The 65416-nt window shown below is 41.8% G+C and overlaps 1 protein-coding gene across 2 annotated transcripts; it reads left to right on the forward strand.

Moving 5' to 3' along the window:
• The first annotated feature begins 21335 nt into the window (after positions 1-21335).
• On the forward strand, positions 21336-60181 carry LOC311039361 (ATP-dependent 6-phosphofructokinase, platelet type-like). Of its 2 annotated transcripts, XM_084049188.1 has the most exons (23): positions 21336-21573; positions 27034-27107; positions 28595-28672; positions 29307-29496; positions 33732-33897; positions 35160-35204; positions 35336-35444; positions 37302-37397; positions 38605-38697; positions 40080-40205; positions 42100-42164; positions 43312-43381; positions 45570-45716; positions 46977-47047; positions 47251-47338; positions 48332-48484; positions 50549-50701; positions 51943-52107; positions 52597-52658; positions 53935-54046; positions 54997-55096; positions 57835-57940; positions 58627-60181. In XM_084049188.1, exons 1-23 carry the CDS (start codon positions 21471-21473, stop codon positions 58787-58789), a joined length of 2535 nt encoding a protein of 844 aa, XP_083905314.1. In that variant the 5' UTR covers positions 21336-21470; the 3' UTR covers positions 58790-60181. The 2 variants fall into 2 exon arrangements, with proteins under 2 accessions (XP_083905314.1, XP_083905313.1); XM_084049187.1 differs by lacking the exon at positions 48332-48484.
• Positions 60182-65416: the final 5235 nt, after the last annotated feature.

The raw sequence follows: 65416 nt of genomic DNA on the forward strand, positions 1-65416 counted from the left end.
CGGCAGGCAGGCAGGCAGCACACATCTCAAATTCCTTTTCCCTGCTAACGGCATGCAGCCGCAAATAAATTAAACATGTGTCATTGAGCATGCTAAATGGCTTGCAACACATAATCATCTAAATAATTATGAGGCTGCCATTAAAGTGAGCTAGATGGATGGGAAAAAATGGAGGTAATGGTGCAGGATTTTAATATGGGACGAGAAAGAGGAAGAGGGGAAAAAAAGAGGGCCCAGAATAAAAAAGGGCGAGGAGTTAAGAAGACACAGTTTTCTGTGTAATTCCTCCCTTTAGACAGTGATTGTGCTTTTTTCTTTCTCAAGTGAAAAAAAAAATGTGACGGACAATGGGGGTTATTAGCCCAATCAGACAAAGCGGCAAGGGATTGTGGGTAAGTCTGTGCCACCACTCAGACAGCTCTCTTTGTCCTCCTGCCGTTTCATTGCTGTGGGGTGGAAACCTTGTATGTTAAAAAAAAATGGGGGGAAATTATGGTTTACATGATCACATTAATTGATTTATTTTTTTTACTTTTTACATATTCCATAAATGAAAGGGGGCAGGATGAAGATAAATCTTACTTATACCTGTCCCTATCTACCATAAAATTGTCAAATAATAGCTGCTCTGTCCAATGGCTAGTAACATCACCATGATTCATCAGAAAATACAAAGGCGAAAACTACACAGAAACAAAGAAATGAGAGAACAAAGAACGAGAGTACCATGAAAATAATCTGGGTCCCAACGGATCCAACGTAGTTATTATTTAGTCGGAAGCTCTTGTTAATCATTTTCATAGGTTCAATATTTACAAAACCCACAGACAGGCCAAACTACTTTCGCTTTCACTCAAGTTTTCAAATAATATTTGAAAACTTGCTGTTTTCGCTATATTATAGCAAAAACAGCAGGCTCACAACGTGCAAATATAGCGAAAACAGCAAGCTCACAACGTGTCGCGAGCTTGTAGATCGGCTATTTTCACTACTTGTACGTCAAAGTAGGACTTTAACTTCAGGCGGGGAAAAATACAAAATATGGACATATGGAAATGGACATACAAGGTTTCTGCCCGACGGCAACAATATACATTAATCACCAACCCGGTGACTGGAAATCAGTGGGGCAGATTGGCAGAATGGGCTCAGCGGCACCCGTTTGTTCCTGTGTGGCAATCAGACAGCTTAAGAACTCACTTCACAACCTTCAGCCCCATTATCGGCCATTATAAATGTTCAAATCACCTTTTATGATTTTCTTATCGTATTCATGTTATTCTTATATTAAGACATGGGCACTGAAGAAAAGAAGAAAATACCACTTGGTAAACGTGGCTTCAATTAACCCCCGGGCCGAGACCATAGACCTGTTGATAACCATTATATATGATTGTGACTTTGCTGCGTATGGCCTATTCTGGGAGATTATCGTGATAAGACTCACAATGGATTTTTGTATATTCAAAATCAACAGTAAAATAAGAACTTCCACCGAGCGTGTCAAAGTGATATTGTAATGGCTCCAATGCGTCCGCCTAAATGAGGCTTCTTCACATCACTGAGCGTACATGCATGACTAGCACAATAATGCACTTTCCATGGATCATATGGACATGGTTCTGTCGTCACCCTTTACGGACCATTATGTTGTACAGTAGGTACTTTAAACTGTATACGTTTAGCAAGAACATACAGTGCTTTGGAACAATGTGTATTTAGATCGACTGTATATTGTATAGTGTGCTGTATGTCTACTGTGTTTTACTGAATGTATTATATATATAGCTTTAGTGCTTTCTGATAATGTTAGCACTGTGAGGAAGAAATTATGGCTGCTTAGTTCTAACCTTTATATTTTACCATCACTTATAATACTTCTACAATACATTATATGTGACAGCTTGTAAGAGCCTAAATGTCTCCACTAGGCCTAATAGCTATTGTTTTTTATCTAGTTATGGTTCAGCTTGTCCTTCAGGCAGCTAAAGCATAACTATGATCTCTGCCCTGTGCTCTTGGCAGAACTACCGTACCACTGACATGAGTGTTAATGTACTTCTGACCATGATCATGTACATAAAACATAACCACCACCACCTGGAATATTGTCTCGACTCCTATGTGCCTCATCAATTGCTGATTGATCCGGAATTCCACGACAACTGTATTGGAGACCACATAAAGAAAGACCAACCAAGACCGAGTAGAGACAAGAACACCAGAAGCATTTCAAACCTATTCGAGACCATGACCATTTAAGTCGATAAATGTAATGGTATGCCATCATAGAGAGGGCTCAAAACGTACACAATTGCTCTGCCAATATTCCCAAAGGAAAAACTGAATTCAACTGGAGCGCACATGTGACTACTGCTACTGATGTTGTCAATGATATTGACATATGACATATGCCTACTACATGTATAATTGACTGTGTTCAAAGTAGCATAATTATGAATTAATTTACACAAGTATATTCATGGCAAGATCTGAAATGTAAAGCCTATAAGCAAAATATATTTATATAGTAATAGTAATATATACGTATTAATAATCCTTCTGTAATTAATTCAATTTGAATGAATCAGAATTCAGCATTATTTATCATAATATTGTCAGTGTTGCATAGCAGAAATGGCCGATCTACAAGCTCATAACATATCACTATGCGATGCATTGTGAGCTTGTAGGTCTGCAATTTTCACTATATAATATTGGATAATATTGAACTGACAAATAAACTAAGGACATTTTCTCTATGACTTTGATTAGTTTTAGTTTTCTAAACACACAACACAGTTTCAGTCTTTTAACGTGTGTAAAGCCTTGTTTTGTTAGTTTTGGTTAACTGTTATAACCCTGGTGTATAGTGCCGTTCTTACTGGTCAGTGATGCAGCTCAACTCAAGACTTCAGCTGACTCCAGAACTGCCAGTCCACTCTTGACCGTCTTCACTGATCTTTTGGCTGCATGCTGGATCAGTGGTTGTCAGTCCGGTTCTTCTGTTTCCAGAGTGAACAGCTCAGCCTCAGATGGTGGGACATATCTGTTCAAAATCACAATTGACCGATATATTATACATCTATGTAATGGACACATGAAACCATGGGTGCTAATGTTGTGACCTCTGCTGGCAAGGAGCTACCTTAAAACATATACACTCACCCATGCTGAGCAATGCTATGTGATAAAGCACACTCGCACACGCACGCGCGCGCACACACACACACACACACACACACACACACACACACACACACACACACACACACACACACACACACACACACACACACACACACACACACACACACACACACTGAACAAGTTATCAGTGACAATGAGTTTGATCGTGGTCTTCTTCCTGTTTACTGGGGAATTAAGTTATGAGGGTTTTCCCCCATAGACATAATATATCGTTGCTGTCAGGCAGAAACCTTGTATCTCCATAATTCAACTTTAAATGTTCAGGGGTTGACACTAAGGTCTCAGAGGCACTTGCCCATCGGGCAAGTACAGGTTATGTTCTACTTGCCCAAAGGTCATGCCCACTTGCCCGAAAAGTAAATCATCCACTTTTTTGTTTTACTTTCTACTCTCTACTTGCATGCTTGAAACTCACATCACCGGCATCACGCATTCCACATTAGAATGAAGCTCTTGTAGAACAAATTCATATTAAATCCAATCGATAACTTAACAAACACAAACCCACTTTCCCGTAGGGCAACATAAAAGCAAACTCCACTTATTGCCACGGGCAGTCGGTTAGTGTCAACTGTTAGTGTCAACCCCTGATGTTTTTAGTTTATTTTGTCAATTAATGCCCTACTTAATCATACAAGAGTGTTGGACAAAAGTAGAGAAAATATCCAATCTATAAGCTCTCAACAATGCAACGCGTTGTGAGCTTGTGGATCGGCTATTTTATCTTAGTTACTTTCCACCACTGACTGCAGCAATACTGAATAACTTATTTATTTGTTTACAACAGACAAACTGCAATTGCAATTAAGTCCATGGCTCGTAAATGTGGGCCACCTGTTCTAATGATAGTGATAATAGTTAAATATGGTTCAAATATTTATCCTCTGCATAAATCTGCCAGTGTGTCAGCTACAGCTGTGGTGCTTCGTAAATGGAAACACTCATTTTGTTGATTGTGCATTTCAGTTAATTGTTTATGGTTATCATAGTCTATAGAATGAACAATATTTCTATAGAATGAAACATATTCAAGATGTAATCTAAATAATAATCAGCAATAGTAAGATGTTTGATACTCTTGTCTTATTATACCCAATTATGTCAGAAAAATATAATTTCAGATCAAAGGATTGATTGCCTTCTGTTATAGAGTTATATGTATTTTAGTTCAATTCATTTAAAAAAACTATATTAAAATTGGCCACTTCAATACAGCCACATCACTTTGACTCAGACATAACCATAAACAAACAAACCTGATACCAGTGGTGGAAAAAGTACTGAAATGTTTTACTCAAGTAAAAGTATCAATACTGCAATGAAAACATACTCTGTTACAAGTTAAAGTCCAGTATTCAAAATTTACTTGAGTAAAAGTGTAAAAGTATTGGCATCAAAATGTACTTAAAGGTACCAAAAGTAAAAGTACTCATTATACATAATGTCCTGTTTTACAAGTGTTCACAATGTATACAAATCTTTTGAAAATAGCAGATCTACAAGCTCACAATGTGTTGCAAAGCTACGCATTGTGACCTTGTAGATCTGCTATTTTCAAATAGCCGAAGTATATAGGGATAAAGTGGTTAATGCAGGTTTTGCAATAATAATCAAAATCTACAAAGTAACTAGTAACTAAAGTTTTCAAGTAATTGTAGTGGAGTAAAAGTATAATATTTGCCTCTGAGATGTAGTGGAGTAGAAGTAAAAGTATAGAAATTTGAAAATACTCCTGTGACTATTTGTAGCATATGATTTGTATCTGTATTAATTCAATGTAGAAATAACACAGACTTCAGGGGTTCAAACGTTATGTTTATTTAAACACTGTTTATTAGAACTGATCTGAAATGTTTGTTTGTTACCTGGTCTTTCCTCTGCAGGACTGGCACCCTCTGAATCTGACTTGTAACTGCCGAACCAGAGCAAGAGCAGTCCATTTGGTTTAAGAAGGGGTGGAACGTGCCAAGTACTGTAGAGGAGGAGGGGTGTTTGACAATGTTAATGAGCAAAGTATTTCTATGTCTTTTGAAGTACTGTAAATGCAAACCCAAAATGGTGTTTAGTTTAAGGTACAACATCTATTTATGGGGTAGGTTATTTATTCATCAGATAGATGTAAGCTTGTTGATAAGCTAATTTTGAGGTTAATTGTTTCTGTGCTTGTGGTAGGATCCATTCCCTATTTAAAGGAGGCTGCAAGTGACAGTCAGTTAGTTGAACTTGGCAAGCAAAACGTTAACAGCTGTGAGACCAGGGCCCTTAGTTAAGGGATAGCCTTTGTTGTGCAGTCACTGTATGGTTTGTTGTCTTTAGTTGTGCTTTAAGTAATCCTATATTTTTTTGTCTATTAGTCTATTTTTTCATGTCTTATTTATTTTACACTGTCTACCTGCTGCATATTGGACTGTTTCCCGGAGGTGTGAGAGAAATAAAACTCAACAATCTGTGAATTCTGAACTTGTTCATTTTAGGAGCCTTGACCGCTTGGTCAACCTTTAAAACTTTACAAAAATCCTAAAATGTGTACTTATAAGTACAGTACTTGAATAAATGTACTTAATTACTTTCCACCACTGCTTGATACGCCCTACACAGCCCTCACATCTAGTACTACAGTATATATATATATATATATGAATTATTTGGACATTCATTATTGTCTCCGCCAGGCCGAAGGCATGGCGAGAGAGTATGTTTTACCCTCCGTCCGTCCGTGTGTGTGTGTGTGTGTGTCCTGTCTGTGTGTTAGCAGCTAATCTCTGGCACCGTTGGCCCGGTCGCTGCGAAACTGTGCACACACACTCCCTGGATGCCAATTCAGAACCTCTGCCTCAATTTTTTCACATGGGCCTGTTATAGCGCCACCTGGAGGCCGATTTGTGCAAAACCCATTTTTTTAATATTACTCCTACAGATTTTACACAGTATCTCTACAGTCATGTGATCAACACGGATCTGTCCGATTTCCCATATTCCATCCTCATTGGCTAAGGTTCGCTTCCAAAATTTGCAGGATTGGTCCGTTTTGAACAAAATGCCTCAAATCCTGAACGCAGCTTGCGATTTCCGTGAAAATTGACCCGAAACCGCAAAAAAAAAGCCCCCACTGGAAAAAAGTCAGCCCCCACATAGCCCCCCCTGTCAGAATTCTCTGGAGCCGTCACTGCTTCTACTCCACTACATCTCAGAGGCAAATATTGTACTTTTACTCCACTACAATTATTTGAAAACTTTAGTTAGGGCGCGCTCTCACCAAAAGTTGGCTGGCCGCTGTTAAACGCAGGTTGTGCGTGGCCACAGTTTTTTGCAGCCAGCGGATTTCTTAAAAAACGCTGTGACGCACCTGTCACTCACATTCAAGACCGTCCCCGTCCGCATTCTGCCTTGACGTTGCCAGGCAACCACTGACGCACATCAGCATCTGTCTTTGCACTTTCACACTTGGGGTTCGTACATCTACACATACACATTCAGATTTAAAATATAAAGTACTTACCCCATGGCCACGGATGATACAATCATGTACGGGCCCTCATAAGTATCCGTATCTTCCGTATTGTTCAATAAAAAGCATTTTAATCCAATCAGTGGTCATTTTCTCCGTATGCTTTCAACTGCGCGACCCTAGCGATTGAGAGGTGTATTGCACTGTTGGTACATTATAACTTTATGGGAAAATGGCCACCAATCGGATTAAAATGCTTTTTTATTGAACAATACGGAAGATATGGGTACTTCTGAGGGCCCGTACATGATTGTAAAATCTGTGTAAAATCCGTGGCCATTTATATTTTAAATCTGAATGTGTATGTAGATGTATGAACCCCAAGTGCAAAAGTGAAGACTATTTTTAACTGACAAGGGTATTAAATATATAGTAATATATATATAGTAATAGCCTTTGAGACCGCACTGACTTGTAACCAGGCCAGTTCTTTAATGTCAGTCATAATGGAACTCTTTCATGGTCAAATCATAAAGTACTACTGGGTGAGATGCAACAGCACACCCAGTTGGTCCACTGAGAGCAACATGTTGCTTCCTGAGTCTTGGGACGGTCCGCCTTCGACTCACCCGATTGGACAGAGGGGGAAAATCAACTCCTGCCTCCAGAAGTTTTATGCTTCTTCGTGTAGAGCGGATAAACGCAAGGTCTGCGCGACAAGCGGAGAAATCTGCTCTTGCGTGAATCCACGCATTTGCATTGACAAAGCATTGGCAGATTCTGCCCCAGAGGTAAAATAAAAGTGCGGTGAGAGCGCGCTCTTACTAGTTACTTTGCAGATATACATTATTACACTATAAAACATGCATTAACCACTTTAGCCCTATTTTATACATAGGCTATTTGAAAATAGCCGATCTACAAGCTCACAACGTTGTGAGCTTGTAGATCTGCTATTTTCAAACATTTTAGTACTTTTACTTTTCGTACTTTAAGTACATTTTGATAGCAATACTTAAGTACTTTTACTCAAGTAAATTTTGAATTCCGGACTTTTACTTGTAACCGAGTACTTCTACATTGCGGTATTGATACTTTTACTTAAGTAAAACATTTGAGTACTTTTTTCCACCACTGTCTCAAATACAGCACTATAGTACTGAACGACAACCCCCAGCCAATAAGCAGAAAATCAATATGTGAGCTGCCCTCTACCGCAAGTCGACTCAATTTGGCATGTGATTTCCCTTGGGGAATACAACCAGGATGTGGGCAATAAGAGACAAGCTAAGGTATATGTGGAATAACATCAGGAAGAAGAAGAACATCAAGACATGTTATTTGGCAGCCAACAAGGCCTTCTCCTCTGGGAACCTGAGGCCATTGGGTTGTTGATTGGGTGGACATGAGTGACCTCTGCTGGTAGGTATCTGTCATAGGCACAAGCATGGCCTGGTACTGGGCTTGGCCAAACAGTTCTGTGACACTTTTTGATTTGAGCTAAAAAAGCATTATCTTACACTTTGGCTATTCAAAAATAGCAGATCTACAAGCTCATAGCGCGGCACCGAGTGCCGTGGTACGAGCTTGTAGATCTGCTATTTTTGAATAATCGTGAAAATGTGTGCAAATCTTTGAATATATATTCTTTTAAAGCGAACATTTTTGACTCAAATCTTTGCTTCTGGGGGTGCCTGGAACAACACATTTTGAGATGAGGGTTTGTCGGCCAAATACATATAATTTTGGGGGTCTTGACGTGAGAATGTTTGAGCACCACTGAAATAGAAACATACGTTTTTCAGAAAACTGTTGGGATTTAGAAGACATTTGTAGAATCGGCTTCAGGTCTTAATGGGTTAATGGGCAGTATTCTGTCAGGAATAATAATATTATTATTATTAATAAAAACGGTTAAAGGACGACTTCACCCGTTTTCAACCTATCTTCATATGCTATTTGAATATTTCGAATCCAAGCTAATAGAAACTGCAGGCTTTGTATTCCTGGAAAGTTGCAATGCAAGAATAGATCGCATTGTTCTCGCCTTAATAAAAATCTGAATCAAAAAATTGTAATCTTTTTGGAAAAGAAAATCCTGTTTATGATGTCACTGGTAGACGGGTTTCTGGACTGCCTATGAGACACAGACCAAGTAGAAAAAAATTGTATCATTTTATCATGAGCATTAGTGAGGACCTATTATATGAAAAAAAATATATATATATATATATATTATTCCTGTACGGTATAGTATTATCTTATGAAATGTGACTATGGCAATTATACATATCAGGTAGATTGTGCAAAAGTCTTTAACAATGACACAGCACGGGCCGCATGCTGTGTCATTTGTCAAATGAATAATTTTGCGTTTGCATGTGACAGCCGAGCAAAGACAAAATGTAGCCTAATACAATCTTGAAATTCTAACTGGAAGCATGACTTCAGCAAATGGCACCAAACCCATTTTCTTGGCAAATTGAATGCAGGAAAGCATATGATTGCAGCAAAACGCCCGAGGGAATGTAGACACGCAAATGTAAAGGAAACGGTTCCCTCTCCAAACAAATAGGACATTATAATAGAGAGGGAAAAAGTGCAAATGCAATTAATGGGTAATAGCAAATGGTGATCGTTGAAATAAAATAAATACAAATTACAATAAGAAATATAAGACAATTAGAAGTTGTGAATAACGTTTTAAAATAAATAATATATTTAGATTAAAATAGAGGGGTCAATTGGCACGGATGCAGCAGTTGATGGGGGGGGGGGGGGAATCTTACTTTATTGAAGTACGTGCATCCAAGGCACAGGCGCTTGTGGAATAACAGCTTTTTCAGCTGGAACAGCTGGAATAACAGCTTTTTCTAATGGCAAGCTTTTTAATGGACATTTACGTTAGCCGATGACATCTGTTGTAAAGTACTTTTTCCACCGCAATATTTTATATTTTCAATGCCCCAATTTACAGAGCATAACCTTACATAGCCAGCCCCCCCACCCCCACCCCACCACAGACACACCAGATCAGTGGTCTTGTCGTTCGAGTGTCCGCCCTGCAATAGGGAATAACAGGCTGACGTCACTGGGAATTTCGCTAGTAGCCTACCAGTTGGAAAGTAGCTCACAGTGTTAGTGCTCTTTCAGGTTGAGGTTCAATACCCCCCCTGTACCAATACTGTATACTGTTATACTGTACCAAAGACTATACAAATGGTACCCAATGCCTTCCTGCTTGGCACTTTGCATCAAGGGTTGAATTGGCTGGGGGATGAGGAATACATTATACTATACTTTTATTATGGTTGTTTATATCTAACCTTTATATTTTACCATCGCCTATATTACTTATATAATACATTATAATATGCCATGATATTTGGTAGCCTGTAGGAGCCAAGATGTCTCCGCTAGGCCTCATAGATATTGCTTTGTTTGTGCACAGGGATCAGACCATAGTTATACTGCAGCTGCTACAAGGATAAGCTGCAGTATAACTATGGTCTGATCCCTGTGCTCGTTGGCAGAACTACCTCGCCACCGATCTGTGTCAGACTGTGTGTGTAACGTACTTCTCCCCACGACGTCATGTACATTAAAGCATAACCATCACCACCTAGAATATTGTCTCGACTCCTACTGCCTCATTCATTACTGATTGATCCCGAATTCCAGGACAGGGATGTACTTCTAGAAGGTCTGTTTTGTTGTGAACAGACCTTGTGAAGACAATTTTCCCCTTGGGGACAATAAACATTATTATTATTACATCAAGACGCCTCACACTACAGAAACGGGACATAGGCACCTGCCCTATGGGACACATGATGGCTTACCACACACGCACTGTTTAAAAAAAAACTTTACCCTGAATCTTAAAACAAGTTGATGCCCTTGCTTCAGGCCCCATCTCTGCATATATTAAGGGTGGATTGATATTGATACTATTATGTGTTTCCTTTAAACAGTCATTTATAGATTTTTCCTTGTGAAATTAAGCGTGTGTATGTATATATATATATATATATATATATATATATATATATATATATATATATATATATATATATATATATATATATGATGCTGAAAAAGTGAAACAATGAAATCAAAGTAATATTTTACGATAGGAACTACTTCTTCCAATCCTTCTCCCTCGTTCCACAAACACACACAGTCACGCCAAGAAATACATCACACGCGCTGCCAGTCACTACAACGAGACGGAGTGACTGCGGGGATGGTTGAGAGAAAGCCAAGCATCGTTTGTACAGTTACTTTACTCCCACAAGCAAAAATGAGACAACACATGATGTGTGTAAGAAGTCAATAACATATTTTGGTGGCAATACCAACAAACGTGATGTAACACATGAAATCAGCCACATAAAAGAGCATGACGAGATAATGTTGGGAGGCAAATCCCCCACATCTAGCACCCGAGGGAGGCAGAGTTCTCTGACAGCAGCCTTTCAGGGAGGCAGGATGTATCCAGGTATATGTAAAGTTTAGTAAACACCAGGCAGGACTCGAGATCACAGTTTGGTCACGTTTATTCAAGTGCTTGTACACAGGAGAGTCTCTGGTTAGGAATGCATGGAATGGCGTGTTGCATGCTGGTCGTGGTGTAGTGCGCATGCTCAGGTCTGTGTAGCTACACTGTAGGCTGCACTGCACTGCCATCTGTTGACCACAGGTATATTAGAATCCTATAGTAATGCAGTATGTTAACTAGGTTCACATCTGTACATTACATCTTCCCTCCTTTGAGTAACTAAGGATGCACTTTCAACATAAATCAGTGACTGTGTAAACAACAATAATAAATCAATAATACACTTTGTAACAAGGCATTAAACAAGGCTCCTTAGCTCCTTACACAGTGAACATGTTTCTTTGCTTGTCTTTTGTCAACAATACAAGTCTTTCTCATTTCCTTCTTTTTTTTTCAGTTCTGCAATAACAATTTCCATTACTTTTTTTTTTTTTTTTTTTCAGCTGTAGCAGAACAAAATAGCAACAATAGTATTATTAAACCAGGGCTTCCAGGTAGACTACCGGTTACCCACATAGATGCTGAGGGTTATTCTGCCTCATTTTTGCAATCTATGCACAATTACAGAGTCTTTTCAAGTAACAAAGTCTATCAGGTGAGACGGCAATCTCACCACTCTGCCTCTGGATGTGGTGACAGGTGGTGGTGGTGGTGTTGTTGGCTCACCGGGCTGCTGTCCGTTGTCGACCTCTGCGTCGTCGTCTGTTTCCTCCTCCTCCTCCTCGAGCGCAGCCCCTGGCGATGGCGGGATCAGAAGACGAAGATGGCGTCTGTTTCTGCGAAGAACACCTTCACTGGTGCGGATGAGGTAGGACCTTGGGGCGTCGTGTTTCTGCAAGACAGTGGCGGTTGTCGTCCAGCCTTTCTGGTTGTCGAGTTTGACAGCAACGGAGTCGCCTGGCTTAAGCTGCGGCAACGGGCGGCTGGAGTGACGTCTGTCGTAGTTTCGCTTGTAAGCTGCCTTGGCTCTAGAGTCATTTGCTTTCACCAGAGCGATGTCTGGCCACTGGGGGGTTAGCTTTTCCTCCAGTGTAGGAATGGGGGTCCGCAGCTGACGGCCCAGCATCAGTTGGGCTGGACTGTAGCCTGTGGCTTGGGTGGGGGTGGCTCTGTAGATGAGAAGAGCAAGGGAGGGATCTTTCTGTTTAAGGATGTGTTTAGCGTTTTTCACAGCACTTTCAGCTTCCCCGTTTCCTTGGGGGAAATGCGGGCTTGTGGTGACGTGGCGAAAGTCATACAGTTTGGCAAACTCTTGAAACTGGCCCCCACTGAAACAAGGGCCGTTGTCACTCACAAAAAGAGAAGGGCAACCCCACCTGGCAAAGATAGCGCTGAGGCGAGACCTCACAGTGGCACCTGTCGTGTCTGGTAAGTAGGCTATCTCCAGGTATCTGGAAAAGTAATCAACTACCACTAAGTAGTGTTTCTTGTCGACCTCGCAGAGATCTGCGGCCACCATCTGCCAGGGTCTATCAGGCAAAGGAGTTGTCATGAGAGGCTCGCTGGACTGAGTAGGTTTCGCCACTTGGCACTGTTTGCAGCTCTCTATCCACTTTTGTAGGGCTTTGCCAATGCCTGGCCACCATACGCTCTGTTTGGCACGCTCACGGCACTTTACAATGCCCATGTGACCGTCGTGCAGGCGTTCCACTATTTCTGACCTCAGGCTTTTGGGAATGGCAATCCTGTCTCCATAGAGAAGTAAGTTGTGACAGGTTGAGAGAGAATCCCTCACCGTGTAGTATGGCTTGACGTTTTCTGGGACTTTGGATGCATATTTAGGCCAGCCGTTGCTCACAAACTGCATCACCACCTGTAGCTCTGTGTCATTCTTAGTGTGTTCTTTGACCTCGTCTAGACGTGAACTTGACATCGGCCACGCTGCCTGTGTGGCTTCCTCCAGGGCCGATATGTCCTCTGATAGTTCCACTGCCTCCAGGTTTAGTGCTGCAGAAGAAGGATGTCGTGAGAGTGTGTCAGCTACCACAAGCAGCTTGCCAGGTACGTATTCAGCCTTAGCGTTGAATTTCATCATTCTTAGGAGTAACCTTTGGCAACGCAGTGGCACTGCGTCAATGTCTTTGACATTGAACAACGGGACTAATGGCTTGTGATCTGTGTGAACAATGAAGCTGTCCAGGCCGTACAGATATTTTGAGAACTTTTCGCATGCCCAGACCACAGCCAAACACTCCTTCTCTATCTGCGCATACCTGGTTTCAGCATCTGTCAGGGTGCGAGAACAATATGCAACTGGCCTTAGGCGTCCCTCACTTTCTTGAAGCAGGACCCCTCCCAACCCATAGCTGCTGGCATCAGCACTTACAATTGTTTGTTTGCTGACGTCATAAAAGGCTAGAACTGGTGCTTCTGTCAGCATCTGTTTGACTCGAATGAAAGCCTTTTCCTGTGCTGGGCTCCAGACCCACGCACTGTCAGCTCTAAGCAGGTCGTTCAGAGGGCGTGTGACGTCAGACAGATTGGGTAGGTAGCGGCCTAAGTAGTGGACCATGCCCAGAATGCGCTTAAGCTCTGTGGTGTTCCGTGGTGGCTGCATGTTTCCTATGGCCTCCACTTTTCCTGTGTCAGGTCTGACCCCATGCTTGTCGACAATGTGGCCTAGAAACTTTATCTGGGTTTGCCTGAGCTTGCATTTCTCTTCATTGAGCTTCAGCCCAGCCTCTTTCAGTGTCTGTAACACTCTCTTCAGCCTTTTGTCATGCACCTCTGAAGTCTCGCCGTAGATTATTATGTCGTCCATGAAAGCTGCTGTACCTTCATGATCTTTGAGAATATTGTTCATCTCCCTCTGGAAGATTTCAGGGGCGCTTGAGATGCCAAATGGAAGGCGATGGAAGAAATATCTTCCAAACGGTGTGAGGAAAGTTGTGAGCTTGGCACTATCTTTATGCAAAGGGATTTGCCAGAACCCTGTGGCGGCATCCAGCAGAGAGAACACACTTGAACCAGCCAGCTTAGGTAGTATGTCATCCAGGGTGGGTAGGATGTATTTCTCTCTTTGTACAGCCTTGTTGAGGCGATTCAGTCCCACACAAATTCTCACACGCCCATTCTTCCTAGGCACGGGCACCATTGGAGCACACCATTCAGTTGGCTCTGTTATCTCTTCAATAACCCCACATTGCACCATTCTGTGAAGCTCCTCCTTTACTTTGGGGAGTAGGGGTACAGAGACCCGCCTAGCTGTGTTGACAGAGTATGGCACGGCTCCATCTCTTAATTTTATTTTCACAGGGGTACATTTCAGGAGCCCCACTGGATCAACGGGCACACTTGACTCACAGGGCACACTTGACACTTCCTGCAGTCTTTGAATGAGGCCCATGGCCACTGACACCCCTCTGCTAAGTAGGTTATTGACTGCTGGCCCCTCGACAACATGTATATTAAAGCAATATTCAGTCCCTTTATAGAATGTGGAGGTTTTGAACTTGCCTTTGTTTGTCAGCCTGCCCCCTGGACAATCCAATACCGCCTGTGACTGTTCCAGCTGTGGCTTTGTTTTCAGACTGTCATAGGTGTGTTGAGAGATGACGCTAGTGTCAGCACCACTGTCAATTTTAAACTCCACATCACAGTCCTGAATCTGCAGTGTAACTGGCCATGATGTATTGGAGTCATGCACAGTAATGGAACCCAGGAAAAATGTCTCTACTTCATCAGTGTCCTCTGTGAACACATCACTGACCTGAAGAGTGCGACACACAACAGCATAATGGCCCATCTTACCGCATTTGCGGCACTCCGCACGTCTGGCTGCGCATAGATCCCTCTGTCCATGCTGCTTGCCACATCTCATGCACCTCCATTGTGCTGCGTTTCCCGCGTCCTGCTGCCTGGGAGGTCTATCATGCTGCTGGTAACTCCTTTCCGGTTTGAATGCACCTTTTGGACGCACAGCGTAGTTTTTCTTCTGTGTGTTTGTCTGCTGAGTCACTTCACACAACGCTGCTGCTCCGCTCTGCTGCTCGTTCAGCTGCCCTTTGATCTGTTCGAACTGCCTGGCCATCCTGCATGCTTTTACCAGGTCTAAATCTGATATCATTTGCAATTTCTGTGACAGTTCTTTGTCCAAGACACCAATCACAAGTCTGTCTCTTATGTTTTCGTCCTTCGTGGTCCCAAAATCACAGTTGTCCGCCAACTCGTGTAAACAACGGATATATTCCTCCACGGTTTCGCCATTCTTCTGCGACCGCTGGTGAAACTTCGCTCTCTCGTGAATCACGTTGACTTTGGGCACGAAATATTTATCCAAGAGATCCAGTACAACGTCGTACTTATTCTCATCGCCATCAGCTCCATAAACAAACGTTCTAACAACTTGTTCCGCTTCGCTGCAGAGTGAATATAGCAGAGTACATACTTGCACTTCACCTTCTTCTTTGTTCAACTTCGTCGCTATTCTGTACCTGTGGAACCTCCGTTTCCATTCAGGCCATAGTTCAGGACGACTGAAGTCAAAGTTTTCCGGCGGTGGGAACTTTGCCATTGTAGACTTCTGACACCATGTAAAGTTTAGTAAACACCAGGCAGGACTCGAGATCACAGTTTGGTCACGTTTATTCAAGTGCTTGTACACAGGAGAGTCTCTGGTTAGGAATGCATGGAATGGCGTGTTGCATGCTGGTCGTGGTGTAGTGCGCATGCTCAGGTCTGTGTAGCTACACTGTAGGCTGCACTGCACTGCCATCTGTTGACCACAGGTATATTAGAATCCTATAGTAATGCAGTATGTTAACTAGGTTCACATCTGTACATTACAGTATATAGTGATAATTATAGAGAGAGACTGTCAGAGGACAATCCTGATTAAGAGTCCTAGACCAGTGGTTTTCAACCAGTGGTCAGGGGACCACCAGTGGTCCTTGGGGAGGTACCAGGGGGTCCCCAGCGAAATTAGTTAACATAGCGTCAAAATCATTTTAAACACTTAGCTTTGGCTATTCAAAAATAGCAGATATACAAGCTCATAGCGCAGCACCGAGTGCCGCGCTATGAGCTTGTAGATCTGCTATTTTTGAAAAATATTGAAAATGAGTGCATATCTTTGAATATATATATATTTTTAAAGCGAACATTTTTAACTCAAATCTTTGCTGCTGGGGTCCCTGGCACAAAACATTTCCGCGGCCAAATGTATATCAATTTAGGGGTCCTTGGCATGAAAAAGGCTGAAAAGACCACCCTAGTCCTAGACCACCGATTACCAATGGTTTTTGATTGATGTTTTGTTAAAAAGTGCAAAATGTTCTAATACAGGGGTCTTCAACGTTTTTTTTTCAGGCCAAGGACCCCCTAGCTGAGAGAGAGGTGAAGTAGGGACCCCCCCACTCTATAAAAAATTATGTTGCAAATTAAACTTTTTCATAGATAGCTTTATGACTTGTTTGACAGCACAGTCATCAGTGTATGTTGGATTCATGTTAATGTGTATTTTTCAGACCTATTTTTCTAACCACTTCAATGCTTAGTAAACTTGGCCTTTCACTCTGTTAGTCCCTCTACACTTTGCCAACAATAGCAGATCTACAAGCTCACAACGCCTCACGATGCGTTGTGAGCTTGTAGATTGGCTATTTTCGGCTAAAGTTCTCCTCAGAATAGGGATGCTCTGGTTCAACTGGTTAATGTAAAAAAGAATCATCCTATCACACACATAGTGTGGCCCCCTGTAGTAACTCTCTGGACCCCTTAGGTGTGCTGGACCCCCTGTTGAAGACCCCTGTAATCTAATAGATTTGAAAAACCTAGATTTGACATTGAAGTTTCTTTTTGAGAACATTTAACAAAATAAATAAAATATATATATAAATGTTTTGATAAATCAAATGTAAACACATGAAGTTTATTTTATTTAATCGTCACAGCCATGTATGTTTGTTTGGTGGCATATCATTACTTTGTTATCTTGCATTATTTTTGAACACTTGGTAGCAGGCATTAGAATGCACAGGTTATGTAGGGCAGTGGTTCTCAACCTTTTCAGGCTGTGACCCCCAAAAAATAATCATAATTGAACTGGGGGACCCCCCCCCATCCTGACTTGAACAGCACTTGGAATGTAGGAGTTGAGGCATTACATTTAGTTTGACTTGGTTCTACAGATCGGCTATTTTCAAAATATTTGCCTCTTATATTATTTGACAATTTGGCCAATGTTTGACCAGTTTTTGTAGAATAGTTTGTTGATTACTTTTGATGCAGTAATTATGGTCTTTTTTTCTCTTTCTTTAGGTATTAAAAAGGTCATTAAATTGTCACTTCACTGTCATCTGGAGACCCCCCTGGGGGTCCCGACCCACAGGTTGAGAGAACCACTGACGTATGGGGGCACAGGTGATAGTAATGAGCTTGGCACAGAACAGGTAGAGGGGAATGGGGTTGACAAACAGCAGACATGATGCTACAGAAACTGCTTTGGAATAATCACTGGTATGTTTATTTATTGGTAAAACTGCTTCAATAAACCACAAACTGAAACTGCAATAACGACTGGAAAAACCTTGTTGCCTATAGGTATGGGTAGGTAGGATTGATGGCAGTGGTGTAAAATAACTAAGTACATTTACTCAAGTACTGTACAATTTTGAGGTATTTTTACTTTACTGGAGCATTTCCAAGTTTCAGTCCTTTAACTTTTACTCCACTACATCTTAACGGAAAATAGTATTTTTACTCCACTACAATTATATGAAAACTTTACTAACTAGTTACTTTGTGGATTTGGATTATTACAAAGCAGACATTACCCACTTAGGCCCTATTTCGGCCATTTGAAAATACCCTATCTCAGGGGTCTTCAACGTTTTCAGGCCAAGGACCCCCTAGCTGAGGGAGAGATGAAGCAGGGACCCCCTCTGTATTGTATAAAATTGTGTTTCAGATCAAACTTTTTTTGTTAACTTGGTCTGCTCTTTTTTCCCTCTACACCCACACCTCTTTGCCAAAAATAACAGATCTACATACTCACAACGCCTGGCAGCGCAAGGCGTTGTGAGCTTGTAGATCTGCTATTTTTGGCTAAAGTTCTCCCCAGAGAAGGGATGCTAGGGTTTAAGTGGTTAAGGTAATCATATCACACAAAGATTTGGCGGACCCCCTGTAGTAACTCTGAGGACCCCCTAGGGGTCCCGGACCCCTTGTTGAAGACCCCTGCCCTGCCCTATCTAAGCTCACAATGCCTTGCATCTATTTTCAAAAGATTTGCATACATTTGAAAACATTTAAAATGGACATTTTGCATAATGAGTAGCCTACTTTTCCTTTTAGTACCTTAAGTAGGCCTACATTTTGATGCCAATATGTTTGAATTCCGGACTTTTACTGACTTTTACTTTTACCTTTTAAAACATTTGAGTAGCTACTTTTCCCACCACTGCTCTGCTGTTTATGCACCTCTAACGGTTAGCCTATGTCGCACTTTGACAAAGGTGCTCATGATTAACAGCCACAGAACAGAACCATGCAGTTTTAGAGCTGTTTAGTACAATTTGTGTTTGGTATGTAGTGTATAATTATGTTTTTAATGACAACGATGTCTGGTTAATACAATTAACAACCTAATTATAGGCTATACTTACATTTTGAGCACCTTTAGTTGCTGCTGAGGATTCTTCTCTTCTCCATCCGTAATGAGCTTCTGGCCCGCCAAAACGAGTAGCCTACTGTGTGGCAGACAGTGGTGGGAAAAGTACTACGATTTTTTTTACTTGAGTAAAAGTATCAATGCTGCAATGTAGAAATACTCTGTCACAAGTAAAAGTCCGGAATTCAGAATTTACTTGAGTAAAAGTAGGACTTATTTGTATCAAAATGCTACCAAAAGTAGAAAGTACTCATTATGTAAAATATCCCATTTCACAAGTTTCCAAATGTTTGAAAATATTTTGAAAATAGCAGATTTACAAGCTCATGTGCATTGTGGGCTATTTTCAAATTGCCGAAATGTATAGGGCTGAAGTGGTTAACGTTAATTAAAATCTACAAAGTAACTAGTAAGATGTAGTGGAGTTGTGAAAGTACAGACAATTGGAAATACTCCAGTAAAGTAAAACATACCTCAGAATTGTACTACAAGTACATTACTTGAGCAAATGTACAGTGTTACTTTACACCACTGCCAGTACAAATTATAACTTATCAGATATTTGGCTAGGCTACTGTAAAACTTTAGCCTAATTGAATGTGACAATTATTATTGACCTCAGCTCAGCTGTCATGTTTCATTTTCGTTTTAACATGTTTTTCTTTGTTTGGTACTAGCTTCTCGTTTTATGTATGAATCTCTTTTCTTTCTCAATGACTAATGCTGTGTGACTTTAACGTCATTTTAGCTTAAATAACACTGCACTGCAGTAGGCCACCTCTGCTTGAGTACGTGTTGTATTTCACGACTCGAGTCATGAGTCACGGCGACCCCTTCGGCCCTTCCCACATTAGCCATGGATCACACGACGGTCGTCTGTCACGACTACAGACTGTAAAAAAATAGGTCACGACCGTCATGGTTGAACTTCAACCTGGTGTTTGCACTTCCTCCATTTACATCTACGTAAACGTTCAGAGTTCAGATTGCTTACCTTATCACATGGCCACGGATGTAAAAATTATGTACGGGCTCTCAGAAGTACCTGTAATTTCCGTATTTTCCGTATTGCCACCAATTTAATCGAATTGGTGGCCTTTTTCTCATAGAGTTGTAATGTATCAGCGTGCAATACACATCCCAGCCGATAGGGTCACATAGTTGAAAGCATATGGCAAAAATATGGAGAAAATGGCCATCAATTGGATTAAAATGCTTTTCATTGAACGATACGGAAGATACGGGTATTTAAGGGCCCGTACATAATTGTAACATCCATGGCCATGGGTTACGCACTTTATGTTTGAAATCTAAACCTTTATGTAGATGTACGGGCCAAAAGGTAGTAGACACAAACACCATGTTGAAGTTCATCCATGACTCACGTTTCAGGGCTATAGAAGTGTATGCTTCAAGCCACTAGATGGAGACAGTTGAACGATGACAGAATTCCTCATTTGAAATAAAACTCAAATAGAAAACAAATGTGCAATATTTTTTGTCACCAGGAATTTGAATCTATTAACCCATTATTAGCCCAGAGCCAGAGACCTACTAAAGACAATACAATGCAGTAATAATCTTTGACCGTGCCAGAAATATTTTAAAATGAATCCAAAATGCAATCCAAAAATATGTCATTTATTAAGGATAAAACGAACATTTTGCAATGTAACTGAATTGTGTCACACACTGATTAAAATGAGACATTTGCGAATAAGAAAATAATCATCCCCATATTAATAAAGTAAAAGCCGGCGGATTTTACATACAGTATCGTTTGAATGCTCCGCATGGGGCCTGGCTAGTGATGGCCATGGCCCATGGATCACACGACGGTCGTCTGTCACCTGGCGTTTGCACTTTTTTCATTTACGGCCCGTGCATCTACATAAAGGTTCAGATTTCAGAATATAAAGTGCTTACCCCATGGCCACTGATGTTAAAATTCTGTACGGGCCCTCAAAAATACCCGTATCTTCCAGTATTATTCAATAAAAAGCATTTTAATCCGATTGGTGGCCATTTTCTCATAGAGTTATAATGTATCTGAGTGCAGTACACCTTCCAGCCGATAGGGTCACATCATTGAAAGCATACGGTGAAAATTAGAAGATAATGGCCACCAATCGGATTAAAATACTTTATTTTGAACAGTACGGAAAATACGGGTACTTCTGACAGCCCGTACATAATTTTAACATATGTGGCCATAGGGTAAGCACTTTATATTTTAAATTTGAACGTTTATGTAGATGTACGGGCCATAAATGGAAAAAGGGCAAACGGCAAAGACCAGGTTGAAGTTCATCCATGACGGTCGCGATATGACAGTCATGTTTCAGGGCTACTCCCACTTTATCCCTCAGGGCTCTCTCCGGTTGGCTGGCTACGGCAAAGTGGACACGTGAGCCGTACGCTCATTGGCCAACGGCCACGTCCATCCATTTTTCGTCAAATTGTCAACTGTATGCAAAAAGAATCACTGAGTTAATGCGGAGGGACGCCGGAACAGTGACACATAGTCAGGAGGGACGAGAAGAGAAGAGTAGGGGGCGGCAGATTCCAGCCCTTCATCATCAACATTGTACATAGATATTTCATTCAATCGAAGGAGGGGACATTACATAGAAGGTGTGAAAATGGCGTTGCCACCAGCAGACGGCAATAAGAAGATCTTCTTCGAGAACCTGTCCGGCGCTGGGAAAGCCATCGCCGTGCTGACGAGCGGAGGGGATGCTCAAGGTACTGTATAGTGGTGTGACTGTGAACCAACCAACCAACCGGTGACCCTGAGACAGGATGTTCCCTGTTGTAGCTGTTGCCTGTGACATTGTAGTACAGTATGATCATGCGATCGTGCACAGACTAGAGAAAACACATACACACATCTAGTGGGTAGATTATGATAAGTGGAGGCTCGTCCTGTTCCGTTATATAATGCAATGTTGCGTGCTGTACATTAACAGTTAGCGTCTTCCATATGATGCACAGGAATCCCTGCCCTGTTGGTTAGCTCTCTGGCTAACAACATAAACCTTATTTTTTGCAACGATATACTAATGTCCGATCACAATTTCAGAGGGCTGATGGCTTTCATTGACATTGTCTGTTACATTTGCAAAAATAATACTTTAGTTTACCATTTACTGAATTGATGTATGATGTCTGTACCCTGATCTTACACTGACTGTTCATTCACTGTATTCAGTGGATGCTTCGTGACGGGATTCTGTAACTTTAAATCCATCCACTGCATTGCAGGTGTACATTCTGTCCCAATCAATCGCCTGTATGTTTACATACATTCATTATGAAGACAATGAAAGTATATTAACGTCCCTGCAGGTATTCCAGGCATTGAATGAATGGCCAACCAGGAAGTTGCAGCAGAGAAATATATACGATTGCTATTAAACATGAATGAAAACGTGCGGTCCCAAATAACGGTTTTATTATAGGGGGGTGTTGGAGTGTAGCAGTGCAACACATGATCATTGGTATTGGCAGCAGTCAAAAGATGAGAGTGCCGCAAGCTAAATGAGGGAGGGATGCTCATCCTCATCATCCTATGTGTGTGTACGTGATCAACTGCATTCTCTCTCCCAGTTCATTGCGTCAGAAAGGAAACCCAAGTGAGGCGTGCTCTGCCCATAGCTCTCCCCCCTCCTCCTGCTGTAGTAGTATGACTCAAAGAGCAGAGCTATGGAAAATGTAGGATGTCCCGTGTTATGGCCAGCGGTCATCGCCATGCTGGCTTGTGGACATTTTTTGCAAAAGAAATATTTTTTTGCCATGGACAAACACTGAAAGAGCTTGCCCTAAATGACCATTACAGCAGGTCTGTAACTCTGAGAGTGTGCAAATGGTACCAAATGGACCCAAAGGGGATAGATTCCATTTGTACACCCTGAGAGTTATGGGGGTCCTTGAAAATAAAACGTTTTAGAACCACTGTACCGGTGGACTCCTAATGTGTCATAGTGTCATTGTAAATCAGTTTCATACATATTCTGAATAAAACAGACATCTATCCATAAGACTGACATCCAGTAATCAGGTCTTAAATTCAAAATAAGAACATTATAATGTTATGTAAAATTTGCCATGGACAAGGATAAGTCTTGCCACGGACACATTAGTCTGTACAGACATATTGATGACCCTTGGTTATGGCCTCTTGTTGAATAATATAATGTCTAAAGCTAAACAATTCAGATTAATATATATTTTTCCCAACTGCTATCCTAAAGAGGGTGTGTGCTGTGTGGACAGACCGCTGCCAGCTTCCTTATCCATCAGCAAATAATATTATGACATTGGAGCCTATAGAGTAGACAAAGAAAATTATGTTGCAGCATAATGCATATCCACAAGACAGCAGTGCAATATACACAAGACAATAAGGCATTTTTATTGAAAGAGCAAGAAATATAAGATAAGATAACGGCCTTATTTCTAATAGATATAAATAAGGTTAAACAATTACAGGCAAGACCGAGACCCATGCTCCAAACACTACTGTATGTAAAAGGAACTCTCATTCTAGCAGCAGATGTAATGGCACTTTCCAAGCATTATACATTACTGGCTCTTTAGCAAGTGCTGCTGTTTTCTGTATGCCATCATTGTTCAGATTAACGTTATGGTCCACTTCAGATTAAGGGAAATGGATTGATCTCGTGTGGGAGAGTTCAGAAAGCCAGTTCAATAGTATTTGGCTGTGCCCGTAAGGCTAACTGTGCGTGCACACACACACACACACACACACACACACACACACACACACACACACACACACACACACACACACACACACACACACACACACACACACACACACACACACACACACACACACACACACACACACACACACACACACACACACACACACACACACACACACACACACACACACACACACACACACACACACACACACACACAGAGAGAGAGAGAGAGAGACCCACAAATGCAGGCAGATTATCTCCCGCTCACCCCTTTCTCTGTCCCGCTCGCTCACGCATGCATGCACAGATTGCACGCCCACCACACACAGTCACACCCAGAGAGAGAGCGTGCATTCAACTGTCCCCAAAACAAACCAGTGAAACCATGGCATGCGTGAGGGAGGCCGACCGGCCGGTGTCAGAAAGCCCCGTGTAAACTCGGCTTACTTCTTTTACTTGTATGAGGGGTGCCTGGAAAGTCAGTGTCATCATGAACAGCGTGTACAGAGAGGTCTACACACTTATATAATGTAGTCTGTCTGCCATGATGTAGATCTGCAACAGTCTGCCATGATTTAGATCTGCAAGCCCTAGATGCACAAGTTGATGCCTGCATGCAGCTTTGCCAAAGTCTGCTCACCGTTTTTATCCCCCCCATCTCGCTATCTCTGTCTCTGTCTCGTCTCTGTGTCTGTGTCTGTGTCTGTGTCTGTCTCTCTCTCTCTCATTCTGTGTCTGTCTCCGTATATCTGTTTGTCTGTCTTGTCACTCTCTCTCTGTCTCTGTCTCTCTCTCTGTCTCATTCTGTGTCTGTCTCCGTGTATCTGTTTGTCTGTCTTGTCGCTCTCGCTCTCTCTAATGGGTTTTATTGGCAGGAGAAAACATACGTTTACATTGCCAAAGCAAAAGTGGAACAATACAATCTCTCTCTGTCCCTCACTCAATGTAAATAACAATAGGCCATTCATGTGGTTCATGGTTATGTAACTCATAGCATGGACCACAGGCTGTCAGATTGGAAGGTGATGAGTTTGGTAGCTGGTCCCACTCAGATGGCCCGCCGTTGTTATGACTTTGGGGTTATATAAGCGCAAATTAGTTGTCATTTATCTCCGGCTTCTCTTTCCAGTGAAGTTAGTCTACAAGTCTTTAGGTTCTCAAAGTGGGGTCCGGGGACCCCCAGGGGTCCTTGAGGCAGTTCCAGGGGGTCACCAGCAAAATGAATTAATCTAGCATCAAAATCAGTTGAACCTCTTTAACCCTATATATTATTTATATTTGAAAATAGCTGATCTAGTACTTGTAGATCTACTACTTGTAGACGATTTATGGGGGTCCCTGACCCTCTGGTACAGCATATTTTCAGATGGCCAAATGCATACTAATATGGTGGTCCTTGACATGGAAAAAGTATGAGAACCACTGCTGTATTGTACACTGTGTTCCTCTCTTCATCATTCCTCCTCCTCTTGCCTCTTTCTTTTCTGCACTCTTAAAGGCGAATATACCACTTATGTTGCTTGGCAACAGGTCTGCTACCGTACGGCTAGCTACCATTAGTGCTGTAGTGCATGCCGTGTTGGCATGGTGAGGAAACCAAATCCTTTGTCCACTTTTCTGTTCCTCCACCTGCACCCCCCCCCCCCCCCCCCCTGTGGACCAACCTTTTATCCATTATTCTCACCAAAGTTAGTCTAGCCCAGCCTGGCACATTGGCATGCAAGGCACAGAGCAACCTTGTCTTAGTTAGTGAAAGATCTCTCTCACAGTGCTACTGAGTAACTATCAGGCTAGAGAGCTTGTGGGAGGAGCTAGGTAAATCTTGACCAAACATAGCGTTGCATTTTCTCTGTGGAGAAGGGAAAAAAACTTGGCCAAGCTGCAGACGGACATTATGAAAATAAATAGCTACAGTGCACATAAATACTCTAGTCTATACTCTATTTCTTCACTCTTCAACAGGGAGTCTGAAGGGGGTCCTCAGAGTAACTACAGGGTGATGGTGAACGTTAGCCGAAAATAGCAGATCTACAAGCTCACAACGCCTCGCGCCGCAAGGCGTTGTGAGCTTGTAGATCGGCTATTTTCTGAGAGTTGTTGTAGAGAAAAAAAGAGAGCAAACCAAGTACAGAGCCAACGGTCAAGTTGACTAAATGTTGAGGGTCTTAAAATAGACATTGATGTGAATCCAACATATAGAAAAGATAATAACAAGTCTAAAGATATCTATGAAATCTATGAAAAAGTTTAATCTGCAACTCAATTGCATACAATATCTAGTAGGGGTCCCTGCTTCATCTCTCTCAGTAGGGGGTCCTTGGGCTGACCACATATGGTGTGTGCACAATACACCGGCACCCACCAACACATAATGTACATAGGCCTGTATGTTTTGAGAGAGGAGAGATGTGGAGGTTTTGGAGCTGGGACCATTGTCACAGTGTTGAAATCATTTAACGTGCAACTTAGAGGAATACTTTGCCCCCAGTGTTACGTTCACTGTGAAACTATGGATTCATGGAAGATGGAGATTTTTTGTTTGTGTCGCATTCCTTCACAGTGAATGAAGAATACAAATGATAAAGAAAATACTTAATGAATAGAAGTTGATAGGCAACCGCCAACAAAATAATAAAGAAAAGGTTTATAAGGGTAGGGTAAGCGATTGTCTTTGGTTAAAATAAGTGTTAAATAGCTCTATATTCTGATAGTACTCATTGCTATAGAGTGTTTGTTCAGTAACAGGAGTCTCCAGCTCTTTATTAAACAGAAAATGCATTTTCAGGTCATGCTACCAATTTTATCCAATCAGGATAGAGAACGCAGACAGGATACAGATTAAAGAAGTGAAATTGCAAGTGATGGCTCTAAGAAGCAGACAAAATTTAACAACGCTCACAGTATAATCCAAGTCATGTCATCGGTACTTCCAATACACTGTATCTTTGCTGAAACTTTAGTAATTAAAACACTTCAGGTGTGAACAGTCTCATGCATGAAAGAGGATCGGGCCTGTGCTCGGAGTTCAACACGAGCTGAGTTCAGACACATGCACTCGCTCAGGCACTTTCCTCGTTCTTGCGTGAGATCGTTTATCTTGGAAGTGTTTAAATGGTAACATTTGTGTGAGAATGCTGTGTTTTGGAAGTAATGAGCATACAACTGGATACAAGACACTTGGATTATATTGTGAGAGTTGTGTGGGAGTATATTTCTTATGTTGTTTTGTTGCTCTTAATCTTGGCCGCCTACTAAAGTAGTTTCTTAATTTATGGATTTTTTTATTAATCGTGAAGGAATGCGACACAAACAAAATCTCTATGAATTCATGACTTCGAAAATGAAAATTTTGAGGGTGAAGTATTGCTTGATGATCTGCTCTGGAATCTGTGTGTTCTGGCTGTGCTTAACTTGCCCAACAAACTTGTTGTTGCTTATTGCCTTTTGTACTTATTTCCTTTCTCCTGCATAGGGATGAATGCTGCTGTGCGGGCCGTGGTCCGTATGGGAATATATGTGGGAGCCAAAGTTTACTTTATTCGTGAGGTAAGTGCTGCCACAAAGTGTCCATTTATGACTTTTTGTGTCCTTCCCCTCAACACTTTAACGCCTTGCTGTCATAGTCCTTACTCACTACTCAGTCATTAAAATGCCTGACATGACTGGAGATGTGCGTGGCACTCTGCTATTTGTTGCATTTAATTGTGAAAATTGATTTGATTTGATTTGGATCTCTTTTAGCCCATCGGCTAATCTTCAAAGAGTCCAGTCCAAAATGTACAAATTGAGCTTGTAGTTGGGTGAAGGTAGAGAATGACTGAGAAAACATCAATGCGGTGTCACTGTGGTTTCAGTGGACACAGCACAGCAGTTCAACAAATGTTTCCTAATGCTACACTTGCCATGTTAATGCTCCTGTTTTAAAAAAAAAGAAGAAAGCTCACTGTACTCTTGCTGTGTGTAGGCTCACTGTATGCAGACGTGACCAATGTGTTGTCCCTGACAGCGCGTGAGGAAGTGCACAGTGATTTCCTGCATGCATGCCAGGGGCCAACGAGTACTCGCTCATGCTAGGATGTTCAGAGCGCACAGTGCTTATCCACAGGCCAGCTGTGTGCGTGTTTAGAGGCCTTTACATAACAGACATGAGGCTTTAGCAGGTGTATATAATCTTGCATGGAAATCCCTTCCCATGCAGGTACTAGCGTGGCATTGTGTCTGTATCGGCAGCTCAGGATGCTGCTCATGGCCAAAGCTTAAAAGCCATAGCATTTATTTTACTAGGTTTTTCCAGTGCCGGGTGTTTGTGTTGTTTGCATAGATGTGGACTAGGCTGACAAACACCACTTATGAGCCAATTCCATAAGCTGTGTATTGTCCCAGCTGCATTATCATGTACAATGTTTTCCCCTCAACTAGTGTTTCGTAGTCTAAAAGTGGGGTCCGGGGACCCCCAGGGGTCCTTGAGGGGGTTCCAGGGGGTCCCCAGATAAATGATGGATAGGCACCAAATGGACCCTTAAGTGGTTGTAACTCTAGAGTGTACAAATGGAACAAATTTGGTTCCATTTGTACACTCTCAGAGTTATGGTGGTCCTTGGTCTAATGCAGGGTTCTCAAAGTGGGGTCCGGGGACCCCCATGGCCCTATGTATATCAGCTATTTTCAAAACATCTTGACATTCTTTGAAAATGTCTAAATATTTTTCAAAATGTTCACACCACAAATCTTGTACGGTGGGGTCCTTGGCACGAAATCTTTTCAGATGGGGGTCCGCAGCCAAATACACATTAATGTTGGGGTCCTTGACATGAAAAAGTTTGAGAACCACTGGTCTAACTCTAAGTAACCTGGTTCTAAAAATGAACTGTTATGCATATTGAACATGCCATGTCAGCAGGTGTTATGTGAAGTGATGCATAGAACCATGTGAAGTGATGCATATAGAATCATTTTCAGTTCCGTATAGTGACTTTTTTTGGCAAGAGTATATGAGACGTCAATTCCGTTCTGTTCTGTTCATTCCTTCGCAGGGATATCAGGGTATGGTGGATGGTGGGGACAATATAAAGGAAGCCACTTGGGAAAGTGTTTCCAGCATGCTACAAGTGGTGAGTAATGATCATGTGAAGCATATCATATATAGATAGCGCCAATATGCGTGCCATGAGCTACTAGATGCCGACCTTTAAGGCAAGTTGTGACAGCAGATAACGTATGGGGCTGTCACACTGCATTTTGTGTGTTCTGCATAGATAAAATGGTAAAGGCAAAATAGTCATACCACAAAATAAATAAGTACAATTGCATCTAAAAGGGTAAATAAAATAAAAGATGGTCAAGGGGGATGTATGAAATCCTTAAGGAGAACAAGTCCGTAGAACTAGCCTTTTAGAAGAATCTTAAAAGAGTAGTTCACCCATAAAATGACTTATTTTCTATCAATTACACACCCCATGAAGTCTTGAATTCATGGAGTTTTTTTTTGTTTTTGTCGCTTTCCTAAGCCACTAATTTGATGAATGGCTGCGCTTCCGGTAGGAGACTCAAAGAGTTTCTTTTGAGTCTCCTACCGGAAGCGCAGTCATTGTTTGTGTGAACTACTCCTTTAAAACACTTGAACCGTACTGTAGCTTAAAACATAATTAGAGTTTTGCCTAGCTGTTCTCCAGCACAATACAGTATTATCTGTATTTCTTTGCAACAATTGCATCTGAATATTGGCCGTGTACCATCATTCATCAGGGAGGCACAGTTATCGGGAGCGCCCGCTGCAAAGAGTTCCGCTCCCACGAGGGCCGCCTGAAGGCCGCCCACAACCTGGTGCAGCACGGCATCACCAACCTGTGTGTGATCGGAGGAGACGGCAGTTTGACCGGAGCCAACCTCTTCAGGGAGGAGTGGAGCGGGCTGCTGGCCGAGCTGCTGGGTCAAGGTAGGTACAATACAGTCAGAGGGGTACATAAACCTCCTGTTGTGGCTACTAATGCCTGATCTCTTCCTCGTGGCATATTAATCCATTAGGACTGGGAACCCATCTGTGTCATTTTCAGATTTCTTTGGCTATTCCAAAAATGTCAGATATAAAATCTTGAAGATTTGTGCAAATCTTTGAATATACATATATTTTTAAAGCGAATATTTGTAACTCAAATCTTTGCTTCTGGGGGTCCCTGGAACAAAAATATTTTGAGATGGGTGTCCACGGCCATATATCATTTTGGGGGTCCTTGACATGAACGAGTTTGAGCACCACTGATATAGCAACATACGTTTTTCAGAAAACTGTTAAAATATGTAGTTTTGGCAATCAGCTATGTGTATTTATAGCCTGCCATGGGGCATAAGAGAGTGTGTGTGTGTGTGTGAGTGGAGTGCCTGAGTATGTCACGTGATGTGCCAGCCAAGGAAGCTGGCACGGCTGCAAAGGCAAGCTAAGTAAACTCCAGTCCTCTTGCTTTCTTTGACCCACTTTCATTGGCATGAGCAGGGCCCTGCCAGGAGCTCACACAACCTGTGCGAAGGGCATCATTCGGGCATGCCCGCCTCACATGATGACGTTGTTGTTTTGCTGTTATCGCTTGCGCCAGCCTAAGCCTCTGGTTCTTCTCGGTTTTGCCGACAGACAGACAGATCGCTACGGCCAACCAGCCAAAACTTCATCATAAACTGTTCTCTAAATTTGGCTGAAAATTACTTGGGCTATTAACCTTTCAGATTGTGATGACTATCTTTATGCCAAACGCCAGTTCAGAGCATATCCAGTCCACAGACATGAAGACTCACATTGCAAGACAGATACACGTCAGAGGAGAACAGATAAACACACAGGTCAACACATGGAAACAACGAGCAGCAGCAAACGTATCAAGCAAAAGAACCAAACACACACATAGTAGAATAAAAGATAAAGTAGCATAGACGTTTTGTTATAGTTCATGTAAACAACCGAGATGAAGGAATGCAACAGTAATTTTAAAATGAATGAATGACTTAGTATAGTTTTATATTCACCCGCAGCCCGATATATACTTCGTACTGCGGCGATGTGCGCCGAAAATAGATGATCTACAAGCTGTAGATCTACAAGTGCGACAGATCATAAATTACTGTGAGCTTCTCTCTTGTGTCGTGCGTCCCGTTTTCCTAGAGGTTTTTTAAGACATGCATGAAAGTTACAATATTTTCATGAGTGCTTTTTTAACCAAACACAGCAGTAGCACTGGCAGCCCAGAAAAAAAGAAAAGAAGCTTTCTGCGGACACAGCCTCTGTTTGCCAAGGCGATTTTGAAGCGTCTGCGCCTGTAGCGACGCGTCCCCTGAGACACATTACACCGGCCTGAGGACATTACAGTGCATTCACTGGACATTACATTATATCAGGATGGCTGATAATTCCTTTTGCTTTCTGGGCCACCGCCAGTTTCTCCCAAAGGGAGCGCAAGTCTCTTTGCTGGGCTCTGTTTATCCTAGAGCAGACTTTCACAATGCCATTTAGGCCATTATTGTCCTTAACAGACAACCCATTAAGCCAACAAATAAATGAGAAAGTTAAGACTTTCAATTTGACCAAATACATGAAATATTCTCACAGACACAAAAAGCGTTCTGCCTTAGGTGAATTCCTTTTCTTGTTATTTCCTTTTTAGCTTTTTTCCCCTGCCTTTATTTGATAGTATACAGTAGACTGACTGAATGGGGAGTGACACGCAGCAAAGGTCGTCAAGGTCGGGATCGGAATTCAAAACCACGACACGCTGTCAGGCTGCATTAGCAGCCTATGTGCCCGGACCGATACGCCAGCCGTCTGGGCCTTAGGTTAATTGTTTGTTGTCCACACTTGACAACCGTCTTTTTGTTCACATCAGATTTGAGCTGAGAGTCAAAAAACGCTCCTGGATGCTTATATAACTGTACTGACTGACCTCAACCGCAAAGCAATGCAGACTAGATGGTCATGCAAACTGCCAAGTGTATCAGCGGATGCAAGCTTCCTTCCATACATGACATACTGTATATGACAGACATTGTGTCCGAAAAGCTCGCAAGCTTATGAAAGTTCCGAGCCATTCCTAACCACACACTGTTTCAGAACAGGTGTCAAGTGGCTTCGTCGCCACTTACAGTAGTTTCTAAACACCTTCTATACGTACCCTAGGCAATCAGATCGTGAAACAGAAAATGTATTACCATTATGTCTAAATTCAATAAGTAATTCCTTCATTTTTAAGTTACAGTATCATCACACCGTTTGAGGAAGGCAGGTAGGGCACATAACCACGATCTGACTCTGACTCCTTGGGAGAAGAGACAGCAGGGCGCGTCACAAGATAACTGACCTCTTGGGAAGTACTTTTTAGTATACATAATAAAGAGCAGAGGGGGGCAGGTCAAAACCCTGGGGTGAGCCTGTATTGAAGGCCTTGGTGTGGGACGTACTATGTCCAAAAACTTGCTTGAATTCTCTCCATCAAGCAACAGCTAAAACATCAGGTAGTTTATAATAGAAGCAGGTTGATTCAAATATGAGCCTACATCTATCTATACATTCCAGGAATATCTGTATGTATAGTAGTATCTCTCCTTTGCATATATCAAGTACCGTTCATCCGATTGACTTCACATTTGGCCGGTGCATTGCTGAGGCCTCAATAATGATTGTTTAGTCTCTAGTCTAGAGATTCACTTAAAACAGTGTATTTACATGCATTGATTATCAACTACAATGCAACTTTCACGACTTGTTTACTTCAAGCTTAATTCTCCTCAAAGGCCCTTGATTCGATTTATTGGCTAATACATTTAGAACAAGTTTACAGATTCTCGCTCGAAAAAGGCCCAGAACATCCAAAGCTTAAAATATTTTTTAAGCTATGGACAATTTAATTGTTTAACAGCGATTGAACATGGTGCCTTCCTGTTACAGGACACAGTCCTTCCCCACCAGCCAGGCTTCTATTGTTCTGTGTCGTGACTTGTGACTAGATTAAAATTCTAAAAAAAAAAACGTAAAAACACAGATTCACTAAAAACTAAACTATCCCTCAAAGGATGAAGGTTTTAATCTGGTTAGATTTTCATTTCCAAGCCAAAACCTCCGCTGTTAACAAGATGGTTCTCCCGGCACACAGAGCTGTTGGTGATTTCCCCCTAGCTGACCTCAGCTGTCTGCATGACTCATAGAGTCAAGCTGCTCAGGTTTTGATGACGCTAATAACACGGTGAGCTTAGAGGTAAATATTGCAGTTGGCAACAAAGCACAGTCCACTATCATAGCAGGCCTCGTTTGAGAAATACTTTTATGTCAGTCAAGTAAAGTTTGTTTTGCACATTTGGTTCCATGGACATAATGCCTCATTGTCAAAATGTAATGTAAGAACAAATACAAAACACCATTTTTTAATATCTAAAAAAGGCAAATATGTCACTGCATTAGCATAGTTTATGTGCAATATTTGTATATATATATATATATATATATATATATATATATATATATATATATACAGTAGTGAAAATCTAACAGAGAATGACAATGTGGCACTACACGGCATGGCTGTCAGTCTGGCTGCCTGGCTGGCTCTGTCTGTCTGTCTGTCCTCTCTTATCCTTCTCTGTGCGTCTCTATCTGTGAGGTGACAGAACATACATTAGGGGCGGCCATCGTTGAATGGACCCATGTGCTGAAATGTCCCTGGGCAAGACAGATGTTTCACATTATATGCAAATGTACTGTGACTAAAAGAAATGCCTCAAAGGAATGGGGACTATATTATTAATAATTGACATTATGTAATATCATTTGCGTACATATTACTGTATGTGAAATTAAAAAAGTGTTGCAGGGACCACCCCCCCCCCCCCCCATCAAAAAAGGTTGTTTAAAAAAATACATGTATTCAAAGATTTGACAAACAAATGTTCAAGATTTTTCAAAAAATAGCAGATATACAAGTTCATAGCCGCGCTATGAGCTTGTATATCTGCTATTTTTGAATAGCCAAAGTATAAAATACAGATGCTTTCCCGGATTGAATGGGTTAACACGGCAGCCAAAAGTGGGCCCTGATCCAGAAAGGGTTCAGAACCACTGATGGATGGATGGCATGCGACCCACCGGTTCAGACCAGTGTGTCAGACCCTCATCCCTGCTCTGTCTCCTCCTGTCAGGTCTGATCGATGAGGAGGCGGTTCAGAAGTACGATGCCCTGCACATCGTGGGCATGGTGGGCTCCATCGACAACGACTTCTGCGGAACCGACATGACAATCGGCACCGACTCGGCGCTGCACAGAATCATCGAGGTGGTGGACGCCATCATGACCACCGCACAGAGGTGAGGATGGTGGCGCTGAAGCTGCCGGCGTCATGCTGAGCCTCCTCCGCGTTGTCATGCGGAGAGAAGTTGAAGGAATCATTTTTGCTGATATATCAAACCTAAAGTCCATTGTCAGCAGAGGAGGTCATTTGGAAGATTAACCTCCAGGGAATAGAGGGCTATACGTGGATGCTGAGTCATGTTGTCATTCTCAGTGTGCTGTCTGTGTTATTATCCACAGAATTGTGTGACTGTAAACGGTAGATACATTTCAGAGCATTATCCAACCGTCATCCAACCACATTAATTATATCATCCAATGTATAGATCCTTACCGACCGCACCGCAGGGAATCTCAGGGATGCACATGGGATTCTATATGAATACGTACTTGTACAAACAATGTCACTCACCACTGTCGCGATCACCGATGTAGTGACTGTTTACATATCCATGGTAACAGCAAGCCCTCCGTCTTCCATCACTTTCTCACATCGCAACTTTTCATAAGACATATCCAGTCGTCGACAGGGTTAAGAACTTCACTAAATCACTCCCACGCCAAACTTTTATTCTTCCCTTCTTTGCCGGCAAAAGTGTATTAGGCGGCTAATTTGTGCCTGATGGAAAATGACGTAATATTAAAATACTACAAACGCACACACGCCGATATTTTGTGCTTTTTAAAAGCTATAATACGTAGATATATAGTAGATAGTAGATAGATGTCATTCATTTATTTGTGTACGTGTATACACAACAAGAGTTTTGTCCATTGTCCTAGCGTTTACGGTGCTTGAAGGTGATGTGCACTAAGTTCTGACTCCTAGGTTATCAACAACTAATGTAAACATTATTATGAGCAAGCAGAAGCATGTCGAAGACGTAAAGTAACCGGTGCCTCTTACTCCCAGGATGTCAACATCTAATGTAAACATATTTGTGACTTATAAGCGTGTGCCAGTGTCCTTGGCTTTTGTGTATTTAGCACGGACAAGCATTTAGCGGAGAATCACACAGAATTCATAAGGTATATTTTTTCTCGATACTAGTATATATGATCTCCCCACACAAAATTGGCAACATATCATGGAATTCTGTGGATACAGACGGCATACTGAGAATGATAATATGACTCAGATGATAACATGACTCGGCATTCAAGTAGCCCTCTGTTCCATGGAGCGATAGTCTTCCAAATGGCCGCCTCTGCTGAGTGTCTGGAGGAATGAGTAATAGAATTGAATTAAAGATGTGACTTTGTATTTGTGTCTTTGCAGTCACCAGAGGACGTTTGTCTTGGAGGTCATGGGCAGACACTGTGGGTAAGAAGGAGCTTCATAGTCCATTCATAAACACATTGTAAGTAGACGGCAATATTCTGCTACATGCCAATCTACTGCAGATTTACTACACGTACGTACGTGTGTGTGTGTGTGTGTGTGTGTGTGTGTAGTTACCTGGCCTTGGTGAGTGCCCTGGCGTGCGGGGCAGACTGGGTGCTCATTCCTGAAATGCCCCCAGAGGACGGCTGGGAGGACAAGATGTGTCAGAAACTGTCTGCGGTAATGTCATCTTTCTCCTTCTATATACAAACCCAACCCAAACAAGCCTTCCTGCTTGTCTGGTTTGTCTTAGACGATCGTTCTTTTTTGATGCATGTTTTTAGTTACTTGTCCATTGTTATATTGTCCTTAAAAATAGTCAGTCTTCTGGGTGTTTGGTACTGTTAATTATACCATGGCCACTGAGAATACTCCTTTGTCATGGGCCATAGGGTTTGCATTATTTTCAGATGTAAATGCAAATTTCCAGCACATTTCCGGTGCCTACGTCATTGTGGCACGAAATGAAAATAGCGTTTAATTGTGAAAAATGACTTTTCTTTAATTGAACCTATCCTCAAAAACAGAATGGATTTAAATATAACTTCAGTCTTTTAGAGGGAATTGTGTTTGTGTGTGCGTGTAAACAAGCTGACTTGTTTCTAGGTCTTTAATACGGCCTCTCCCACTTGGATTAACAATGTAACGCTTATTCCATGGTTGACAAAATATAGTACCAACACAAAGTTACCATTCCCAGAGCATTAATGCCTCAAAACATGAGTAAACACTGCAGTTTAGTCGTTAGTAAGTGGCCATGGGATAAGCGGGATAATCGACTTTGAGCCGTGCGGTTTTCGAAAGATAACTTTCACTTTGCAGGGGTAATTAGCCTTTGCATTATGCATTATTTTGGCTTGTAGTTGATTATCCCTTAATGGCTTGATTAGGGTTGGGAACCTGAGGAACTGGATCCAACATTGAGGAACCGGAATCGGTTCCATCACATTTGGAAACCGTTTCCGGAACCGGTTTAACACAGTCAGACTTCTCGTCTGCTATACAATTACGATACGGTTCTCGAACGTTTTAATTTATGTAACTCTGTGAGCGTGTAAATGAAACCAAATGGGATTTGGTTCCTCTCAGATTTACAGAACTGTAAGGGTCCATTTGGAACCCCTTCAAGTAACCCAGAGGGTCCCTGGACCTCACTTTAAGAACCACTTTAAGAACATTTGTTAAGCGAACATTTGTAACTCAAATCTTTAGAACAAAATATTATAAAAATGTTTTAAAAAAATGTGCACGCATTTTTTTGTTTATCTGCTATTTTTGAATAGCCAAATAAATCTAAAATGACAGAAATGCGTTCCCGGATTGAATGGGCTAAAGAGAACCGTTAAGGAATCGGACCGTTAAGAGGAAATCGTTAAGGAACCGGAATCGTTAAAATCCTAAAGGATCCCAACCCTAGGCTTGATATATACCTTGTTGCTCACACGACGCAACTAAGTGTATAAATCTGGCCTTGAACATGAACATATTTGTCCTTCTGTGGTGCAGACCCGCTCCAGGGGTACAAGACTGAACATTATCATAGTCGCCGAAGGAGCCATTGACAAGCACGGCAAGCCTATTACCTCTAGTATAGTGAAGGATGTGAGTACACTGAAAAACTCTGAACGGGGGAAGCCAGAAGCACGGACAAGGTCTGAATAAAGGAGCCACAAGGGCCCCATAGACATGGCTTTTTTTTATGAATGCCATGCACCGGTACAACGATCAATGAATTCATAAAAGAAAATATGAGGCCAATATTGCCACAAGGAACTCTCGCCCATTCTGATCAGCTATGGCAGAGGCAATAAAAGCGATGACTATGCATTATTTATAATAAGGTAGACAGCATATTGCTGACACAGTGCATATAATACATGAGTTGGATGACATTTCGGCTTCATTTACGAATGAACAAGCTCTCGTGCTCCCAGCAGCTCTGTGCTTCTGAAGTCCCCCCGTTACAAAAAAACCTGCTGTTTCAATTTGTCTTTTTTTTTGTGTTACCGTCTCTCCACCAACCCCTCCCCTGTATAGAACCGAGCCGGGATGAAAAGGCTCAATATCATAATTGTAGCCGAAGGGGCGATTGATCATTACAACAAGCCCATTACCAGTGAATATATTAAGAATGTAAGTACGGCTGCTAGATTGTTGGAAAAGAATGGCAGCACTGGCCCCCACTGTTAACAGCACAGCCTCTTGACTGCCTCCTGCATCACTTCTATACTACTGTGCTGTAGTCGTTTACTGCCTCCTGCATCTTCTACTGTACCGTACTGTACTGTACAGTGCATTACCCTGGTGTGGCTTTGACTCACTTGTCACTGTGCCTTCTGGAATGCTCTGCGACACTGTAGCTTTGGTAAGGCCGGCTTTCACACTCGATGTAGCTCAATGTAAGCTCGATGTACTGTAGCTGTGCTGCCTGCGGTTCAGATTCAACTTTATTGTTGTCACGTCACATGGTTATAGAGGTGAAAGAATGGGTGGAAGTTTTGTTCTCTCCATACAAGTAACCAACATTTTGAAGTTTCAAGGAAGAGTTAGGATATAGTGAAAAAGAAAAGACACATAGAAAAAAAGTCAAATAACAGGAAGTCACAAAGTCCAAATCAAATATATGATGTCCAACAAGGTGCATTGTTAAAGTATCAATGGATAACATAGTAATATCGAAGGCAGAAATGCTTCATGTGCACTGTTGGAAGACAAAGGAAAAAGGTTAGGTGTCCTGTAAAAGAAATACTGTATCTATAGAGAAAATCTATCATCGACAATAATCCCTTTTTATTTGAATTATTATCCCTGTCTATATTAACCTTAACCATGACATGGCACTACTTTCTATCCTGTATTTAAACTCTTAGGTGAGGTTTTGTGCCTGGGATATTTCAGTGTTGAGTTAGCATGTCTCTACTCTGGCTTGGGATCTACTACTTCCAACTTACTTACAAACTAAAAGCACCCCCACTAACATGAGTGCCAGATAAGAAGGAATGTGTGCATGTGATATGCCGTCTCTCTTCTCTTCAGCTGCTCTCTGTGTTTGTGTGTGTTTTTACGTGTTTTATTTTCCTTTTATATGTGTCTGTGTTTGTGTGCGAGTACTGTGTAGATGTGTATATTTGTCATTGTATTCATCAGTTATTTAGCAACCCGTGTTAACCCACTGTTAACATTCTAAAATCTAAATTGGAAGCATTAGAATCATTTCACATAAAGAAGTGCAGTCATCCTTTCATGTAGTTTTAGTTTTTGACATTTTCATGAAAAATAAACGCTGGCATTGTCTCCAAAAAGCATACAGTTTGCTAAGACCTGATCGTTTCTCTCCCAGCTTGTAGTCAAATGCTTGGGCTTCGACACTCGGGTGACCATCCTTGGCCACGTCCAGAGAGGAGGAACCCCGTCTGCTTTCGACCGCATCCTGGTAGGTACACTCATACAGTAGCTATAGTAATGAAGGAATGTTGTCCCGATATTGTTCATATTATAGCAGCACTATGTTCACTTGTTTTTTTTATGAATGAAATGTAATTTTGTCCAATCTGTATGGTAGAGTATGTTACAATATAACTTATGCAATTAGGGTGGTTGTATTTTGTCTCCCTGCTCTTGTGTCAAAAGACAGGTTTCACCTAGACACAGGATCTGACACAAATGTTGACCTGATGGTCAATATTCAATTTATATCCTGAGCAAGCAGAGTGGCTCTATTAGCTCAATGGTAAGAATTTCAGCACTTGTACAGTAAACCGGTTTCAAATCCGGGGTAGAAGAGGAAAGTTACATTGTGCAGCTTTAAGGTCATTATTACTTAATCAATTAAGTTGATATAGAAAAAAGAAATTCATGTCATGTGGATCTCAAGATCTGTAAAAAGTCAGAACTACAGCATTTGTCTTGTAAATTGCCTCTACAGGCAGCCATTTGAATTGAATCCTGTTTACATCTGGCACATAAGACAGAATAAACTACATTATTTGTCCCTCTGTCTTAGCCACATACTGTATTACACACAGCCAAACACCATGGGAGCACTCCACAGTAAATGTAAAAGCTGGGGCCATATCCTTCCCTAGCAGAGATCCATGTTGTATGCAGACACCGCTCACCACTTTGTTATTGTTGTTAGCTCACTGGTAGCAGCAGTCTGCTAGTCCTGTGTAATCCTGTGTTAGTCATGGAAGTCTATAGAGGAGAACGGCCACTGCTTCTAGGTTAAGTTCATTAAGAGATTTATTCCTCAGCTCATGAAGCCGTCTCCATCATGGACAGTTGACCGGGTTCCCTTGGGCGCTATGCTAGGTGCTAGTTACAATGGGTTTACAGAGGAAAGGAACGTGTCTGATAAAATGAATATCAAATATCTAATTAATGAATCAAGCAACTTAAAAACTGTCTGGGGTCCTCACAAAAGCCTGAGTAGATGACAAAATGACCACAAACATGTTTGAAAGTGAATCACATCACATAAAGCTATTTTCACCAAATGTTAGATGCGAAATAGGATTCTAGGGTTCAAGTGAAGTAATATAATAATGATAAACTTTATTTATTTCAAAATAATGTTACAATGTTTACTATTCTATCCGGGTCTCCTGTGCAAGTGCTGTTTTTTATCATTGAGCCTGCCTGCTTGCTCTGGGGAGAGATTTTAATTTGACCTTCAGGTTTCATAATAGAGCTTCAAGTGCATATTGTGGAAAAGACTGATACATGACACAGTGAAGAGTTAAATATGTAGAATTTTTAAGTTTGATGATGGAGAAACATCCATCAATAACAGTTGCCGTGTGTGTTTGTGTTTAGGCCAGTCGTATGGGTGTGGAGGCTGTGCTAGCGCTCCTGGAGACAACAGCCAACACTCCAGCATGTGTGGTGTCTCTGTCTGGAAACCAGTCTGTGCGTCTGCCGCTCATGGAGTGTGTTCAGATGGTAGGTACCGTGCTACACACCTGCACGCACATGCACAGAATCAGCTTTATTGTCACATCACAGGTTTACAGAAATAAAAAAGTGGGTGCAATTCGTTTTCGTGCATAGTTCCATCGTATTTTTATTTCCATAGAAAAAAAGAAAGGGATGAAGAAGAAGGGGGGGCGGGGGCTAGGGGGAAAGAGATCAATCAAAGAAAACAAACAAATGATCTGCATATTTACTCATGGTAGATGCATTGTGCATGATATACTATGGACGTTAGTTAAGGTGCTAGAAAACACAAAGAAAAAGAGCCAAAAGTCAGTGCGTTGTACATGGGATTAAGGTGCAAAATATCAGCGTGTGTTGGCTGCATAATCCACAGAAGGTAGACTGACACTGGTATAATCCGCAAGTAGGTCCATGAGGAAGAGCAAAGAAAAAAAGTCCAAGTCACTTGTCCTTGGTATAATCCACAGGTACTGTAGGTCCAAGGAAGAGCAAAGGTCTGAGACCAGCCTGACGACACCGCCTGTCATCCGGCTGCTGAACAAGGCCCATGCCTCGTTCAGCAGTGTGTGTGGGTGTGTGCATGCACCTACGCACACACTCAAACATACAGTACATGCAAACAGCACGTAAATCAATGCTCACATGCACAGACACGTACGCACATTCACCACATGCACACACACACACACACACACACACACAAACATACACACACACACACACACACACACACACACACACACACACACACACACACACACACACACACACACACACACACACACACACACACACACACACAGTGATGACTCTGCATGTGCTGGCTGACTCTTAGAGGAAATGGGTGGGGCAGGAAGAGCAACAATAAGGACGACAGTCAACAAACGGTTCAGAATGATCCTCAGAAGGAGAGAGAGAGAGAGATCAGAGGTGGAACACAGAGAGGGAGAGAGAGAGAGAGTTGTATTGTTATTATGTGATAGATGTATGTAGTTGTGTGTGGTTAATGATTATCCAAAGCATTTGGCAGAGTGGGTGAACTCCGCCTGCACAGCAGTGATGTCATACAAGACATGCATAAAGAGGCTCTGTTGTACGGCTGGCTGCGTCTTTTATATAAGCTGGGCAAGTGCTGTGACTGCTGTGGCTGGTTCTTAGGGCTGGGCAATTAACCGAATATATATTATCAAAACCAATATTTTGAACCAATGTGTTATGTGTCACATCATGACACTTTGTGAGCTTTAATCTGCTATTTTCACGCTTTATCTTTAAAAAATATATATAATCGTTCATTAATCTTAATCAGGCGAAAGTTTTAAATAATCGTGATATTGATTTGACGTCATATCGCCCATCCCTTACTGCTGCTTCACTCACTCTGCTGTGCTACACGGGTACAGTGGTACATGGTTTTCTTCACTGTGGCCCCCCTCACTCTCAGTAGAACTACAATAATTCAAAGGAAGACAATGTCGTGAAGATCATTAGAGATCATTAAAGGAATAATCACACTGTTGATCAACCTTATTTCCATGTCTTTATCGGTCGGAGTAATAGTGAAGACATGGTGCATACAAGTCCATCAACAACAGGAAATTCAAAGCACCACAGATTGTCCGGTGACATAATTGTGCAGCCATTTTCTTTCCCCTTTGCCACCAAGGGCAATGGCATCGAGAACTGCTTCAAGAACCAAGCCTTCACAGTGAATTCCGGGATATCATAGGATCAGATAGCAAGGTGTCATGTTCCATGTGGTGCATGTAATCAAAACATGTTTTTGCATCGATTGACTTTGGACACGGTTTACGTCACAAAGGGAATAAAGTCCATACATTTGACAATAATGAGCATTCCTATGTACTGTATCCTCACCTGTTCTTTCTCTCCTCTGTAGACTCAAGAGGTGCAGAAGGCCATGGACGAGAAGAAGTTTGAGGAGGCTGTCAAGCTCCGTGGAAGGTATGATGACGACTGGTTACACCTTACAGTATAGCGGCGGACCCCCAATACTGGGCCTTGAATGATGCCTAGTACACCTGGTCTTACCTGGTAGTTGATTCCATTCACCTGGTTCTCTTGGTTTAACTCATAGCTCATAGCGCGGCACTCTGTGCCTATGAGCTTGTACATCCGCTGTTTTTGAATAGCCCAAAGAAATCTAAAATGACACAGATGCGGATTCCCGGATTGAATGGCTTAGTAAGTAACAAAAACATGCAAAAAAATGACCACAGTATGTTTGCGTGGTCGCCATACCTACATCAGTCGCTAGCATCAATCGAGCAAAGGGTAGCAGGAAGGGGGTATGGGGGAGAGTAAAGTGCTAAGGGCTGAGGTGGAGTCTGAAGAAGTGAGTCTTCAGATTACGGTGGGAAATTGGTCCACCGTGAGTCTGCAGTTCTAACAATGACTTTAGGTGGGTGCAATTAGCATCCTGGTGATAGGATTAATTTGCAGCGGTACCAGGGGGTCCCTGAGGACATGGAGGACGTGCTGCTGTCCCAGGAGGATCAGCCACCAGACAGGAAGCCGTCGGGTTCCTTGCCAGATAAAGATAATAATAACGTTGCAGCCTAGCTGACTTGGCTTACTGTGGACGATGTGTGTAGTGGCAAAGAGAAAGGAGATTAACCACTTGAACCCATGCGTGTGTGTGCGCACGCACAGTCATAATTACTTAGGAATTAATCATTATTTTGAATGGAAATTTCAATTTCCCATGGGTGTATTAAATGTGTATGTAAATGGCCACTACTTCCAGCTTAAATGGATGTACTTTTTTTTTCTTCCTGTTGTCCATAAGCAATTACATGCAGACATGGCAAGACTGTGGTCATTGCTATTGTAAATGACAGTGCAGGGACTTTAAATAAAAATGTGAACAAGCACCCCGTTTTCGGGGTATCCTCTACCAGTAAATGAGTTTACTGTACGTATATTGAATATTCAGAAAATGTGATCACCTGTTCAACAGGGAGGATTCTCCATATGCACAGAACATTTTCAATCAAATTTAGATTTTGATAATAATCAAATAATTTATTTCTTTTCGGAACTAATATTAAACCTTGGCCTGTATTGTATGTGTTTGGTGTGTTTATTGCAGGAGCTTTGAAAACAACCTGAAGACATACAAGCTACTGGCCCACAATAAACCCTCATCAGAGATCGTCAGTGTAAGTAGACTCCAGACAATTTGACACTTGTGTGGGACTGCCGCTCCTAAAGACATTATGAGTGTGTGTGTGTGTGTGTGTGTGGGCCTGTGTGTACGTGTGTGTACTTCGCCCCCCCAAAATGTAAATGAATGCCCTACTATTTCATACTACAATGTCACACAAAGGTAGCAAAAATAGCCGATCTACAAGCTCAAAAGGTGTCGCATCACGACGTGTTTTGAACTTGTAGATCTGCTCAAATTCAAAAGGATACTTTTGAATTTAAAAAGGATACTTTTGAATTTGAATCCTGAAAAGTCTCATTTTTTTAACATATGAGGTTTCCACCCGACAGCAACGATATACTGTACACATACTGTATGTATATCCACAGACAGTGACTTGGAATTGTGTACAGTATGTCACACTACCACTTCTTGTCCTGCAGAGTGACTTTACAATACCATTAGCCTCATCCCCCTCATCCTCTCTGGGATGTTTCATTTGCATCATTCTCATCTGACAGTACAAAATAGTGCCTTGGGTTTCTCAGCTACAGCGACCTCTGATATTATGAACAACAGACAGCAGTCTCAGGCCTGCAGCCTTCGTCGGGTAATGACGCACACAACCATCCCTCAGTGTGGTTGTAAAATAACCTTGTGTGGTGATGGGGAAATAATATTGCACTAATTGTTTCCTCAAGAGCAGAGTAGTAAGTCGCTTTGGATAAAAGCGTCTGCTAAATGACTGTAATGTAATGTAGTTCACTTCCTGCTTTTTCCAGTTTTTAACCACTTTTTAGCATCATTGTAGGCAAAATTTTCAAATTTCGTTCAAAAAATAGCAGATCTACAGTACAAGATCACAACGTGTTGCAGTTGCACATCGTACGACTAAGTATACATCAGGCTTAATTGGTTAACTGATGGGCAGTAGGAAAGCTGAGACAGGATATAATAGACATATAGTATGAATGCTTGTCTTGCAGGGCTACAGTATGTTTACTTCAGGAGGAGACGATCAAAAACACTGATTTTTACCTGCCCACTGTATCACCTCAAATTGTCCTGGAATTTGCCAGTTGCTGTATGTATGCCAACCTTTACCTGAAGATGCAGTGGCTGATCACTGTTTTAAGACATATTCTATTTGGTTCAGCAGCAGTAGCCCAGATGTAGTGTCCCGCATTGAGGTAACACCTGGCGCCCCACCACGGGGGGGGGGCTGCTCAACCTTTATCTGGAAGCTCTGTTAGCCTGCTGCTGTGCTTCAGGAGGAGCTATCATTGACTGGAGAGCAGTGAGGAGTAGAAGCAACCTGGCCAGCAGCAGGCTCCATGCTGTGTTGGCTGGGCTCTCCCTTCTATCTCAGTTAATGACCACAGCAGGCCCAGCGTGTGGCCACAAACAGAGCAGAAACCTAGCTATCGATTCTCCTCCTGTCTGCTGCTTGTTGAATTACTTTTATTCTCGCACACGTTTCGATCTGCCTCTCCTCGCAAAAATGCATGGCAGTCATTTCAGTTACGTAGTGTATATTTGTCAAAATGTATCTCTGGGGACCAAAAATACATGTTCACAATAATTGTTGTGCATGTTTTGAGTTAAATAGTTATTGTGTGAAAACTGTGGCATGTATCAGGGGTTTCCAAAAGTTTCCATGCCCAGGGCTGTACTATTGCAATCTGCTGTACAAGCTCACAACTTTTCTTTTTTTTTAAGATTTATTTTTGGCTTTTCATGCCTTTATTCATAGGACAGTAGGCTGACATAAATGGGGAGAGAGATGGGGAATGACATGGCAGGATCGGGACTCGAACTCGCGACACGTTGTCATGCTACACTGAGCCTAGGTGCCTGTACTACTCCAGGCCAAGCTTACAACTTGTTAATAATTTTGAAAGACTTTGATAACGATGACAAAATAGGGTTGGAAGTGGTTTGAACTGGCACAATAATATTATAAATTTAATTTTAATAGAAATTACATTTTATGTAATTTTATATTTCTTTAGGATTATATGTTTTTTCCTTTTCTCCATCGTCCTCTCCTTTCCAATCGGCGACCCCTGGTGGCTCCACTTTGAAAAGCTGTGGCTGGGGTTGTTCTGATTAGTAAGACAATGATGGAGTTGTCTTGGTCATTGTCTGCATGTACTAGCACAGCTAACCTTTACCTTCCTGCGTGTTTTGTCTCTGCTCAGACCGGCTTCAACGTGGCCGTGCTGAACGTGGGCGCGCCCGCAGCGGGCATGAACGCCGCGGTCCGCTCTGCCGTCAGAGTGGGCATCTCCGAGGGCCACAGGATGCTGGCTGTCAGTGACGGCTTCGAGGGATTCTATAAGGGACAGGTAAGGTACTGTATGACAGCACTGGCTCACCTTTGCTGCCATTACATTGTGAACGAGTGTGCACCTTTCGTTCTAGGGCTGGGCGACATGACTTCAAATCAATATCATGATTATTTAAAACGTTTGCCTCGATCACAATCGATTAACAAAATGTTACGCTTTTGAAACATCATGAACCAAACAATTTATTGTATTTTGTATACTTTCGTGTATCGGTGTATGCCAAGTAACTTGCCTTGACGCTGCAGCATAGAACAATACAGGAATATACAATCATGCATCCAGAATCCATCCAAAGAACTGGCTTTTTACGAAAGTAATTTATAGGTAGAGGCAAAGAGCCAGAAACACTATTGGGGCTAATCTACTCAGATTAACATACATACAGCATGCACTCACATCTCACACACATTCAAATGTATCGTAGTACAACATCACACAGACAGAGGGCACCCTCCCACAATCTACTGACTGAGGGAGGATGTTATAGAAATTATAGCAGATGAGCTTTATGTTGATCTATCAGTCAGGTAAACTTGTTGTCACATCATGTTAACCTCAGGAGTGGTCTACCACTGGTCTACTGTTTGAATGTGGAGTCACCTGCATCTGAAAGCCTGCATTATGTCATTCTCTTGACTGTAATCTGACCCTTGGGCAAACTGGTTTCTCTGGCCTTTGTTCTCATTGCTCTTTCAGATTCTATTCTAAATGCCCACAAATGACCCCCCCCCCCCCCCTTATGAATGTTAAAGGACCAGACACTGCGTTACATAACATGTTATGTAATATGTGTCACAGCGGGTATCTTGAGTCAAAAACTCTAATCACCAGTTAGCATTCTATGGCCTGCTAGCATTCAAGGGTAACTGACCCTAACAAGATTACAGTAGCCGTGGAAATATTTATACTTGGCCTTGGCCTTGGTGCAACTTCACACCTCTCTTACACACGCACACACACACACACACACACACACACACACACACACACACACACACACACACACACACACACACACACACACAGACACACAGAATGACTGTGTTTACTGTTGTTAAGCAGCATCTTGGGTAGTAGTCACCAAATATAATAGTTAATTAACATGAGTCTATATATTAAATTAACACTTTGAGGATCTAATTAAACCAGACATCTCTGAGAGGAGGTGCCCGGCCCGCCACTAGATAACCCCAGTCACCCTTCCTCTCTCCTATATATGTCTCATGTGTTGAATGCATGGTTGCTGTTCCCCCTCAGATCAAGGAGATCAAATGGTCTGATGTAGGAGGATGGACGGGCCAAGGAGGATCCCTGCTGGGAACCAAAAGGTAAAGTCCTGTTAATCGCAATTATGTGTATGACAATTAATCGTCAAGTACAGTTTCATGATCGTGATTCGTGACAGCCCTGCTCATATGTTAGATCATTCAGACAGATGGTTCATGGACGGAAACCGTTCACGTCTTTCAGTAAATTAGTGAAATACTACACAACATAAATGACTCACGTAATGTTTCTTTCTGTCCTCCAGAACACTCCCTGCAAAGCATGCTGACAAAATTGCTGAGCAAATACGAGCACATAACATAAATGCGCTGCTAATTATTGGTGGATTTGAGGTATGTCGAACCCTTGGCCTTTTCCCTGTTAATTCGACTGACGATGCTACATTCTCAGCTATGATTTTATCCATAAGCATATCAGCTCTCGAGTTTTTAAAACTCACACAGTAGTGCTAACACTTAATGTATACTTCATGAATTTTATGAGTTTTAAAATAGTTACTTTAATATAAAATGAATGTCAGTTCTCTTAATGCATTGCTAATTTTGTCAGTTGTTAATGAATGTATAGCAATTAGAGACAGTTGTTAATCAATGTATAGCAATTACAGAGAACAGTGTTAATTTCACATCTTTTCCGCCATTTGATGTTACATTACATTTACATGCTTCTTCATGCATATTCCTAAAGTACGCTCAGTCATGCAATATTATTATAATGTCTTATGTATTTATTTTCCAGAAATGTCTGTAAACCATGACTGATGCTTTACAGGCGTTTCTGGGGGGAAAAAACACTTAATCTGATTATTTAGTTTACTGCAGATTTTCAGTTATTTGAAATTATGTTTTGTTGTTTTTGATAGAATAGTCAAACTGAACCAAGATCCCGTACCTGTGTGTTGGGCCATTGAAGCTGTTGAATCCAAAAGTGAACCAACAACAACACTGGAAGTGAAACCACTTCAGTCGCAGTGAATTTGGCCTCAATTTGGAAAACCGAGGAACAGCTTGCTTTTCTCCAACCATTTCACGCTCTCTCTCCTCCTGTTTTAGACAATCACCAGCTTTGGATTTATCTATCTCTTCATGTTGAGAGAATGTCCTTTTCTAGGATAACATTGTATGTGGAGTGGTAACCTGTCCTGTTTCACGCTGCTGTCCGTTGTGATAGACCTGGCTCTTCCCTAAAGGCGCCATCCCTCCTCTCATGTCTTCCCCCCCTCCTCTCTTCCCCCCCCTGGCTAGTAGCACCACTCAACCCACCCACCCACCCACCAGTCAGTGCACCCTCTCCAGCCACTAAAAGCCCTTGGCTCTGCCCTGTAGGCCTTCCTCTCACTGCTGGAATTGTTGGATTTGCGCGGGAAATACGTGGAGCTGTGCGTGCCCATGGTCATGGTTCCTGCCACAGTGTCCAACAATGTGCCAGGGTCAGACCTCAGCATTGGCGCTGACACGGCACTGAACGCCATCACTAGTGTAAGTGATCGGGGCTTACCGTGGCTTTACCAAGAGAGCCCCCACATGCATATATGTATACAGTACATGCATGTGCATGCACGCATGCACACACATGCACAAACTCACACACTAGCTCATAATACTACCTGTGACATGCTAGTAGTAAACTGGTCTGTCGCTCGGTGCAACATCAGGTAGGTGAGTGACAACATGGAGGCATGCTGTTATGTGCAAATGTGTCGTGCTGCCATGTTTGTTCCACCTATGCCCTCTTCCTGACGTTGTTTTTGTGACGCGTGTGTGCGCGTGTGTGCCCTCTTCCTGACGTTGTTTTTGTAACGTGGCCGTGTGTGTGTGTGTCTGCACCCACCTCATTAACATCACTACAAGCGTGCTCAGTAGTGTGGTGGCATAGCATTGTGGTGTAGCTTGTACTAACCACCAGGCTAACAAACTGTAGCTAATGGAAAAGTAGATACTAGTATACCACTCATTTAATTCTATAATACCATACTAAGAATACTAATTTATATGATTTTGTCTGACGGATTTCTGAAGAAATACAGAAGTTTGTCATTATGTCTATTTTTAGTGTGCAGCTGGCTGGTAGAGCACATGCAACAGCTGTTTTGAAGAATGATATGTAGCCTAGATTATTATTATATTCATTTATAGTTTGGGTTCAAATACTTGCCATCAAATTACCATCAGATTCAGAATAACTTAATTGTCACATCACAGGTTTACAGACGTAAAGAAGTGGGTGCAATTTGTGTTTGTGCAAGCTCCATCGTTTTATGTTGTCCGGAAGAGAAAAGAAAAATAAGAGGGGGCGGAAAGGAAATCAAACGGTAAATAGAAACATGGCCGGGACAGGCAAAAATCTAAGATATCTACATAATGCACATTTCAAGGCAATGTTCACCTTGGGCATTATGTAGTCAGCAGTAGAAACGACTTCTCTATCAGGAAAGGACATGCCTGGAGTGAGTGCTTGTAATAAATTGTATCTGATTGCAGTCGGATGTTTCAAGAGCTACCGGCATCAACTTTTTCAGTCCTTCTTTATGGTGCCAAAACCTGAACAATGAATGAAGAGCTCCAGCATCAACTTGATGGAACATACACAAGAGTTCTCTTGGATAGAAATGTCCAGAAGCTTTCATTGGAGGGGCCATCGTCTGTTGTGGCACAAACCATCTCGGATGTTGTTCTCAGGGGACTTCCCCTTCCCATCAAGAGGAGGCAGACAAATCACAATGTAGTAACCAGTGAGACCCACGACCAGCCCAAGTCATGGTTGGACCATCTTCATATTTCTATCATCTTCTTTATCATAATCCTCCTCCTCCTGTGGACCTGGATGTGAATGGTTCCTGTCTTCCCTGAGTCCAGCCTTTCTACCATTTCCTGCCATTGTACAGCTGATCCTTTCAGGCCATTCTCGCCAGTCACTGCATTGTACTGCCGATGCATGCACCCACGCATATACACGCTCACATGCACTCACGCACACACACACACACACACACACACACACACACACACACACACACACACACACACACACACACACACACACAGAAAACGAACACACCCTGCCCGCTTTTCTCCTCTTTCACACCTTCCTAATAAAAGAAATCTTCTTTTGCATTTTTCTCTCTCTTTAAGGCCATCTTCATTCTGTTTCCATCTACCTTTATCTTCCTGGTCATCTGCATTCCATTGTTTCCTCTCTTTTTCTGTTCTTTTCCTTTCTTCTCTTCTCTTGTCCCTTGCCCTCTTTCCCTCTCTTCTCTTCTCTTCTCCATGTTTCCAGTCTTATCTTGGCTCTGTTCTTCCATGTTTCCATCTCATTCCTCACACTGGCCACGTCTGTCCCTCTGATTCTCTCCTCAATCCCTGCTTTCTGCCAGAAGGGAAGTCAAAGCCTCTATCACACGGAGGGGGTCTGAATGGCAGGGTATTACGCTCCAGAACCCTGGGGGAGACGGGGAATCTCTCTCAGCGCCGGCCGTCCGTCAGCCTCCTGTCCTTCTAACCCATTCACTGTGTGTGTGCTGTTGACTGCCGCTTCATCAGGCCTTTGAGTGTCTGCTGCAGATGTATGAGGCTCGGTCCACGTATGAGGAGTTTTGCATCCCGATGTGTATGCTGCCTGCCACCATTAGTAACAATGTACCCGGCACTGACCTTAGTATCGGGGCAGACACGGCCCTCAATGCCATCGTGGAGGTAAGGGTGTCCGAACCGACCGCCGCCGCTGCCACCACAGCTTGACCGCTTTGAGATGCTCTAGAAATGAATCGATGTATAATGTGATCACAACAGTGCTGATAGCTTTATGTTTATTCAGTGCAGTGGTTTCCCTAGTGCTGTGCAGTGCTGTGCAGTATTTCTAGATGTCCAATATGATGCATATATACTGTACCAGTGACTGATAGGAACTTAAAGCTGAACTCTGTAACGTTCATGACATGTTCTACCCGAAATTCAAACCACTGAGCTAATAGAGCACACATTTGTGGTCCTACCAGACCACAGGATCTAAGTTTCTCAATAGAAGAGCAGGGAGACCAAATACAATATTCTATTAACATGTTCTACTGTACAGATTGGTCAAAATAACATTCAGTAAAAGAATTACATAGTGTAGCTTTACAATAGAAAAAAAAACCTTACAAATCATCCCTCTATATGGCCTTTTTTCATCTTTAAGCTCTGTTACCCATTAAATAAACAACACTACACTGGTCTAATTGTAATTTAAAGTTGCAATTCCATTATTTAAAGTTATTAAATAAAGTAATGAATTAGCAAAGCTTTAGCTAATTAACAATTGTGAGATGACTTTAAGTCATATTGCCCGGCACTGTTTCCACCTCACTGACATTAGGCTTGTAATTAAATTATGGCATTGTCCTCAAAGTCAATTGTGTGCTCTAGATAGAACTGTCCTTGATGTCACATGTTTTACAGCTGGTCATTATGCTCTCCCATCCTCATGCTGGACTCCAGTGTGATCTGGAGAAAGCTGCATTATATAACCCTGAATGTGCCTTATTTTATCACCTTATTTTGTACTGAAGTTTGAAATGACATGTTTGAGCTTTGGAACTTGATTACACTGAATGTAATGTTATTAATGTAACAAAACATGATATCTAAACCTTCTCATATTCCTAACATGTACTAATGAAACTCTTCACATTTACTACTAAATAATATAACTAAAACACTCTTGACAGGAGAAAGGTATGTTTTAAGTTAAAATATGTATATACGATTTTAGAGTCACATAATATAGTAGTAGTTCATGTTCATGTGTGTAGTAGTTAATATGTGTGTGTGTGTGTGTGTGTGTGTGTGTGTGTGTGTGTGTGTGTGTGTGTGCGCGTGTGCATGTCTGCATATTATGTGTGTATGAACTGTATGTGTGCGTGCGTGTGTGTACTGTGTGTGTGTGCATATAACAGACCTGTGACCGCATCAAGCAGTCAGCCAGCGGTACCAAGCGTCGTGTGTTCATTATTGAGACCATGGGGGGATACTGTGGGTACCTGGCCAGTGTAGGGGGGTTGGCTGCCGGGGCAGATGCTGCCTACATCTTTGAAGAGCCGTTTGACATCAGAGACCTACAGGTAAAGTATTCTCCTAGTTTAACAAATGGGTTATGAGTTATCATGCTGTTGTCTGTATGCTCTCCTAACAACGTCTACATGTATGTCTTAAAATACAAAATTAGACTTCCTAATGTATACTGTTGTCTAGGGGTGCAGCAGTTAATCGAACAAATTTAATCGATTATAAAAAATAAACCTTTCAAAATGTTTTTAAAATAGCCAATCTACAAGCTCACAATGCAATGAGACGTGTTGTGAGCTTGTAGATTTTTTTATACAATTTGTTTTGCTTGATGACTATCAAGCGACAAAGAGGACGTATTGTCAACTGAAAAGTTCAAATCGGACCAGGTTGAGACTGTTGTGTGCTTACAGCACTTTTGTGTGTTTCTTTACAAGTATTTATTCCATTCTTAATAATTTCATCAGGTTTTTCAATTATGGAGATAATACCATGCATAATATGCAAGTACCTTTATCTTAATAAAGTGATTGTGATCTCTGCAGGCCAACGTTGAGCACTTGACAGAGAAGATGAAGACCAGCATCCAGAGAGGGCTGGTCCTCAGGTAATGGTTCTGCTCAGCCGCTCTCAACTCACATTTAACTCTCAACTCACATTTAAAGGCATAGCAGAAGAGTTTCCAGGTCCTGAATTTTAATGGATTCCCAAATTTAGTACTTATAATGGGGGACGCACACATTTACACAGACGTTAATATAATCAGAGCCAACGTGAATGCGGGACTCTGTATTGGCTGCCGCTGTACACATACAAAATGTGCTCTGTCTCCCTCTGTCCATAGCATCTGCCTCTGTCTACAGGCAACACAGAGCCCCCTTCCCACTTCCCTCAATGCTGGCTGTATATTTATGCTTCATAGTACGGCAATCTCGCAATGCGCTGCTCTATGGCGATGAGTTGTGAGCTTGATGATCAGACCAATAAATACTAGTGCAACTAGACCAATAAATCAACCTCCAGTCTCCACTCCAGCCAATCTAACCAGACCAATAAATACTAGTGCAAAAGTCGCTACTCTTCTCCAAATCGCTCTGTTCCGTCTCCATTTTTCTTCCCCCTCCTACACATTGTTTGTTTGCCTTGTTCATTAGTTCCTATCTATCTCTGTTTCTGTGAAGTGTAAATTATTTTTCATATAATTATTATGAACTTGCATCTTTGTCCCTCGTGTATTCTGACTTTCCAAGGATTAGTGCATTGAACATACAGCAGGAGACATCAGTTTGTCGTTACATTTGCTACAGCTTCTGCATGTGATCACTAATCCAAACGTGTAGTGTGCGATGCCCCATTATTGTACGATCTTGTACTGTGTGCATGTTTCAAATCTTATAAGATTATCCTGTAGTGTGTGATGCGACCAGATTTACAAATCAGGTTTACAAATCGATTTTGAGGGAACAGCTTAATTCTACCGATCTTTAAAATCAATATTAAATCTGTAGGCTATTATAGTTTGTGTCCATTTCATCCCCTGCTTTCCTCTCTCTGTGTCTCTCTTTGTGTCTCTCTTTCTTTTTCACTCTCACACACACACACTTCCCTTAAATTGGAGCAGAGCGACGAATTGCACGAAACGGTAAATGTAAGACCTGTAGTTAAGCTTAACATGTAGTATCCCCCCCAAAGTGCATAATGTCCCGCTTAAGTGAATCCTACATGGGGGGAATTCCCCTCCCATTTAAAAAAAAATAATTTCAGGTCCTGGTTTTACAGAAACTCATGTTAAATTGAACTCTGAAAGTGTAAGAATTGGCCCATGTGAGGGCGAATGGAAAGCAGCAATACACTCAAAGATGAATGTCGCTTGTTGTGTATAGGAATGAGAACAGTAACGAGAACTACACAACAGACTTCATCTACCAGCTGTACACTGAGGAAGGCAAGGGAGTGTTTGACTGCAGGAAGAATGTGCTGGGACACATGCAGCAGGTATGTCAGCAGGGTCTGTTCCGCACACACACATTACTGTTGACACACCGCAAAATCCTAATACTGAGCGGTGTGTACAAAATGATACCAGAGTGTTTACTCATTGAAGCCAGTGTACAATTGAAACCAGACAGAAATGGAACCAGAGAGAGTGTATAAATGGAACCAGGACCATTACAGGTCAACCTGGTTCCATTTATGCACTCTCTGAGTTAGATTAACACTGAGGATGTTCCTGTGCAACATCATAAACGACAGAGAATAACCACAAATGTCATGCACAGACAGCAGAGCAGTGCAGTGGTAGAGAAACCACCTGACACCTGGAAGACCAGAGCCAAATTCCAATACTCAAATTTCTGCCTCCTCGCTTCCGCCGTCATCTGTCCTCCAGCATGGCGGTGTTACTGTGATATTGGTGACCATCTTGTGGACCATCTTGTGCACATAATTTACATGGAGGTCTTTAAATACGTGGCCTAAATACCGCAAGGTTGAACTCTGCTAATAAACAAACAACAATGATTTACGTTGGGACGCTGACGTTATGTGATGTCTACACGATTGTCACATATTTCAGCAGGTCATCAATTTCACGGTAACTACGCCGTGCTGGAAGACAGATGACGGAGGAAGCGAGGAAGCAGACATTTGAGTACTGGAATTTGGCTTAAGGGTTCAAATCCCTGCATCTGCCCCGGTGTGGTGCCTTTGAGCAGTGTTGGGCAAGTTGCTTTCAAAGTGTAATATTTTAGAGTATGACTAGGCTTTTTAAAATGGAAGAGGATATTTTCAAATTATAGTGGTTAAACTGACTTTGATCCTGTATTAACTCATTTTGCTGGGGGCCCCCTGGAACCCCCTAAATGACCCCTTGGTGGGTCCCCACCAGACACCCCACTGTGAGAACCACTGCCTTAAAAGTAATATTAGCTTGGTTGTTTTGAAAGGGCGGAGCGCCTTCTCCGTTCGACCGTAACTTCGGGACCAAGATCTCTGCGAAGGCGATGCAGTGGATCTCTAAGAAGCTGCAGGAGACATACAGACACGGTAAGGCTTGCCAAGTAGAACAACAGTGGTGTTGTTGGATAGAAGCTTGTTGCTGTGACTTGTACAGTAGATTCTCCCTTCAGATGTGTGGTTTGTGATGTGTTTACCTGGATCTGTCATGGAGTCACTCGCTTTAAGAATTCATTCATTGAATTAAGTGGTTATGGGTTTGTATTATGTTAATGTAACATTGTGAATGTTACTTGAATCAACCTCAAAGTCTTTATATGCTTTCCTTCATTTTTTCAATGTATTTAGCAACTGCACGTGATGCTCAATCTTCTTTTTAACTTATTGAACCCAGCATCCCAATTCTGGGGGGAACATTCACCAAAAATTGTCGATCTACAAGCTCGCAACATATTGCGTTGCAACGTCTTGTGAGCTTTTACATCGGCTAATTTCGGGGCGAAGAGATTTGGTGTAGAGAGGGAGGGAAAGATTCCAAATACAGCAAGCAACTCGGGTTAGTTTCACTAAATCTGAGGGTTTAAGTGGTTCATTTCACTTATTGCAAATTGACTATTCTGTTGAAAAACCACACTGCAGTGTATCTTACCTAAAGGATAAAAGTTAAAGTTGGAACTCTTTCCTGTTCTTTCCTGTCTATTTGCGGTGCAACATGGATGACATAAGATGAAGGTAAATCACTTGTCTATGTTTTCTGACTCCATGACCATCTGTTTATTCAGCTCTGTTTCCTCGCTTTTTTAGTGCTGCTTCAACTTATGCTTCAATATTATTTTGTTTTGTTATTTTGGTCAAGTTTGGAAGTCCTCGCCCTAATTACTAAAAGCTAATTGGCGGCAGACCTTTTTCCGAATTTACCAAAATAAATAAATAAATAAATAAAAGGCCAAAGAAAAATATGTGAACATCTTTCTTATATCTTGACACATATTTTTTGTCCCATCTGTGCTTGTGTTGTCTATAGAGCTTCATGTCACCATTAGTGTTTTATAACTGTGGACAACTTGTTTATTTCTACATTTTTATTCAAAATCCATCACTTAATAAGAACTGTGTTCCAAAAATAACAATAAAATGAATCCAGGTATACTGCATCGTTTATCTACTATATACTGGGAGGGAGTGAGGGGGGGGGGTGCTTAGGGAGAGCTGAATCAGCACGAGAGAGAGCGCCTATTTCACCCACGCAATAACCCGGCCAATGGTGGCAAATGGAAATGCTATTTCTATTTCTATTTTACAATGTTTAAAGCCAAAAACACAATGCAATCGTTAATCACAATTATTTGAGTGACAATTAATCGTCAAGTTAAAATGTATGTGTGACTATAGGGGTTATATTAAGTGATGTTTCTACAAAGTCAATGGGATTCTTCATTGGGAACATTTCCTTATGACCCCAGGGGAAGTGGCTTTGACCTTCAGTTCTCTCGATAGACCGCTGTCTGTCAATGTCATCACTGTCACAAAGCATCAGTAGTCCTGTGTCGCACATCACCTCACCCCCCACTTCCATCCTGTCTTTGTTGCCACGCTTTCACTGCACAGAGCATTCACTAAGAATACCCTAACATTTAAAGGCGCTGTAAGTGATAATTTTTTGGTTAAAACAAAACGTTTTATTTTGTTCAAAAGATGGGAATCATTGCTTTACATTGTTTGGTACAGTAACAGGGGTCTCACCGTCTTGCCGGCTCTTTAATAAGCAGAACGTACATACATTTTCAGAAGGGTTACATATTTCATCAAATCAGGAAAGAGAAGGGTTACTCATTTCATCCAATCAGGAGAGAGAACCCCATAAAGATAAAGATCCAGTTCCAATCTTGCTCATTTGTTTGTTTCATAACTTCCATTTCACACGTTTGTCCTTTGTCCTGAGGTCTCCCTCCTGATTCGATGAAATTGGTATCTCGACCTTAAAATGTATTTTCCGTTTATTATAGAGGTGGAGATATGCGGAGACCCCTGTTATTGAACAAACACTATATGGCAAAAATTGCTATGGGAATATAGAGCTATTTAACACTTATTTTAACCCAAAACATATAACTAACAAAAGACTAAAGCCAGTAAGCCACTAATGTTAAGAGCATGCCAAGGCATGCTGGAAAACGCTGTTCTGTAGGTGATGTCGACTAGAGCTGGGCAATATATATCAGTATGAGACTAGAAATAATCTGTGATTATGTTGTTAAAATATAATGATATATTGTAAGACCAATGAAACCCAGTCAAATTCCTCATTATGTGAACATACCTCACCAATAAACACATTCTAGTTCTGATTAAATGTGATCTTTTCCTAGTCTTAAAGTCTGCATTACTGTAAAACCGTGGTTCTCAAACTAATCAAATTTTATTTCAAGGACCCCGCCATAACAAATGGAACCAAATGTATACTCTCAGAGTTGCAGACATTTTTAAGGCTCCAATTGGAACCCCCGCAAGGAACCCTGAGGGTCCCTGGACCCCACTTTGAGAACCACTGCGGTTAAAATGACAGGATGATCTACAACAAACAACAACAAACGCCTCTACCTGATTGGTCATCATATCCACATTACTAACGATCTCTTCTAAAAAATAATTTAAAAAAGCACCAATGAACAATCCCAAAAATATTGTCACATTATTGATATTGAGGTAGTAGGTTAAATATACAGCACCATTTGATTTTTGTCAATATGGCCCAGCCCCAGTGTCGACAGCATTTTAAACCTGTGTGTATTCCACCGCTCACTGCTCTGTGTGTTGTTCCTGTGTAGGACGAGTGTTCGCTAACTCAGAGGACTCGTGCTGCTTACTGGGAATGCGTCGTAGAGCCCTGGTCTTCCAGCCTGTCCTACAGCTCAAACCGGAGACTGACTTTGTGTACGTATTACATTATCTCTTTGTACAACTAGTACATTTGTGTATGTCAGTGTTCATTTTTACAGCAAGTTTAGTTTCATCATAGTCTTTTGAATAAAATGTCATAGTTTAGTCATCTGAAAAGTTTTAGTCCAGTTTCAGTTGAAAATATCCGATCTATAAGCTCACAACGTGTTGCACTGCGACGCGTTGTGAGCCCGTAGATCTGCTATTTTCAGAGCGCAACCAAACATAAAATTACTTGTCTTTTAGTTCTACTGGATCTCTTCTCCACTCTAGTCCCTCACTAACATTTTAGTCTAGTTTTTATTTGTTGACAAAATCGTCAATGTATTTAGCCTTAGATTTAGTCATCATAGCTTAGTTTTTATTTAGTTTTCGTCAGTGAACATTTTTCGTCATAGTTTTAGTCGACGAAATTAACACTGGTGTATGTATACTATAGCTTTCCCTGGTACCGTTATGTATTCTCTGTAACAGGTTGTTACCTGTTGTAAATATTTTGAGATGGGGTTGGCGGCCAAATAGGCTACAACTCATTTTGAGGGTCCTTGACATGAAAAAGTTTGAGACCACTGAGAAACATACGTTTTTCAGAAAACTGTTAGCATTTAGAACATATTTTGTAGAATTAATGGGTTCAAACTGATCATGTTGAAATGTTTGCTTTCTGTTTTGTCTCGCAGCCATAGGATCCCTAAGGAACAGTGGTGGTTGAAGCTGCGTCCGCTGATGAAGATCCTGGCCAAGTACAAGACCAGCTACGACGTGTCCGACGCCGGCCAGCTGGAGCACGTGATCCGCAACCGGCCCAGAGAGTCCGACGGAGCCGCCACCGTCACCATGTGAGAATGAGGGAGGCCCAGCCCGGCCCGCCAGGACCATAATGTGTGTGTGTCCCCACCTACCCCCACCCACCACCACCACCCCTCAGTCTGCGAGGCAGTCAGCGTTTCGTCGCGTTTGTAAAAGAGTGCCAGTTTAAACATCTCGCTCTCTGTCGAGACTCAATATATACTTCGCTGTGCGGCTGTGCAGTCACTTGAAAAAAATATGTATTAAGCACTTGAACCCCAGCATGCCTGGGGGGGGACAATCAGCAGAAATAGCAGATCTACAAGCTCAAAACATGTCACGTTGCGGCAATTGTTTTTGCTTGTAGAACGGCTATTGTTGGCTTTCCACACGATGACAGAAAACAGAAAAGACACTAGTAATAGACACTAGTATTGAGCCCTGAGGGACTCCAGTTACCCATATGGGGTTTAAGTGGTTAAGTTGAACATACACGAATCATGTGGAGCGATGCGACCGTGTGACAAAGTATAGATTAAGTCTCTTTTCCTCTCGCCTAACACTGTGTGATCATGTTCTCTGACAACACCCCACACACAGAAGGGTCGACATTCACCATTCCATTGTTTTCCGTTTCCATTGTTTGGTATAGTTACTAGGAACCTTAACCCCCGAAGCTCTGCAGTGCTCCTGAACTCTTGAAGAAATTCAAAGTCAAAATGTGTTAAGACACACACAGCCCACACCATGCCATGACAACAACCACTGACTGTTCATGTGTGTATCTTTGTTGCCCTGGTTGTTCGTTGTCGCCGTCATTTCTAAAATTGCACTTTCTCTGTTTCTGAACCTCCTTTAAAGTAGGCTATGACAGTATAAATCCTAAATTCTGTAGAACCTTTCTGTGTGTGTGTGTGTGTATATACAGTATATATATACAGCATATATATCTGCCTATAGGGCCAGTGTGAGGCTCAGCGTATTAATGTGTGAGACCGACGCAGAACACGAATACGCTCAGTAGAGTGCTGTCCTCCAACCAAGGCCTAAACTGCCTAGTTTTTTGCTCATTTGAAAAGTTTGGCCTGATGGTGGCGCTAAAAGGGAAGGTCAAGAGGTCACCAAAATCAACGATCCGGTCGTTATTTGTGGAGATAGGTTGGTCGGTCACAGACCGACACGCGGACGAGGCAAAAAACAACCTCCTTGTTAGAGATGAGGACTCGACTGCTTGCTGCAGGTGGAGAGCACTGCCTGACGAGCTTTACATTTCAAAAGAAAGGTTTTACTTTTTAATACTATTCATTGTTTTTTGCTCGAAACACATGGATGTAACATATTTAATTTAGGCACTGCTGTACTAAGTATAGGTAATATATTGTATTGCACCATTAATTTAAATGTGTAAGAACAGCTGATGTTTCCCACACAATAAACATCCGATATACAAAATGTCGCTTAGTGGTTGATTTCTTTGTTTAACCTCATAAGGTATGCATGCAACTAAATGGTGTCGGGAGAATGGGTTGAGTGATTTTTTTTTTTCTTACATTTTGCCTTATCACAATCTGAAAAAGTAGGGGAGAGAGAAAGATTGTGTGATTGGTATTTTAACTGTTTTTTGGAAAGGTGCAGGAGTTAAGTGCCTTTATTATTTTAGGGAAATGACTCATCATGTTCATGCAATGTAAATGTACTTCGTTACTTTCTACCACAACCATGCAAAAAGCTTGTACATGCCATATACTTTGCATTGGGTACTTAAAGTAAAAATCTCATGTCCACAGTAAGGTGGAATTTTTAAATTGTGAATCTAGTTTCTACGTTAAAGTATGAAGGGATAGCGAGCTAGGCCTGCACGATTATGGCCAAAATATTTTTTTGAATATTGAGATCATCATGATTATTCATAACGATTATTCACGGTAATAAGAAAGGACAGTTTTCCACACAATAAAGTTGTATGCTATTGTATGGGTACTTATCTGCTTGGAGGCTATTCCTTCGGGGAATATAAACTAAAAGTAGCCTTGGTGATTCATGTGAGAGATGTTGCTGAGTTCATGATCCTGATGGAAAATCAACAATCATAAATCATGTCATTCTTCCGAATGAGTAGAGTCAATAATCATACTGTCACGCTGCAGAGTGACAGATGAAGTGTACATGTTTGATATCACAAGCTATAGTTGGCATAAACACACACCTGAGGTGATGGAGCCTAATGTGGTGAGACGGATCAGACAGTGTGTATTAAAGTATTGTGGTTACATGGACAATTAATGAATGTATTTGATGATAAAACAAAATAAAACACATTAGCACTGCAGTCATACATTAAAGTAGAATTTAGCCTTTTCCTTACCTTTATATGATATGTCCTAGGACGGTGGTACAGGAAAACATTTTCATAACTCCATTCTAAAAAACATAGAAACAATCACAACAGGCGGTTATAGGTTGTGGGTTCAACCCCTGGCTAAGACTAAATAAATGGTCCCCCAATGCCTCCTACTTGGCACAAAGTAGGGAGGGTCTCTGCTTGATTGGGGTCTTTGTAGCATCCTAGCATCATGTCCCAGAGGTGTGTTTTTTCATCAAGCTGCCTCACACTAAGGAAACAGGAGATTTGCTCCTGACATCGGACCACATGGTTCAGGCTACTTACTTAATAATAACTGGCTGATCCACCAGGCACCTCCAGGTAAGTTACACTCATGTGGAACATACAGTTACAGTATGTGGTGCAAATAAAACAGTTAGGCTGTCACAAGGCCATTAGAATAAATACACACATACATCAATCTATACTAACATGACCCCCATGCAGTGGTGGAAAAAGCAGAGTTAGTGTCGAAGTGTCCTTGAGCAAGACGCTGAACCCCTAATTGCTCCCGATGAGCAGGTTGGTGCCTTGCATGGTTTCCTCCGCCATCGGTGTATGGATGTGTGTGTGAATGGGTGAATGTAATGCACAATCTACAGTATATAAAGCGCTTTGGATAAAAGTACTATATGAATGCACCATTTACTACAATGTTTTACTTAAGTAAAAGAACCAATACTGCAATGTAGAAGTACTCTGTTACAAGTAAAAGTCTGTAATTCGAAATGTACTTGAGTAAAAGTACAAAAGTATTGGTATCAAAATGTACTTAAAGCACCAAAAGTAGAAAGTACTCATTATGCAGAATGTCCCATTTCACAAGTTTTCAAAATGTATACACATCTTTTGAAAATAGAAGATCTACAAGCTCACAATAAGTTGTGAACTTGTAGAACGGCTATTTTCAAATGGCCAAAATGTATATAGGGCTGAAGCGGGTAATGTATGTTCTGTAATAATAATCAAAATCTACAAAGTAACTTGTAACTAAAATATTCAAATAATTGTAGTAGAGTAAAAGCACAATATTTGCCTCTGAGATGTAATGGAGTAGAAGCAAAAAGTACAGAAAATTGGAAATACTCCAGTAAAGTAAAAAATACCTTGAAATTGTACTTAAGTACAGTACTTTAGTAAATGTACTCAGTAACTTTGCACCACTGTGATTTAGTCTCAAACTCTTGTTAATTTGCTGCTATAGTGCATGTGCACCAAGGAAGCAGCAGGTGGCGGCAAAGCACTGTGCTGAGTGTGCTCTCCTTGCTGCTGATGGGGTTCATCAGGTCCATTGTGATTCAGTGTCACTTGGAGTAACTGTTGCTGTAACAGTGCAGCAAAACACACACACACACACACGCACACGCACACGCACACGCACACGCACACGCACACACTCACCAAGCACTCCTTGCTGCTTGTGGGGTTCATCAGGTCCAAACATTTTCGTCGACTACTTTTTTTCACTGACGAAAACTAAATAAAAACTAAGCTATACTAAAACTAAGACTATTGACAATTTCGTCAACAAATTAAAACTATAGACTAAAATGTCAGAGAGGGTGGAGAAGAGATCCAGTAGACCTAAAATACAGTAATTTTATGTTTGGTTGCACTCAGGTGTTGCGCTCTGAAAATAGCAGATCTACAAGCTCACGGTGACGCGTTGTGAGCTTGTAGAACTGCTATTTTCAGCATGCAACCAAATGTAAAACCTACCAAGCAGATGACTAAAACATGATTAAAACTAATTGACATTTTATTCAAAAGGCTATGACTAAACTAAGTCAAAATTTTCTGTCAGAATTAACACAGCTCTTATCTGGACTACTTCAATGCATGGCAGCTTATTATTAACCACACAAACGCTAGCCTCCCTATCCCAGGCATGTCATGATAAGCTTACATCTGGCGAATATGGGCCAACATTTGGTGAAAATAGCAGATCTACAATCTCACAAGGCACTGTGGCCATGTGACCCACCTTGTCTTGTACTAGATCGGCTATTTTTGGCAAAGAGTTTTGGTGTAGACAGAAAAAGGTACAGACCCTCATGCATGGGGTAGGCCTACCCGAGTGTATACAGTGTGTTTGAGTGCACGTATGCGTGTACGAGCACTGTGTGTGTGTGTGTGTGTGTGTGTGTGTGTGTGTGTGCGTGCGTGCGTGCGTGCGTGCGTGCGTGCGTGCGTGCGTGCGTGCGTGCGTACGTGCGTGCGTGCGTGCGTGTGTGTGGATGCATGTGTGTGTTGTGCGTGTGTTACAGAGAGAGAGAGAGAGAGAGAGAGAGAATGTGCAGCCATAATTAGGATTATTTTTAATTAATTAACCTTATCATTTGAAAGGAAATTTCAATTTCCCATGGGTGTATTAAATATGTGTATATGTAATTGGGCTCGACTTCCCGCTTAAATGGATCTACTTTTTTTTCTCCCCGTCGTTGTCCATAAGCAATTACATGCAGACATGGCAAGACCGTCTGTGGCCATTGCTAAGTGACAGCGCAGTGACATGAAATGATGCGAACAAAAAAGCATACCTGAATCACATAAAATTCCCCACAGCTTCCCCTTCTCGTCGTAATTATCATCCGCTACACAAGCCAGCCAGAGTGGTTCATTCAAGCTCTTCACACCCACGCCTTCTAACACACAAAAGATGCATAGTTTCCTGTCACTATAATGTCACTATAATTTCCCCGGACCCCAGCGGCGAGCACGTGGATCATGGCCGAGGCCATTTGCCGCATTTTTTGCTGGCGTCCTCTCTCTCTCTCCCTGAGCATGAAATTAACAAAATCCAATAATTTGGGCTGATTTAAGAATGCCAGGCAGGAACCCGTTGGGGGTCATATATACATAGGTAATCAATACTAATTAGCATTTCATTTCTCTCCCCTCCCTCGTCTCGCTCTTTCTTCCCCCTTCAGAAAATCGCACGCACGTTTGATCTCCTCGGCCTGATTAACGGTTGCAAATGAAGGGTGTTAGCCGCCCCACACTCGCCGTCAAAGAGCGAGCGGCGCACTCAGTAACTTTGTCTTCATTTACTTCTACATTGTCTTCAGACAAGGCCCCCCAATTATAAGCTCGCACTGAATCTCCGAAATGGCCTTCGCAAATTGACCCTTTTTAGATTAAAAGCACATTCACCATCTCTCTCTCTCTCTCTCTTTCTCGCCGACTCTGACTCGACACTCTGGCGTAAACACAGATGAAAAAATATTGGCCGTGAATATTTCTCGTGCTGTAAATAGCATATATACAGCCGGCCGTGGTACTAAAATAGATTTCTATAAAGGTTTTGCGATAACAATGGTAATGAGAGCCAATAAATCCCGGCTTGGCGTTATTGAGAAAACTATATTTATTTATTTATTTTTTGACTCCAAATGAATTGTGCAGGCCTATACGTGACATGTTGCCCGATGAATATTTATGAGCGAATAAATCCATGCAAAAATAAACGAGCTTATAATACATTTCAGGAGAGGTGACAGAGTATAGTAGAACTTATGGATTTTCCGACGTGAATAGGTTCCCTGCTTCATTCCCATATTGGCAGCTTTGAAAACACACTCTGGTTGGTGTTGGTTGACAAAGAAATACCACTGAATCACAGGAGCCATTTCCACACGTTTGTCCAAGGGATTTGATGCTCCACACGCGCACACACGCGTGCACACACACACACACACACACACACGGGCGTGTGCTCGCACGTACGTAAACCCGCTATTTGTCTGTGCATGACAGTGGCGTATGTAGTAGTACAAGTCATAACTCCAACAACCAACTGCTAAACCTAACCTCTAAATGCCAAATCCTAACCATAATGCCTGAATCTTTCCCTTAGTGTTAGCCTTTTTAACCATAAAACAACCATCTGTCTTGTGAGGAACAGGAAAATGGTCCTAACAATCTAAATTCTCAAATTCTATATATTTGGGGGGACCTTTGGCCCTGTCCTGACAAGTATAGTAATACAAATACACACACACACACACACACACACACACACACACACACACGCACACGTGCGCGCGCAGCCGCGCACACACAAGACGAGGCCCCGGCTTAAAGCAGGGCCTGAGTCGCACACCAATTTAGGATTTCCCACAATCCACCGGACAAGCTTCCGAATTCTCCAATTCTCATCTGGAAGAATCTTCCTCTTGGCAATTAAGCCAGTCAGGGAGGCATGGAAAGCTCCCTATTCCATTAGCCTCTCTCTCCACTCTCTCTCCCTCTATCTGTCCACTGAGCCTTAACTTCCTTATTACTACAAGTCGGCAGTA

Source organism: Gymnoscopelus microlampas (assembly GCF_963454915.1).
Source record: "Gymnoscopelus microlampas genome assembly, chromosome: 22".
Taxonomy (NCBI): Eukaryota; Metazoa; Chordata; class Actinopteri; order Myctophiformes; family Myctophidae; genus Gymnoscopelus; species Gymnoscopelus microlampas.

What these genes read in the sequence shown, in the direction of transcription:
- LOC311039361 (XM_084049188.1), top strand. Translation starts at nt 21,471, where the DNA reads ATGGCGTTGCCACCAGCAGACGGCAATAAGAAGATCTTCTTCGAGAAC. An exon ending in ATCATGACCACCGCACAGAG is followed by an intron (nt 33,898 to 35,159) that starts GTGAGGATGGTG and finishes GTGTCTTTGCAG; the next exon opens with TCACCAGAGGACGTTTGTCT. An exon ending in CCAGTGAATATATTAAGAAT is followed by an intron (nt 37,398 to 38,604) that starts GTAAGTACGGCT and finishes TTTCTCTCCCAG; the next exon opens with CTTGTAGTCAAATGCTTGGG.